This window comes from Delphinus delphis, chromosome 5 (assembly GCF_949987515.2).
Source record: "Delphinus delphis chromosome 5, mDelDel1.2, whole genome shotgun sequence".
NCBI lineage: Eukaryota > Metazoa > Chordata > Mammalia > Artiodactyla > Delphinidae > Delphinus > Delphinus delphis.
The window spans coordinates 40573792-40634739 of NC_082687.1; the positions used below are offsets into that span (position 1 = coordinate 40573792).

Consider the following 60948-nt stretch of genomic DNA (forward strand, 5'->3'; position numbering starts at 1 on the left):
CTGTCTATGTTTTCCTCTAAGAGTTTGATAGTTTCTGGCCGTACATTTAGGTCTTTAATCCATTTTGAGCTTATTTTTGTGTATGGTGTTAGGGAGTGTTCTAATCTCAAACTTTTACATGTACCTGTCCAGTTTTCCCAGCACCACTTATTGAAGAGGCTGTCATTTCTCCACTGTACATTCCTGCCTCTTTTATCAAAGATAAGGTGACCACATGTGCGTGGGTTTCTCTCTGGGCTTTCTATCCTGTTCCATTGATCTATTTCTGTTTTTGTGCCAGTACCATACTGTCTTGATTACTGTAGCTTTGTAGTATAGTCTGAAGTCAGGGAACCTGATTCCTCCAGCTCCATTTTTCGTTCTCAAGATTGCTTTGGCTATTCGGGGTCTTTTGTGTTTCCATACAAATTGTGAAATTTTTTGTTCTAGTTCTGTGAAAAATGTCAGTGGTAGTTTGATAGGGATTGCATTGAATCTGTAGATTGCTTTGGGTAGTAGAGTCATTTTCACAATGTTGATTCTTCCAATCCAAGAACATGTTATGTCTCTCCATCTATTTGTATCATCTTTAATTTCTTACATCAGTGTCTTATAATTTTCTGTATACGGGTCTTTTGTCTCCTTAGGTAGGTTTACTCCTAGATATTTTATTCTTTTTGTTGCAGTGGTAAATGGGAGTGTTTTCTTGATTTCACTTTCAGATTTTTCATCATTAGTGTATAGGAATGCCAGAGATTTCTGTGCATTAATTTGTATCCTGCTACTTACCAAATTAATTGATTAGCTCTAGTAGTTTTCTGGTAGCATCTTTAGAATTCTCTATGTATAGTATCATGTCATCTGCAAACAGTGACACTTTTACTTCTTCTTTTCTGATTTGGATTCCTTTTATTTCCTCTTCTTCTCTGATTGCTGTGGCTAAAACTTCCAAAACTATGTTGAATAAGAGTGGTGAGAGTGGGCAACCTTGTCTTGTTCCTGATCTTAGTGGAAATGCTTTCAGTTTTTCACCATTGAGGATGATGTTGGCTGTGGGTTTGTCATATATGGCCTTTATTATGTTGAGGAAAGTTCCCTCTATGCCTACTTTCTGCAGGGTTTTTATCATAAATGGGTGTTGAATGTTGTCGATAGCTTTCTCTGCATCTATTGAGATGACCATATCGTTTTTCTCCTTCAGTAGCTTTAAAAGAAGCCATGGCATTTCTACTAGGAGAAATCACAGACATTTTCATATCCAATTCAGTTGTTTGAAATATCTTGAAATATTATATCACTCATCACTACTTCAAAATTACTAAGGTTTTTGGCTTCCAATAGAACACCTGTGGCTGCAGTCTTCTTGTGCATAGCTGCTCTTAAGCAAATGTGAGTCTAGACGTTCCATAGTCTACATTGGTTGTCCAAAGATATCCATGGCTTTTCTGCTATTTCATATCGACAAAATTTTTTCTGTTTCTTTGAAAAGAGAAAGCTGAGAACATCTGGAAACATTTAGAACTCTTCCAAAACTTATTTCTATCATAATGGCATCAAAGTTGACCATGAATTTATGATCGTTTTCTTTTAAGTTATATTGAAGGTGTTGATCTAGGACAAAATACTTATTTCAAATAGAGTTGTACTTTGGGGCTTCCAGTGGTTAAGACTCCATGCTTCCAGTGCAGGGGGCACAGGTTGGATTCCTGGTCAGGGAAGATCCCACATGTCGTGTGGTGTGGCTCAAAATAACAACAACAACAAAACAGAGTTGTACTTTAAAAGTCAGGCAGTTCTGGTGTTTCTTACAAAAAGGCTCTGGTGTTTTGCTTTGTTAAATGAGATATGGGAGCTGTCATTTCATTTGCAACAATATATTTTTGTGGAACAGTCTTCTTAATGCTTGTAATTATTAAAACAAAATGTCAAAATGGACTGAATGTCTATTATGACATGCATATTGCCTTGTTGTTTTAAAATGTGTGTTTTATTATTATTCAGGTTTTGCAAGGCCAATGCATCAGGAGAAGACTGCCATTGACAAGATAGTTGGTTATTGTATTCATCTGCTCAGCTGCTATACCAAAACACCACAGACTGGGTGGTTTAAGCAACAGAAAATTTATTTCTCACAGTCCTGGAGGGCTGAAAGTCCATGATCAAGGTGACAGTAGGGTTAGTGTCTGATGAGAGTTCTCCCCTTGGGATGTAGACAGTCACCTTCTTACTGTGTGCACACAAGGAGAGAGTGAGAGAGAGAGAAAGAGTTCTCTGGTGCCTCTTCTTATAAGGATACTAATCCTATCTGATCAGGGCCCCACTCTTATGACCTCATTGTTTGTTTTTTTAATTCTTTGGCCACACCACACTGCGTGTGGGATCTTAGTTCCCCGACCAGGGTTCGAACCCACATCCCCTGCATTGGAAGTGTGGAGTCTTAACCACTGGACCACCAGGGAAGTCCCTTATGACCTCATTTAACCTTACTTCCTTAGAGGCCTCATCTTCAAATACAGACACACTGGGGGTTAGGGTTTCAACATATGAATTTGGGGAGACATAAACATTCAGTCCATAATAGTTATGCTCACAGAAGAGGAATGTCACACCATGGGGTGGGGGTTAGGGTCACAGGGAAGCACTGGAGTCGATCAGGAGGCAGAGTGATTGAGGGGAAAACATGGACAAGAGCCTTTTGTGGTTTCCACGGGAAGGAACAGGTGAGGCAGGATGAACAAGCTTAAGATTGTCTAGTATGAGTAAATTCAGTGGGCTGTGAGGCATAGGGGCCATCCCCAGTTGTCTGGTACCTGGCCCTGGGGTGATTAGAGCAGGTGGACAGTGGACCAAAGTATGGAGCCAGACAGAGGATATGGGCTCTGGACAGATTGGTTTGCATATGAAAGGCATGTCACATACCATCTCTAGGAACTGGGTAGCCCTGGGAGGGGCAGCTCTCCAGGATCAGCAAAGCCTTAAGATGTCAAAGCATCAAATACAGAAACTAGACGATGTGGTTATTACTTTAATTTGCCTAAATTTTAAACATACTTTCTCGCTGCTAAGTACCACACATATTACCCAAAATTTGTTTTATCTTAATGTGTTGGTGTGTTAGTTATTTATTGCTCATAACCCAAAACTAGTGACTGAAAACAACAAACACTTAGTATTTCACAGTGTCCCTGGCCAGGAATTCTGGTGCGGCTTAGCCAGAAGGTTCTGGGTCAGAGATCAGCCTAGGCTTCAGTGCTGTTGAGGCTGGATGGGGAAGGATCTGCTTCAGAGCTCACACATGGTTATGGGCAGCCCTCAGTTCCTTGCCACACGGGTCTCTTCACAGACTTACCACAGGATAGGGCAACTGGCTCCCTACACTGAAAGTCACCCAAGAGAGAGGGCGAGGAAGTCCCCAAGAAGCCACAGTCTTTTTATAACCTAATCTCAGAAGTGACATCCCATAATTTCTGCCATATTCTATTCATTAGAAGTGAGTCACTAGGTCCACCCCAAATCCAAGGGGAGGGGGCATGAATACCAAGGGCAGGATCATTAGGGGTCACCCTCAAGGCTACCTACCATAATTGATAACTGTATTTCAACACAATTGCTTTTCCTTGTAATTCAATGTACTTATTTTTCTGCATTTAAATCATTAATGCTAAGAAATGATTAAGGCTAAGACCCATTCTAAGAAAGGGTCCAAAGGCTTCTCCAGCTATACATAGCATATATAAGTTGAGACCCTGCTCTAGTGCCAGACAGATAAGGGTTCAAACCCTGCCTCATCTACCAGCCATTCGGACCTTCAGCAATCACTTCAACTTTGCAAGCACTGGTTGCTCCAACAATAAGATAAAGATAATAATAGTATGTATCACAGATGTGTTGTAGAGATTAAATTAGATCATGCATATAAAACATCAACATTCTGCTTGAGTATCTTAAGCACCCAATAAATGATAGCTAGTATCAGTATAGAAAAGAATGTATCTGAATCTCACACATATGCATAGTTTTCTATTTCACATAATTACAAAGCCCAAGGTCCTGTTTACTGATGGTTGTGTTCCACTCTTTCCCCCTGTTGTATACCTTAAATATCTTAAGGAACATATGTGATGAAGTCCAATGTCTGTACCTCCTCCTGCACCAAAAAGCCCCATGTAAAATATTAAGTATTTTTGTACGCAGAACTATGAATACAAACGACATCAGCATAGGAACCAGATGCTGGGCCAAAATTGTCCATTGGGAGGGGATGCATAACTCAGAAGTTTCTCACTGACAGAATCTCAAGCCTGATGATTTGCATTTTCAATCAGTAGAACATAGACTACGCAGGACACGGGTAAAGAGTGGAAGGAGAATTGAGGGAAGATCAGTCTTTCCAACTAGCTGTTCCTCCATGCCATTGCAGTTCAGAAAGGAAGAGGCAGGGAAGGGATGGCAGCTACCCCATTATGTAATCTGTTTGTGAAATTCTCTTAACAGAGGGAATTGGAAACCCGAGAGAGTCAGGAATGGCTTGCTGCCTACACTTGTTCGTTCCTGGGAATACGAAAACCAGGAAGATAGGATTTGAAAGAGGCAGGCCCAGCACTCTTACAGTTTCTGATCCAGGACCTGGATGCAGGTAAAAATTGCTGGACGGCCCTAAAGAAGCCTCTGTCCCAGCCAGTGTTCCTCACCTGGTGTGGCCATGACTCCCCAGCACACACACAGATCAAGTTACAAAGAAGGGGCATCTGTCACCACAGAGAAGTAAGCACATTAGGTGTTAGTTTTGATTTCCCAGCAATCATGAGGGGAAACTGAAACTACCTGTTCCTCTCTACTCCCCACCCCCCCCCCTGCAACCTCACTCTCATTTCCCGGGTACAGTTTTTCAAAACCATACCAGAGAATTTGATTTGAAGTATATTGATTAGCACTGGAATTAAAATTAAGTCACTCAGGCCAAGGGTACATGGGATGTCTCTGTATTATTTCTTACAACTGATGTGAATCGACATTTATCTCAAAATAAAAAGTGTAATTTAAAAAATGGAGCTACTCAGAATGCACCGTGACAGGAAGTAAAAAAGAACCTCCGCACCTCCACACACAAAAAAAAATTCCTGAAAAATCACCTATTTGTTATTTTGTTAGACGAACTTCCTCAGTCAAGCTACACCCATATAGATGCTATTCTGTGCAAAGTGGAAGGTCATGCAACAGAAAATGACACTTCTCTTCTCCTTTTCCCTTACCAAACTGATAAGTTCCTCGGTGCGACTGTAAAGAATATCTCTGGTGGTATAAACAAGAACTGCTAAGAGTATTTGTCCCAGAGAGGAAGACAGGAGAGGGGCCCAGGAGAGAAAGGAAGATAAGCCTGTCAAGATAGATCTTTTCAGACTTTTTGAATTTTATATCGTGTGTACATATTACCTAGTCCAAAGATATTATCCCCCAATCTCACACAGCCTTCGAAGGTCCAGCACAACATGAGCAGCTCTGTGAGCCTCTCCCATCCTGCAAGTTTGAACTCAATATTCCCTCCTGTGTATTTCATAGCACAATGGCTCTCAAACCTGGCTGCCAGCTGAGAAAACTGAGAGCTTTTTGACAAACGCCCACGCTCAGGCCACTCCCCAGACCAACTGAATGAGAACCTGGGTGGAGAGGAAGTCAATAGGGATGTTTAAAAAAAATTCCCCAGATAATGGTAATGTGGGCCTAGGATTAAGAACTTCTGCTCTGGAACTTTATGGAGCCAAGATTCAAGCACTCACCCTAAAAGTAAACACTGAGTAATTGGTTACAAAAATTAAAAACATTTGCACACCTTTTATTTCATTTTGTCTCCAGAACAACCCGGTGAGCTGGGCAACATTGCCCCACTGCCCAGAAGAGGAAAGAAGAGTCAAAGTGCTGCAAGTTACCAACGATCAATTTGAGCTTTTGGGTTCTATAGTTCTTTGTTCTTCCTTATGTTTGACGGTCTCCCCGAGATTAAAACTGCATTTTGTATTCACCACCCAAATCCTAGCACAGCACCTTATACACAGGTGGTGTTCAACCACAATTTATCAGCATAGGGAAAGTGAGTAGTCCAGCAGAGCAGCAGGAAGTGTCTCTTAGTCATCCAGAGCTCCACAGGTGTGCTCATGTAAGAGGTTCCCCAGATTATGAGTAAGAGTTAACCTTCTGGTGTCTCTTACTGCTTGTTTACACTTATCAAATCACCACAGTTGCATGTTCAAAATGCATATTCCTGGGCCCCAGATTTACTGAACCAGGATTTCTGGGGATGACATTCAGGGATATCTATTTTTTTCAAATATATATTTCTGTGTGCGTGTGTGTTGAAATACACATAACACAAAATCCACCATCATAACCATTTTTAAGTGTGCAGTTCAGTGACACTAAGTATATTCACATTGTTGTGCAGCCATCACCACCGTCCATCTCTAGAGATTTTTCATCTTCCTAAAGTGAAATTCTGTACCCGTTAAAAATTAACCCCCCATCCCCCTCTCCCCCAGCACCTAGCAACCTTCATTTTACTTTCTGTCTTTGTGGAGTTGACTACATTAGATACCTCATAAAAGTAGAATCTCACAGTATTTGTCTTTTTGTGGCTGACTTATTTCACTTAGCATAATATCTTCAAGGTTCATCCACATTGTACCATATAGCAGGATTTCCTTCTTTTTTAAGACTGAGTAATATTTCATTTTACGTACATGACATATTTTCTTTATGCATTCACTCATCAGAGGAGATCAAGGCTGCTTCTACTTCTTGGCTATTATAAATAGTCTACAATGAACATGGATGTGTAAATATCTCTTTGAGATCCTGTTTTCATTTTTTTTGATATATACCCAGAAGTGGAATTGCTGAGTCATATAATAATTCTATTTTTAATTTTTTGAGGAATCTGCATACTGTTTTTCATAGTGGCTGCACCATTTTAGATTCCCATCAACAATGTGCAAGGGTTTCAATTTCTCCATGTCTTTGCCAGCACTTGTTACTTTCTTTTTCTTTTCTTTTCTTCTTTTTAATTTTTAATTTATTTTTTGGTCTTCATTGCTGCACGCGGGCTCTCTCTAGTTGTGGCAAGCGGAGGCTACTCTTCGTTGCAGTGCGTGGGCTTCTCATTGTGGTGACTTCTCTTGTTGCGGAGCATGGGCTCTAGGCACGTGGGTTCAGCAGTTGCAGCATGCAGGCTCAGTAGTTGCAGTATGAGGGCCCTAGAGCACCAGGGCTTCAGTAGTTGTGGCTCACGGGCTCAGTTGTTGTGGTGCGCAGGCTCAGTAATTGTGGCTCATGGGCACTAGAGTGCAGGCTCAGTAGTTGTGGCACATGGGCTTAGTTGCTCCATGGTATGTGGGATCTTCCCAGACCAGGGATTGAACCCATGTCCCCTGCATTGGCAGGCAGATTCTTAACCACTGTGCCACCAGGGAAGTCCCTTTTCTTTGTTTTGTTTTTTTTTTTTTTAGTAGTGACCATTCACTACCAAATGTGAGGTGATATCTCATTGTGGTTTATATTTACATTTCCAGGATGATTAGTGATCTTGAGTATCTCTTCATATGCTTGTTGGCTATCTGTAAATCTTCTTTGGAGAAATGTCTGTTCAAGTCCTTTGCCCATTTTCAAATTGAGTATTTTGTTTTTTTGTTGTTGAGTTGTAGGAGTTCTTTATATATTCTGAATAGTAATCCCTTATTAGATATTTATGATTTGCAAATATTTTCTTCCAATTCTGTATGTTGCCTTTTTACTCTGTTGATTGTTTCCTTTGCTGAACTGAAATTTTAAAGTTTGATGTATTCGCATTGTCTATTTTTACATTTGTTGCCTGTGCTTTTGGCATCATATCAAGAAATCATTCCCAAATACAATATCATAATGTATGACATGTTTTCTTCTAGAATATTTATAGTTTCAGGTCTTACATTTAGGTCTTTAATCCATTTTGAGTTAATTTTTGTGTATCGTGTAAGGTAAGGGCCCAACTTCATTCTTTTCCATGTGGATAGCCAGTTTTCTCAGCACAATTTGTTGAAGAGACTCTCCTGTCCCCACTGTGGTGTTGAAGATAATTTGATCATATATATGAGGGTTTATTTCTAGGCTCTCTCTTCCTTTCCATTGGTCTATATGTCTGCCTTTATGCCAGTACTATATGATTTTGATTACTGTAGCTTTGTAATATGCTTTGAAATCAGAAAGTATAAGGCCTACAACTTTGTTTTTCTTTCTCAAGATTGTTTTGACTATTCAGGGTGCTTTGAGATTCCATATGAATTTTAGAACAGATTTTTCTATTTCTGCAAAAAATGCCATTGGAATTTTGATGAGGACTGCATTAAATCTGTGGGCTGCTTTGGGTAGTATTAAATTTTAACAATGTTAAGCCTTCCAGTCTTAGAACATGGGATATCTTTTTATTTACTTATGTCTTTTTAAGTATCTTTCAGCAGTGTTTTGTAGTTTACAGTGTATAAGTCTTTTGACTCCTTGGTTAAGTTTATTTCCAAGTATTTTATTATTTTTGATGTTATTTAAGTGGGATTCTATTTTTAATTTCATTTTCAGATTGTTCATTCTTAGTGTATAGAAATGAAACTGATATTTTTGTATTAATTTTGTATCCTGCAAATTTGCTGAATTTGTTTATTAGACTTAACAGTTTTTTGGTGAAATCTTTAGAGTTTTCTGCATATAAGATAATGTCATCTGTGAATAAAAATATTTTATTTCTTCCTTTCCAATTTGAATGTCTTTTATTTCTTTATCTTGCTTAATTGTCTGACTAGGACATTCAGTACTATGTTAAATAGAAGTGGTTAGAGTAGGCATTTTTGCCTTGTTCCTGATTTTAGTGGGAAAACTTTCAGTTTTTCACCATTGGGTATGATGTTAGCTCTGGGCTTTCCACACATGGCCTTTATTATGTTCAGGTAATTTCCTTCTAATCCTGATTTCTTGAGTGAATGAAAGGGTATTGAGTTTAGTCAAATGCTTTTTCTGTATCAATTGAGGTGATCTTAAGAGTTTTTCTTTCATTCTGTTAATATAGTGTATTTCATTGACTGATTTTTGTATGTTGAACTACCCTTGCATTCCAGAGATAAATCCCACTTGGACAAGGTGTATAATCCTTTTAATGTGTTTGCTAGTATTTTGTTGAGGATTTCTACCTCAGTATTCATCAGGGATATTGGTCTGTAATTTTTTTTCTTTTACTGTCTTTGTCTGATTTTGGTATCAGGGTAATGCTGAACTCATAAAATGAATTTGGAAGTGTTCCTTTCTCTTTCTTTTTGGGAAGAATTTGAAAAGAATTGGTGTTAATTCTTCTTTAAATGTTTGGTAGAATTCTCCAGTGAAGCCATTTAGTCCTGGGCTTTTCTTTGTTGGGAGGTTTTTGATTACTAATTCAATCTTCTTACTAATTATAGGTCTGTTTTTTATTTCTTCATGATTCAGTCTTGCCAGGTTGTATGTTTCTAGAAATTTATTTATTTCTTTTAGTTTATCCAATTTGTTAGCACATAATTGTTGAAAATAGTTTCTTATGATCCATTGTATTTCTGTGACACCAGTTGTAATGTCTCCTCTTTCATTTCTGATTTTTGTTTGTTGAGACTTCTCTTTTTTCTCTTAGACTAATAATGGTTTGACAATTTTACGGATCTTAAAAAAAAACAACTCAATTTTGTTGATTTTTTTCTACTGTATTTTTCTTTTCTCTATTTCATTTATTTTTGCTCTAATCTTTATTAATCGTTCCTTCTGACAACTTTGGGTTTTGTTTGTTCTTCTTTTTCTGGTTCCTTGAGGCGTGAATTTAGGTTGTTGATTTGAGATCTTTCTTCATTTTTAAAATATAGGCATTTCCCTCTTAGTTGTGTTTTGCTACATCCCATAAGTTTTGGTATGTTGTGCTTTTGTTTTCATTTGTCTAAAGATATTTCCTAATTTCCCTTGTGATTTACTCTTACCATTGGTTCAAGGGCTAACCTCCCAGTTTTATGAGAAGAAAGTTTCTGTCTAAATGAGGCTATAGATCAGGACAAAGCAGGGCAACCTAACTGCAAGGGAGACTGGGAAATCTAGTTTCACTGTGTGGCCTGGAAAAGGAAATGGGCCACAGCCAAACTGCCTGGGTTTGAATTATGGTTCTATCACTTACTATTTGTGTGACCACAGAAAATTTGCTCAATTTTTTACAGCCACAGTTTCCTCTGCATAAATGAGAGTAATACCTATCTCATGGGGATGATATAGGGAATAAATGAGTTAATATATGTAGAGTACTCAGAGCAGTGCTCAGCATCTAGTAAATGCCATGTAAAGGTTAACTATTAACAGCATTAATATCCTGTAATCAAAATGCTCTACACTTTCCCCTCTGACCCAGAGTAAAAGCTGAACTCTTTACAGAAGAATGACTGCAAAACCCTTAAACAATCTGTTCCCAATTACCTGCTGCTCCCCTCACTATTCAGACCACCCTGACCGCTTGCTCTTCTTCGAAAGAGCCAGGCAAGCCCACACCTCAGGGCCTTTAACTTCCAGTGTCTCTGCCCAGAAGACTCTTCTCCAGGTGTTTGCATGGCTCACTCCAAAACTCCTTCAGACGTCTGCTCAAATGTACCTGCCCTGAAAAACTGCAAGCAGCCGCACTCCAATACTTCATATTCCCCTTTCCTACTTTATTATTTTTGTATCTTCCACTGCCATCTAATATGTCATGTATTTAACTTAGTTTTCATACGTATCTTTCTTCCCTGCCGGGCCTTAAGCTCTACGAGGGCAGGATTTTTTTCCTGTTTTTTCCACTTCTGTATCCCCAACACCTACAACAGTGAGTGGCATCAAGTGGGTATTCAGTAGCTGTTTATTCAACATATCAATAAGTTAGCAAATGAATAAATGGTGATTCTCCACTGACACTCTAACATCTCTGGTCTTATTAAATGTTTCTCACAATTGTGATGACTATGATTTCTGTACCGTCAGATATAGCACTAAAGGGGTTCAGAACAAGACTTCCCAAAATGTGCCACTTTGGCATGTGGATTATTTTGAGCTGAAGACAATCAAGACCCAGCAGACTCAAGAAGAACTTTTACCTCTCCCTTAACTGCTTAAAAGAATTTAGTTAGGGAAGCTGCCCAGAAAGAGAGCTCTTACCAGAGATAACTTTAATCTGAATGACCCAACTGCATGGCAGAACAAACATCTAATGACCAAACATCTGCCTTTCTCATCATTCTATAAATCACCACCTCCCCTTTGAAGCCCCAGGTCCCATCCCATTCCTTAGCTCAGGATGACATATAAGCCACAATTACCTGTGGCTCATATGTGGTCTCATTGTTTTTGTGGGGCTCCTGCACAAACATAATTAGATTTGTTTTCCTCCTGTTAATCTATCTCATGTCAATCTAATTAACGGGCCGGCCAAAGAACCTAGAAGTGTAGAGGAAAATACCTCCTCCCTTACACAACTCATTAATTATGTGCAACATGAAAGCTCTCTGTTTGAGGTAGATATAGAGCAACATATGAGACAAGGAAGTCCGTTGTCTCCTAGGAGCTGTGGTTTGACCAGGAACTGAATTACCTGAAATTGGGACAGTTCCAGAACGTCCAGAAAGCAAGATTCTTGTAGTCTTAGACCATAATCTGTAGAAGAGTGGCAAGAATAAAGTTTTTGTTGCATCTTTATAACCCAGGGGCCAGTGCAGTGACCCACTCAGCATGTTGAGTCTAGCATATTCTGAGCCTGGCAACATCCAATGACAGTGGTTCATACAGTATGTTAAAACGAACCTTAATTAGTTACAACCAGAATGCAAGTAACTGAAGAAACATGTTCTCCACCCCCCCACCCCCACCCCGCACCGCCCCTTTTTTTTAATGGTAGTGAAATCCTTCCAGTATTACAGTCTTTTGCAATTGTGTCTGGAAATCACTTTCTTGTCAACTGTTTCTATGATTGTGTCAATTTGCTGGAAGAGAGCAGTGCAGAAGTCAGTTTTTCAAGATTTGCATCAAGTCAAACAGCACTTTTTTCCCCATTTAGGTGGGATGTTCTTCCCTTGCTTAAAGTAGCACTAACAGAATAGGTGCTAGTTCCTCACCCAGGGGCTAAATTTAATTTTTGCTCCAAAATGAGTGTATTTAAACAAACATTTCACAGAGTGTATTGCACAGGATGTAAGAACACCGAAACCGGTTTCACTGGCCTGGGTGGGGTTGCACTTTCTACCCACAGTTCAGTTGCACCCACCTGTGCAGTAATTGAATCCTCCTACAAAACAAAACAAACTTGAATGTGTCTGGCTGCAGCCAACAGCAATTAAGGGCAGGGTCCTGAAGCTTTGTTTTCCCGAAGGAAAATACTTGGCTGTGACTCCCCTCCACACCATGATGCTCCCACCCCCTACCCCGCCCCAGCCTGGGTGAGGTTACTGTGTTTTACTCTCCCAAAGCACCCCTTTGCAATGCTTAGCATTTGTGATTGTCTGTAATTATCTGTCTTCTCACGGTACAACATTAGCTGGGGAAGGGACCGGCTCACTTGGATCACATTCACTACAGTATCCTGGATGCCTGGCACAGTAAGTGCTCAATAACTATGTATTAAAGACCAACTGACTGACAACCTTCTGGCTGTGATTAACATATGGGGAAGTCAAAAAAGCACCGCATTTAATCAGAGCACCTGAGTCCCATCTTGACTCTACCTTTTCTAGCTTTGTGACTCTAGGAAAGTCACCCAGGCTTTCTGAGCTTCCATTTCTTCATCTGCAAAATGAGAATTATAATAATTATATCCTCCTCTGGGGCATTTCCAAGGAGCAAATGTGATTATGGACCTGTAAGTGCTTAGTAGACATTCAAAGCATGTCAGCCAAATTCAGCTAAGTGGTGAACATTTCAGTGTTGATGCTATAGAAGATGGTAGAAAATGGGTAACTTAAAAATTGTAGATATGGCCATCTATGTCTTTGCCATCCAAAGTCAGTATATTTGAGATTAAAAGGATATTCATCACATATGGAAACTTGTGGAAGTGACCGCAAACAAACACACATTTATTATCTGCCTTCTCTTGTTCCAACTACTTGACTGCAAGCTCCTTGAAGCCAGGGAGCTCACTGAGTGCCAAGTCCTAGGTCAGGGTCAGGCCTAACTGTATTCAGTACACGTTTACTGAATGAACCTGATCTAAATGATCTCTACACTTCCTCCAGCTGTTGAATCCGCCTGTTCCTTCAGGCACAAGGCGTGTGACTAATGCCCGGGAATTAAATTTCTTTACCCATATCCAAACTCTGTCCAGCTTTTAGTGTTTATGAATCCACCCCTGAATTTTGTTTCCTCTTCGCATAGAATTATACCTAATCACAAATCCTCTGGATTAGCCAAATGACACACTAATTTCTATGGGTACGTACAGTTTCTGACTTCCCAGGGATGTCATAAGGACACCCATCCAGGCAGAAGTTCTAGGAAACTGGCCCAATAAGAAAAGTTACCATCAGAGTGGTTGCCTTGGGCTTGGGAGGAGGAGGAAATGGGAGTTGTTGTTTAGTGGGTATAGAGTTTCAGTTTTACAAGATGAAAACTTCTGGAGATTGGTGGCACAGAAAGTGAATATATTTAATAATACTGAACTGTGCATATAAAAATAAGTGAGTCAGTAAGTTTTATGCTATGTGTATTTTTACCACAATATTTAAAACTGTAATCACTGGAAGTCTCCACCATACACTCAAGAAAGAGGGTAAGACCCTCAAGGGACAAAGATATTGCATTTTATTTATAACAGATTTTATATAAAGCTTAGGTGTTCTTATCACCTCTGGAATTCTTACAGATATTGATACATAGAAGCACTGATCTATAGGGTCAAATGGGAATAAAATATTGAATATCATCCAAATATTTCATATTCCCAGACTGAAAACTGAGTTTAGAAAAGTGTGTCCACACTATAAAATAGTGTATAAAAGTTATTAAATGCACAAAAAACATGGACCCAAATTAACTCTGACATTTTAGAGTTTTTTCCCCAGCTTTATTGAGATATAATTGACATATAACATTGTGTGAGGAACTTCCCTGGTGGTCCAGTGGGTAAGACTCCACACTCCCAATGCAGGAGGCCCAGGTTCCATCCCTGGTCAGGGAACTAGATCCCGCATGCTGCAACTAAGACCCAGTGCAGCCAAAATAAATAAATAAATATTAAAAAACAAAACAACATTTTGGGAGTTTAAGGTGTACAACCTGTTGATTTGATACACTGACATATTGGAAAAGATTACCACCTGTAGCTAACACTTCCATCGTCACACGATTACTGTTTCTTTTTTGTGGTGAAAACATTTAAGATCTAGTCTCTTAGCAACTTTCAAGTATATAATACGGTATTATTAGCAGCATTTCGGTTTTGAACAAAAGTTTTGTAACTAGAAACTTCTCTAGCAACAACTGCAGACCTGGTCTTTGGCTGTTAATGTTCTACAGCTCCATTCAAGTTACTCTGCTGAATTTGCATGCCTTTTGTCTTCTTGTTTCACAAGGCAAGGTTACTAAATGCCTAAGAGAAATAGGAAGGGTTTCAATATTTACATTTCCCTTCTTTAGAAATTTTCTTCAGAAAATTATCTTTAGAGATAAATTTCATCCAACAGCTTTGCCGCTTGTCATATTTAAAATATTTTTTCAATGACAGCAACATTCTAATCACAGCAAAGTACAGTTAATCCAGGGCTATCTTGCATTCCTCACTCAGTTTTGTTTCTTAAAGCATTCAGCACCTTTGCCCCTGCCTCTTTACAAAAATGTTCTCTACTGCTTTGTCTACAGCTGTGGTTTTCTGTTTTTTCCTCCTCCTTCTACGACTCTATCTTTCCTGCTGCCTTTGCTCACATGGTTTTCTCCTCTGTTCACTCAGTGAATATTTCTGGAGGGACTGCAATGTGCCAGGCACTGTGCTCCCAACAGGGAGCAAAATGGATGTGGAGTCTGCTTTCTTGGGGTGCCCCTGAGAGAAGAGAGACAGATGTGGATCAAATCATCACAGTAAAAAATGCAGACTTGCGAATCCTGCTGCCTGTGGAACAAAAACAACATTCACAGGAAGATAGACAAGATGAAAAGGCAGAGGGCTATGTACCAGATGAAGGAACAAGATAAAACCCTAGAAAAACAACTAAATGAAGTGGAGATAGGCAACCTTCCAGAAAAAGAATTCAGAATAATGATAGTGAAGATGATCCAGGACCTCAGAAAAAGAATGGAGGCAAAGATCGAGAAGATGAAAGAAATGTTTAACAAATACGTAGAAGAATTAAAGAACAAACAGAGATGAACAGTACAATAACTGAAATGAAAACTACACTAGAAGGAATCAATAGCAGATTAACTGAGGCAGAAGAACGGATAAGTGACCTGGAAGACAGAATGGTGGAATTCACTGCTATGGAACATATTAAAGAAAAATGAATGAAAAAAATGAAGACAGCCTAAGAGACCTCTGGGAAAACATTAAACACAACAACATTCACTTTATAGGAGTCCCAGAAGGAGAAGAGAGAGAGAAAGGACCCGAGAAAATATTTGAGAGATTATAGTCGAAAACTTCCCTTACATGGGAAAGAAAATAGCCACCCAAGTCCAAGAAGCACAGGGAGTCCCATACAGGATAAACCCAAGGAGAAACATGCCGAGACACATAGTAATCAAATTGGCAAAAATTAGAGACAAAGAAAAATTATTGAAAGCAGCAAGGGAAAAATGACAAATAAACTACAGGGGAACTCCCATAAGGTTAACAGCTGATTTCTCAGCAGAAACTCTACAAGCCAGAAGGGAGTGGCATGATATACTTAAAGTGATGAAAGGGAAGAACCTACAACCAAGATTACTCTACCTGGTAAGGATCTCATTCAGATTCAATGGAGAAATCAAAAGCTTTACAAACAAGCAAAAGCTAAGAGAATTCAGCACCACAAAACCAGCTCTACAACAAATGCTAAAGGAACTTCTCTAAGTGGGAAACACAAGAGAAGAAAAGAACCTACAAAAACAACTCCAAGACAATTAAGAAAATGGTCATAGGAACATACATATCGATAATTACCTTAAACGTGAATGGATTAAATGCTCCAACCAAAAGACACAGGCTTGCTGAATACATACAAAAACAAGACCCATATATATGTTGTCTACAAGAGACCCACTTCAGACCTAGGGACATATACAGACTGAAAGTGAGGGGATGGAAAAAGATATTCCATGCAAATGGAAATCAAAGAAAGCTGGAGTAGCAATACTCATATCAGATAAAATAGACTTTAAAAAAAAGAATGTTACAAGAGACAAGGAAGGACACTACATAATGATCAAGGGATCAATCCAAGAAGAAGATATAACAATTATAAATAATTATGCACCCATAATGGAGCACCTCAATACATAAGAGAACTGCTAACAGCTATAAAAGAGGAAATCGACAGTAACACAATAATAGTGGGGGATTTTAACGCCTCACTTACACCAATGGACAGATCATCCAAAATGAAAATAAATGAGGAAACAGAAGCTTTAAATGACACAATAGACCAGATAGATTTAACTGATATTTATAGCACATTCCATCCAAAAACAGCACATTACACTTTCTTCTCCAGCGCACACAGAACATTCTCCAGGATAGATCACATCTTGGGTCACAAATCAAGCATCAGTAAATTTAAGAAAATTGACATCATATCAAGCATTTTTTGTGACCACAACACTATGAGATTAGAAATGAATTACAGGGAAAAAAACGTAAAAAACGCAAACACATGGAGACTAAACAACACGTTACTAAATAACCAAAAGATCACTGAAGAAATCAAAGTGGAAATCAGAAAATAGCTAGAGACAAATGACAATGAAAACATGATGATCCAAAACCTATGGGATGCAGCAAAAGCAGTTCTAAGACGGAAGTTTAAGCTATACAAGCCTACCTCAAGAAACAAGAGAAGTCTCTAGTAAACAATCTAACCTTACACCTAGAGGAACTAGAGAAAGAAGAACAAAAAAACCCCAAAGTTAGCAGAAGGAAAGAAATCATAAAGATCAGAGCAGAAATAAATGAAACAGAAGCAAAGAAAAAAATAGCAAAGATCAATAAAACAAAAAGCTGGTTCTTTGAGAAGATAAACAAAATTGATAAACCATTAGCCAGACTCATCAAAAAAAAGAGACAGAGGACTCAAATCATTAAAATTAGAAATAAAAAAGGAGAAGTTACAACAGACACTGCAGAAATAAAAAGCATCCTAAGAGACTACTACAAGCAACTCTATGCCAATAAAATGGACAACCTGGAAGAAATGGACACATTCTTAGAAAGGTATAACCTTCCAAGACTGAGCCAGGAAGAAATAGAAAATATGAAAAGACCAATCACAATTCATGAAATTGAAACTGATTAAAAATCTTCCAACAAACAAAAGTCCAGGACCAGATGGCTTCACAGGTGAATTCTATCAAACATTTAGAGAAGAGTTAACACCCATCCTTCTCAAACTCTTCCAAAAATTTGCAGAGGGAGGAACACTCCCAAACTCATTCTATGAGGCCACCATCACCCGATACCAAAACCAGACAAAGATACTACAAAAAAAGAAAAGTACAGACAAATATCACTGATGAATATAGATGCAAAAATCCTCAATAAAATACTAGCAAACAAAATCCAACAACACTTTAAAAGTATCATACACCATAATCAAGTGGGATTTATCCCAGGGATGCAAGTATTCTTCAATATATGCAAATCAATCAATGTGATACACCATATTAACAAACTGAAGAATAAAAACCATATGATCATCCCCATAGATGCAGAAAAAACTTTTGACATATTTCGACACTGATTTATGATAAAAATTCTCCAGAAAGTGGGCATAGAGGGAACCTACCTCAACATAATAAAGGCCATATATGACAAACCCACAGCAAACATCATTCTCAATGCTGAAAAACTGAAAGGATTTCCTCTAAGATCAGGAACGAGACATGATGTCCACTCTCACCACTATTATTAAACATAGTTTTGGAAGTCCTAGCCATGGCAATCAGAGAAGAAACAGAAATGAATAAAAATTGGAAAAGAAGAAGTAAAACTGTCACTGTTTGTGGATGACATGATACTATACATTGAGAATCCTAAAGATGCCATCAGAAAACTACTAGAGCTAATCAATGAATTTGGTAAAGTTGCAGGATACAAAATTAATGCACAGAAATCTCTTACATTCCTATACACTAATGATGAAAAATCTGAAAGAGAAATTAAGGGAACACTCCCATTTACCATTGCAACAAAAAGAATAAAATACCTAGGAATAAACCTACCTAAGGAGACAAAAGACCTGTATGCAGAAAACTGTAAGACACTGATGACAGAAATCAAAGATGATAGCAACAGATGGAGAGATATACCATGTTCTTGGATTGGAAGAATCAATATGGTGAAAATGACTATACTACCCAAAGCAATCTACAGATTCAATGCAATCCCTATCAAATTACCAATGGCATTTTTTATGGAACTAGAACAAAAAATCTTAAAATTTCTATGGAGACACAAAAGACCCCAATTAGCCAATGCAGTCTTGAGGGGGAAGAAAACGGAGCTGGAGGAATCAGACTCCCTGACTTCAGACTATACTACAAAGCTACAGTAATGAAGACAATATGGTACTGGCACAAAAACAGAAACATAGATCAATGGAACAAAATAGAAAGCCCAGAGGTAAACCCACACACCTATTGTCAACTAATCTATGACAAAGGAAGCAATGATATACAATGGAGAAAAAACAGTCTCTTCAATAAGTGGTGCTGGGAAAACTGGACAGCTACATGTAAAAGAATGAAATTAGAACACTCCCTAACACCATACACAAAAATAAACTCAAAATGGATTAGAGACCTAAATGTAAGACCAGACACTATAAAACTCTTAGAGGAAAACATAGGAGAACACTCTTTGACATAAATCACAGCAAGATGTTTTTTGATCCACCTCCTAGAGTAATGGAAATAAAAACAAAAATAAACAAATGGGACCTAATGAAACTTAAAACCTTTTGCACAGCAAAGGAAACCATAAACAAGACAAAAAGACAACCTTCAGAATGGGAGAAAATATTTGCAAACAAATCAACAGACAAAAGATTAATCTCCAAAATATATAAACAGCTCATGCAGCTCAATAGTAAAAAAAAGAAACAACCCAATCCAAAAATGGGCAGAAGACCTAAATAGACACTTCTCCAAAGAAGACATACAGATGGCAAGGAAGCACATGAAAAGCTGCTGAACTTCACTAATTATTAGAGAAATGCAAATCAAAACTACAGTGAGGTACCACTTCACACCAGTTAGAATGGGCATCATCAGAAAATCTACAAAGAAGAAAAGCTGCAGAGGGTGTGGAGAAAAGGGAACCCACTGGCACTGTTGGTGGGGATCTAAATGGATACAGCCACTATGGAGAACAGTATGGAGGTTCCTTAAAAAACTAAAACCAGAATTACCATATGATCCAGCCATCCCACTACTGGGCATTTACCCAGAGAAAACCATAATTCAAAAAGACACATGCACCCCAATGTTCACTGCAGCACTATTTAAAATAGCCAGGTCATGGAAGCAACCTAAATGCCCATCTACAGACGAATGGGTAAAGAAGATGTGGTACATATATACAATGGAATATTACTCAGCCATAAAAAGGAATGAAATTGGGTCATTTGTAGAGAGGTGGATGGATCTAGAGACTGTCATACAGAGTGAAATAAGTCAGAAAGAGAAAAACACATATCGTATTTTAGTGCATATATGTGGAACCTAGAAAAATGGTACAAATGAACTGGTTTGCTGGGCAGAAATAGAGACACAGATGTAGAGAACAAACATATGGACACCAGGGGGGAAAGCAGCGGAGGGGTGGCGGTGGTGGGATGAATTGGGTGATTGGGATTGACATGTAAACACTGATGTGTATAAAATTGATGACTAATAAGAACCTGCTGTATAAAAAAATAAATTAAATTAAAATAAAAAATTAAAAAGAGAAAAAGAAATGCGGACTTGCAGTGACAGCCCATGACAGGGGCAGTGGGCCATGGGGAGATAAGGCAAGGTCACTGGGGCTCAGATCTGAAGGATGGGTAGGCATCTGTGGACCAGGTGAAGCAGTGAGGCCATAACCCCAATGTTCAGTCTCAGGCAGCTCCATCGTCACCAACACCCTTCATTTGCATGGTGCTTGGCAGTTTTCAGCCACTACCACACACCACACATACATCATGCTGATGCTCTGTGGAGGGGAGGGCAGGCATTAGTAGCTCTTCATGTAGTTGAGGACACAAGATTCAGAGCCATTAAACAGTGTACCCAGAATTTCGTGGTCAGTAATTAGTACCACTGGACTGACCCCAGGTCTCCAACCCTAAGTCCTGGGAATACCATTTTCTTTTCCTTGGTGACTCACTCACATGACTGCAACAAAAATTTCTCAGACCCACTTCCCTGGTTCTTCCTTCTCTTCAGATGCATGTTTCACATTAGCAGCTGGATATGCGAGCATCCAAATAGTGATTATTAGTCTTCTACAAAAACCAGTTTTGCTTTTAAAGTTTCTTACATTTGTTCTAATAATTTTTTTTATTATTTTTTTAATTTATTTATTTTTTTTGCGGTACGCGGGCCTCTCACTGTTGTGGCCTCTCCCGTTGCGGAGCACAGGCTCCGGACGCGCAGGCTCAGCGGCCATGGCTCACGGGCCCAGCCGCTCCACGGCATGTGGGATCCTCCTGGACCAGGGCACGAACCCGTGCCCCCTGCATTGGCAGGCGGACTCTCAACCACTGCGCCACCAGGGAAGCCCTGTTCTAATAATATTGTTGTGCCAGAATCTTGGATTCATTCTCTTCTTCTTTGCCTTGGCTTTTGGTAAGTCATCCAATCCACTGAGGGTCCCTTCACAAAGACTTGTACATCTATTTCTCCAATGTCATCTCCATTTCTATTCCCTTTATTTTTGTCACTGTTTCTTCAGACCTATCAGGCGGCAAATGTCTGTTGTGACTACTGTGTGTAAGACACTGTGTTGCCCTCAAGGAGTTTACAATCCAAAGAGAAGATAAGACACACCTACAAACATCCAGAGATTAGAATATCACAAACATCCAAAGTGCTATATCATTATATAAATACTTTAAAAGTACTTCACGGGACTTCCCTGGCGGTCCAGCTGTTGACTCCGTGATTCTACTGCAAGAGGTGCAGTTTCGACCCCTGGTTGGGGAGCTAAGATCCCACATGCCTCGAGGTGTGGCCAAAAAGTTAAAAAAAAAAAAAAGTACTTCACATGTGTCAAGAACTTTTCTAGCCACAGAAGAAGACATGCTTTCTGTGCTTGAGAGGACTTACAACTGAGGAGGGAGGGAAGGACCAACGTGTAAGCTCCATGAGGGCAGGGATTTTTGTCTGCTTTGGTTCACTGCCATATCCCTAGCCTTTAGAATGTTGCTGGGCACATAGCAGGGCCTTAGGAAATATTTGTTGAAGGAATGAATGGGTGAGCACATCTGTAACAGCCCTCTGGCTTCACTTTGCTGTTTTTCAAAGGTCCCCACCTAGAATACAAGCGTGAACTGAGGCCAGACTGGCTACTAGTTTACAAGAGCAATACATACACTCAAAATTTTCCCACCCCTCCCACAGTGACCAACTGTTCTTAACCCCAACATGTGATCCTTGATTCTTTTTTGGGGATGAGTTATTGCCCAGGGAGCTCTTTAAATCCTCATGATAATAGGTTCTCTGTGGGTTCATCCCATCAATCCACCTGGGTAAATGTTCACTGAACCCAACTGGCTACAGTCCCAAAATACCACTCCTCACCCACACCCCCATCACCTTCAGATTACCTGAACTCTTTACCTCAAGATAAACCTTATTAATATTTTGATGCATCTCATTATATATTCATACATCTAGTATAATTTTACATGAAAGGGATCATTTCGTACATTATTTTTATTGTGGATACTTCTTCTTTCTCGTCTCTCCTTTTGTCCCTTCATAGCAGCATCTTGCCCTCCATCTCCACCCCAAGTAAGTCATGTTAACAACCTCGTGTGTCTCTCCATACCTTTCTCTTACACAATTCTCTACAGATTTACATATGCATACATGGATATGGCTTTTTGTCACGACTTTACAAAACTGAAACCATATCTACTTTCTGCATCTGGCTTTTCCCACTCTAGAGTACAAGGCAAAAATCCCAGCAAGTCATCTGTTAAACTTCTACTTCATTCTTCTGAAAGGCCACATTATATTCCGTAGTGCAGATTTGTCACAGTTTATTTATTCATTCTCCTTTGGTGGACATTAATTTTGTTTCTAGCTCTTAGCCACTATGAGCAATGCTATAAAAACATCTTTGCATGTTTGTTATAGGATAGAGTCCTGGGAGGGGCATTGTTGAGTCAACAGATACGTGTATTTTATTTTTAGAGAAGTTTCATTCAGGTAACAAAAAAATATATCATTTATTATGTGAAAGACACAGTTTTAAGCATTTCATGAATATTAATTCATTTATTAATGCTATGTTGCCTTCCAAAAATGCTCTAACACTTTCCATTTCCACCAATAGGAAACACTTCCTATATTCCACTAGCAAGTAACAGTATGACTCCTTTTCACTTTTGCCAATCTAATGAGTGTCAGGTAATATCTTACTGTTACTTAAGTTTGCATTTCCCTGGAACTAGTGGATTTAAGCATCTTTGTGGGTCTTTGGAGTTGCTCTTCTGCATTTTGCCAATTCATTTCTGTTGCAAGTTTTCTGTTGGGTTGTTGATTATTTTTCTTATCAATTCGTAAGAGCTCTTTGTATATTAAAACAAATCAATTCCTTTTCTATTGTATGCATTATTAATATTTTCAGATCTATTGTTGGCCTTGTGGACTTTGCTTATGATAGGTTTTGCTTTAAATTTTTTACAAATTTCATGTAATCAAATACGGTTAACTTTATAGCTTCCGGGCTTCTTTGTCCATGTAGTTGCCTAGATTTTTAAGATTATATCTAAGACTTTAATTCATCTGCAGCTTATTTTCTTATATGGCATAAGGTGGAGTCCATTTTTATTTTCTTCCAGAAAGAAGTCAGTTGTTTATTAAATGGCCCATTTGATAAACCTCTTTCTCCGGAATTAAACTACCTATTTCCCCCAAATTAGACTACCACCTTTTCCCTATATGAATGCCTCATTGGAATCTGAGTCTATGTCCACACTGCACTGATTTGATTATGGTAGCTTTAGGTTCTGATTATCTGGTACTGTTTCCTTTTTCATAGTTTCCTTAACCTCTTATTGGACATTTATTTTCCCCAGTGAACTATATGATCATCTTAACCAATTCCAAGAAAAAAAAAAAGCAACCTTGTTTTTATCCTAATGGAAACTGCATGAAATCAATTTTAAAAGAATTGACTTTTTCATGATATAAGATTTCTCATCTAAAAACATGGAAGACATTTCCAGCTATTCAGCTCTATTTTGTGTTTTAACAAGACAGTAAGTTTTTTTCTCTGTATTTTCTGTTACTTTCTTATTAGAATTATTCCTAAAGTAATTTATAGTTTTTATCACTATTATATATGGAAAAATATGTTCCCATTTTAATTTTTTTCTGGCTCTTATTAGAGCAGAAAAAAAACTTTAGATTCCTGTATATTTATCTAGCATCCATCCACCTTATCACATTCTCTTAAGATAATATTTGCTATTGGTTTGGGGTAAATAGTCTTTTGCCTATTTAAATAATTTTCTCCTATACCTACCTACTTAAAATTTTTATTCAGATTGAATGGTTGCTGAATTTTCACAAGTGTTGTTGGAATATCTACTGATGTTTTCTCTTTTTTAGTTTATCAGTGTAATAGATTATGGTGATGGATTTGGATATTGAACCACTCATGTGATTGTGAAATAAAACTTGCTTATTTACTGTTTTTTTTTTTTTTAATTTTTTTTTTTTTTTTTTTTTTTTTTGCAGTACGTGGGCCTCTCACTGTTGTGGCCTCTACCATTGCAGAGTACAGGCTCCGGACATGCAGGCTCAGCGGCCATGGCTCACGGGCCTAGCCGCTCTGCGGCATGTGGGATCTTCCCGGACTAGGGCATGAACCCATATCCCCTGCATCAGCAGGCGGACTCTCAACCACTGCGCCACCAGGGAAGCCCTGTTTTTGTATTTTTTGATGTAATGAAGTCTTCTATAATCTAATATTTTATTTATAATTGTCCTCTCTAAATCATCAGTGAGATTAATCTATAATTATAATTGTAATTAATAATTATAAGTAATCTATACTTTTTTCTTTCTTAAGTTTTGGTATTAAAATTATATTGGCTTCAAAACATGAATTTAAAAGATTTTTCTATGGCTTGGAGTAGCTAAACCTCCATTTCTAACCAGCTCCCAGGTGATGCTAATACTACCAGTCCATGGACACACTTTGAGTAGCAAGGGTCTAAATTACTTAGCACTGGAATTATCAGACTTTAGAGGTAAATTAAAACTCAGCTGTGAGGCCATCTGGTCCTAGAGTCTTCTCACTGTTGACCTCCAAGCACCTTATCATTGGTCCATTCATGTTTTCCCTCTCTTCTAGGGGTCTGTTTTAATAGTTTGTATTTTGCCAGGAAATCATACATTTCCTGTAGGCTTTTGTGGTCAATGCTGTAGAGTTGCCTAGAGTGAGTCTCTCAAATTTTTAAATTTCTCAGGTTCCTGTAGTTATGACTCTTTTCTCCTTCCTAACCTCTTCTATTTTTTTCTCTTTTTTTCCTCTCTTCAACCTTGCACGTTGTTTGTCTGTTTTATATAAATATATAGTTTATCAATCTATTCAATAAACTTTCGAAGTTATTTCCAGTAGATTTTGACTAATTTATCCTTCTTACTATTTTATTCTTTCTATTATTTTTATATAATATTAATTCAACTTTTGCCTTTATTGATTTCAATTTCCTGATTTCTTTTTCTAAATTTTTAAGATGACTATTTAGTTCCTTTATTTTTTTGGTTTTACTTTTAAATTGTGAAGGCATTTTAGAGCTCTAAATGCTCCTCTTAGTACTGTTTTCAGGGTCCTATAAATCTCAATAGAAGTGGATTCTTTTTCATTGGTTTCCAGAGAGTTATGAGTTCCCTTTTATTTCCACTTTGATCCAAGACTTAGCAGGGAGTTTTTCCCTTAATTTCTAACTATTTACAGTTTTTAGGTCACCTTTTATCATGTATCTATAACTTTTCATTTTTATGAAAAAAATATTTTCTTTATTTGTAGGATGGAAGAAGTCCTTATATGTACTATATCAAGTTATTTTATTATGTTATTTGGCTCATCTGAATAATGTTTTGACTAGTAACATTGTATTATTTTGTTGGTCTGAATGATTTTTTTTTCCACGCAGCATGTGGAATTTCCCCAATCAGGGATCGAACCATACCCCCTACAGTGGAAGCACGGAGTCTTAACTACTGGACCACCAGGGAAGTCCTTTCCAGTTTTATGCAGATAAAATTGACAAACAGCACTGTATAAGTTTAAGGTATACAGCATAATGAATTTTTTTTAACTATTAATTGTGGCTAATTGTGAGAGGTATTTTGAACTCTCTCATTTTAACTGCATATTTATCAAGTTTTCCTTACCTACATGTATTTAGCTTCTAAGTCCTTTGATGTCTACTTTATGACTGCTACATCTTTATTGTTTGTCTTTTATCACTATATAATAATGTTCTTCATACTCTAAATGCTTTTAGCCTCTGCAGTTCTATCGCATCTGATATTAATGTTACCACTCCTGCTTTCATTTGTTTTTCACTTGTTTAATATTTCTCTACCTATCATTTTATTTTCACGTTTTTATTATCACCTTGATTCAAGTATGAATCAATATGTCCAGTGAGCCACATCTTCACACTGATATATTTCTAGTACTTCAAACTTTAGCATTCTAACACTGAGTTCATCATTTCCCCCCTAAAACTCTTTCCTCTTCTTTATTTTCTATCTCAGTTGTGATAGAAAGCTCTTGTTCTGCTGTTTGTTCTGAAGAGAGTATCCAGATATCCTTTTGCTGGACCATCCCTCCCTTGCTTCCAGCCCAGGAGCTCTGGATGGCGTTTCCTCATGCCTGCTTCAGGATGGGCATGTTACTACAGCCTAGACAATTAAACATCACCTTCTCCTAGCCTGAGGTACCCAAACAGAACTAATGCACTACAACCGGAATCAAAAAGATGGTGGCTGTCTTTCAGAAGAGGCACTTCGGAGCGCAGACTTGGAAACCAGACCACCTGGGCTCAGATCCTGGCTCTGTCTCTTACTTTAACTTCGAGCTAGTACTTAATCTGCCTCAGTTTTCTTACCTACCTCATTCTTATGAAAATTACAAGTGTCGATATACGTAAAAAGTTAGAGCAGTTGCCTATTATGTAAGAAAATGTGAGTGTTCTGTTAGAATGGGAATCATCAGAAAATCTATGAACAACAAATGCTGGAGAAAAGGGAACCCTCTTGCCCTTTTGGTGGGAATGTGAATTGATACAGCCACTATGGAGAACAGTATGGAGGTTCCTTAAAAAACTAAAAATAGAACTACCATACGACCCAGCAATCCCACTACTGGGCATATACCCAGAGAAAACCATAATTCCAAAAGACACATGCACCCCCATGTTCATTGCAGCACTATTTACAATAGCCAGGTCACAGAAGCAACCTAAACGCCCATCGACAGACAAATGGATAAAGAAGTTGTGGTACATATATACAATGAAATATTACTCAGCCATAAAAAGGAATGAAATAGGATCTTTTGTAGAAACGTGGATGGATCTAGAGACTGTAACACAGAGTGAAGTAAGTCAGAAAGAGAAAAACAAATATCATATATTAACGCATATATGTGGAATCTAGAAAAATGGTACAGATGACCCGTTTTGCAGGGCAGAAATAGAGACAGAGATGCAGAGAACAAACGTATGGACACCAAGGGGGGAAAGTGGCAGGGGTGGTGGGGGTGGTAGTGTGATGAATTGGGAGATTGTGATTGACATGTATACACTGATGTGTATAAAATGGATGACTAATAAGAAAAAAGTGAGAGTAAAAAGTTTTGCTAAAAATTAAAAAAAAAAGAAAATGTGGGTGTTAACTATTGTTATTCTTTACCTATTTATTATACAGGATCTGGGAGGACAAGCCTGGAGCTGTTGGCAGCCCCTGTACCACTATAGGGCACATGAAGTCTGAGAAGGAATGAAGTTGGCATGAAGCAGAGCAGAGCCAAGATCACTGGGCCCTGATCACAGGATTGGGCCTGGGTCCCGAAGCTGGTTGTACCCAGGATTTTTCAGACGTGAGGCAATAAATCCCTTTTTTTGCCTAATATTCTGTGACTGGAGTCAGAAATAGTCTTAAATGATACAACCGTCAAGCAGTATGCCAAGCTAGAAACTTGAGACCCATTTCAATTTTTCCCTCTCACTGTCCACATTCCACATAGCAAGTCTGCAGATTCTATCCAACACTTCCTCAACTTCTTTCCATTATGATTCCTTTTTCTCACATCCTTAACTCAAGGGAGGAAAAAAAAAAAAAGCAGTATTTGCTGAGTACCTATCACGTACTTATAGACTGCTAGGACATGTTCACTTTAAAAAAAAATAAATTTATTTATTATTTATGTATTATTATTTGTGGCTGCACTGGGTCTTTGTTGCTGCGAGTGGGCTTTCTCTAGTTGTGGCGAGCGGGGGCTACTCTTCACTGCGGTGCACGGGCTTCTCATTGCAGTGGCTTCTCTTGTTGCATGGGCTCTAGGCACGTGGGCTTCAGTAATTGTGGCTCACGGGCTCTAGAGCGCAGGCTTAGTAGTTGTGGTGCACGGGCTTAGTTGCTCTGCAACATGCGGGATCTTCCCGGACCAGGGCCCATACCCATGTCCCCTGCATCGGCAGGTAGATTCTTAACCACTGCGCCACCAGGGAGGCCCCATGTTCACTTTTAATTCTGACAGTAACTCTATGAGGAATTGGAAGCACAGAGATGGTGACTAACTAGTCCAAGTTCACACAGTGAGCCAGTGGTGGTGATTCCCACTCCAGAGGCCACACTTGGCACCACTATGCCATACTGTCTTGATAAACATTTACTCAACGGCTGACCCCAGGAGCAACATCTACAGAACTCCACCCCAGGCAGTGCCCACATGACACAGGCCAGTGGCTACTTAGTCCTTTTTGAAAGCAGCAATGACCCTCTCTAAAGCAGTCTAGTCAATATCAGGAGTCACACACACCCAACCTGATCACTTTTCTCAGGGAATTGGTCATCAACCACTAAATCTACCCATTCTCAGCCCCAAACCTTGTGGAGCCTGTTTGCAAAGAAAAGAGCAACACTAGCTAGGTTGTGGCCATGCCACATCTTTCAATCCTAAAAAGACAAACAAGGGACTTCCCTGGCAGTCCAGTGGTTAAGACTTTGTCTTCCAATGCAGGGGGTGCAGGTTTGATCCCTGGTCAGGGAGCTAAGATCCCACATGCCTCGTGGCCAAAGAACCAAAACATATAACAGAAGCAACATTGTAACAGATTCAATAAAGATGTTGAAAAAAAAAAAAGGCAAACAAATGGCAAACAAAAAAAGACAAACAAATGGTGATTTTCTCAGCTGGAATTCACACACACACACACACACACACACACACACACACACCAGTTCACCAGTCTCCTTAGAAATATAGTTCTTCATGGAGTCTTTCCTGAATAGTCATATAAAACTCTTTCTGCCACCATTCCTGGGTTCCTCACATAGTCAATTAGAATGCTTATTGCTTCTCCTACAGCTGTCTCCTTTCAGTTCCTCAAATCTGCTGAGCTCACACTGGGACTTTTGCCTGAGACTGGGACACTCTTCCCACCTGTCTCCACAGAGCCAGCACCTGCTCTTCCTTGGATGTCTGCTTCAGGGAGGCCTCTCCTGCCCACCCTGCCTAAGGTAGGTCCTGCGTTCCCACCACCGCCTTATTCAGAACCTCAGTCCCTTGACGACTCTCTTCCCAACGCTTAGAACAACATGCTACTATTTTATTCACTTGTATGCTGACGTGGGGTTTGTTTGTGTTTGCATGTGTTTTCCTCATCTTTCTCCTTTATTAGAATGAAACCGAACAGGAATCTTGAGAGCAGGAAACCTGTTTGTTGCTGTTGTATCCCTAGTATCTCACATAGGCCTGATGTATAGCAAGTACTCTGTCTCTGTCTCTGTCTCTCTCTCTGTCTCTGTCTCTCTGTCTCTCTCTGTGTCTCTCTCTCTGTCTCTCTGTCTCTCTCTCTCTCTCTCTGTCTCCCTCTCTCTCTCTCTCTCTCTCTCTCTCTCTCTCTCTCTCTCTATATATATATATATATATATATATATATATATATATGTGTGTGTTTGTTGAGTGAACGAATAAAACAACCAGAGATTAGACCATAGCACCTGGGGGGTCTGATTTCACTCCAATCACAGATGACCTGGTGCACCCCTTTTAAAACACTTGATTGGTATAAATGGGCAGAATGGGTAAAGTCCCCAAACCCTGGATGCTTCTCCTTTTGATAGAATTCCACTGATCCCCAAATGATTCTTTTCCTATTCTTATGTAGCTTGCTTAGACCATAATGCTATAAAGACATTTTAGTGTGATACCACCAGTCCCTGAATTTCTCTCATGCCTCTGTCTGGCTTGGCCTCAGCTTTAAAGTCATGTTAATGACAGAGGCCTCCACCTGTCTTTCAAAGGGCTCAGCGTCCAGCTGGGGAATGAGGCAGGTGAGATACCCTACTGTGGAGGAGAGGGGTACCCAGCAGGCTCTGGAAGAACCTAAAAAACAGAGTCTTGTCCTGAGGAAGAGCAGGGGTGACAGGGGAGGGGAAACACGACTCTACTGCGTATCCTCTGTGTATCTGGGTTCTCCCATATTATCTCGTTTAATCCTCACCATGGTCCTGTGATGTGGATGTTTTCACCACCATTTTATAGTTGAGAGTTGTAGTGGAAAAATATGGGCTTTTATGTCAGATTAGCCTGGATTCACATTTCCCCCTTCCCAAATTAGCTGCTGTAGGGCCCTGGGGCAAGCTACTTAACTTCTCTGGGCTCAGTTTCTTTATTTCTATTATAAGGCTAGTAACAATTACAGTTGCTATGAATATCTTATGATGAAGATACATGACACATTCGTTGAAGTGATTTTGTGCTCAGCACATACTAGATACTCAATACATCATAACCTTTTTTATTAAGAGATTTGCCCAAGAGTCACATAATAAGTGGCCTGGAACTTGATGACCTCTTGCTTTGTAGGATCCTAAGGATATTGTCTCTAAGGCCATTTGGTTTGTCTCATTTCCCAGGTCATGAGCTCTTCCAGGACAGGGATGGTATCACCTCTTTACCTCTTTTTTGGTTTAGTGGCCTATATATGCAGTGGTTATAACTCACACTCCAGTCTCCTGCAGTAAGATAGCATGGATTATGCTGATAATTAGGTTTTCTACTCAGTGGTATGTGTGAATATTAATAGACTAGGCAAATGGTCCTCTGAAATAAGTGAGCACCCAGGTCCCCCTGTCCCCCTTATCCTCCACCTCAAAGAACAACTCCCTCTGTACACACATCTAACCAAGGAGAACATAAAACAGTTTCAGTCATGTGACTCATTCGTGTTTTATGCACAAACATCGTGAAAGAAAATAAAACTTATCAGAGTCACACCAGGAAGGATGAAGGACATTTTAACCTCTGATAAACTAACAAATTTTTAGTCAGCAACCTGGAAACAGTTGAGGTTTTTATATACAGTATTGTATATCTATGTACCTACCTTCTGATTCATGAAGTGATTCACTCCCCCTCCCATCCCTATGCCCAATCACTAAGAACTGCCCATTCCTGTTATGATTTTCTGTTCAAGCCACACTTTTGCTTTCCATCCCTGCTCAGGCCCTCTGCATCCTTCTCTCTCTACAAAATTGTCCCTGCAGTGGTCTCCCTGACGACAGTCTTGTCTTCTAGAATCTAGGCTCCACACTGGCACCAGACAGGCGGCTCCAAAATGCCACTGACCATGTCCCACTCTGCCCCCTTAACCTTCAATATCTTCCCTTGTCTCCCCTCTGCCATACAGCACTTTAGCTTAGAATACAAGTCTCAACAACCTGACAAGAAGGAACATCGAGGGGCTTCCCTGGTGGCACAGTGGTTAAGAATCCACCTGCTAATGCAGGGGACACGGGTTAGAGCCCTGGTCCGGAAAGATCCCACATGCCGCGGAGCAACTAAGTCCGTGTGCCACAACTACTGAACCTGTGCTCTAGAGCTTGCGAGCCATAACTACTGAAGCCCACGTGCCTAGAGCCCATGCTCAGCAACAAGAGAAGCCACCGCAATGAAGCCCGCGCACCACTCGCTGCAACTAGAGAAAACCCGCGCAAAGCAACGAAGACCCAGTGCAACCAAAAATAAATAAATTGTTTTTTAAAAATTAAGAAATGCTTTAAAAAAAAAAGAAGGAAGATTAATTATGTCTTTAGCACTTTTTGAGTCTTAAGATCAGCTGCCCAATGCTTACTTTTAAACGTGTTTCAAGACCCTTAAGTGCCTTAGGAAGTAGATGAATTATAGAAATCCTAAATAAATAAACAAGCCTTGGACCCTCATAAAATGTGTTGTTGCCCAATCATAAATAAATCTTGCTCTCTAAGGGGGCAGTGTTGTCAGGCAAATGTCACATAAAATAAACGGAATAAGGTAAAAATGGAGTGTCCGCTTTCTGAAAGGGAGAAACAGTGACCCACACCAGGCAGTAAAGGCAGCCAGGTCATAATTTCTTTCCTCCAATCCCACCTCCTAACTTTCCACACCCGAACCCCGCCCTTGCTGATTACAGCCCCAGCTGCAGCAACAAAAGGATGTTCCCAGAGGCTTCTCCTGGCTGGTCTGAGCTGCTGTCCTCTGCAGTTACCTTGCGTGTGGTAAGTATTTTTGCAATAATTTCAGTGCTGCAAACCTCTTGTCTTTCTCTTTCATCCTCTTTCAAAAGAAAAAAAAAATTATTCTAAAAGTAACGAATTCCGGAGCCAGTAAAACGTTACCACGTAACTAACACAAGGCAGAATTGAATAATAGGTATTAATCATTTGTTTTGGTGAATTTTTGTTAAAACCCACGTCTGCAACATGTAATTGTCTTTTAAATTAAATTTGACAGTGGTGATTCATAAGAGCCTGTGTATATCATGACAGTTTCTTAAAAATGAAGGTACATTTTTTAAGAGAAAAAAATGTTCTTAGACATTGAAAGAAGAAATTATCGTATCATCATTAAGACTGGTGTCTTAATATTCTGTTTAAGCAGAATATTCTAAAATTCCTTCTAGAAACTTGTTTCATTTGTAGCTGGTTTCAAGATTTGCTGTTGGAATTACTTTTGCTAGTGTGGGGCAGGGGGACACGACGTCTGCTTCAGTCATTTTGAGGTTTATTATTATTTTATTGTCCGAAGTTAATTCTAAATGGCTCTGTTTTTATATAACAAAAACAATTTTTTGAGATCATCACAATCTGGCCACTTGTTGCCTGTCCTGATTTGTATTGTTGTTATTATGGGCACTATTACCAAGGCACATCTCAGTATTTTCACTGTTGAGGGAATGATTAGCTTTTCTCACTTGTATGATTTAAAGAAAGGAGAAAAAGAAGGTTTTTTTCTCCCTCTTACTTCCAGGTCCCTAAGGCAAACACATTTCTTAAAGATGGTGGATAAAGGGCATGTGCAGTTTGGGAGGTGTTATTTCTGACATCTAGATAGATGTACAGTCTAGAGATTGTTTTTGCGGTGCGCGGGCCTCTCACTGTTGTGGCCTGTCCCATTGCGGAGCACAGGCTCCGGACGCGCAGGCTCAGCGGCCATGGCTCACGGGCCCAGCCATTCCGCAGCATGTGGGATCTTCCCGGACCGGGGCATGAGCCCGTGTCCCCTGCATCGGCAGGCGGACTCTCAACCACTGCGCCACCAGGGAAGCCCCAGTCTAGAGATTTTGAAATTGTGTGTATGGGACATAACAGTTTCTGTATTCATACATTTGTTCATTCATTTATTTTTTTTAAACATTCATTATTGAACCTTTACTCTGCTCCAGGCACTGTGTTAGGATAAAAAGATGAGTGGCTAGGACCCGTTGTGCTCAGACTCCAATAGAGGTGTGGGACCTGAAAACAACTGACCTTAAAATATAACCAGGACCAGACAGGCATCTTGAGAGGCCTTAAATACACTGAAAATGTGTGGTGTGCTACCCATCCACACCCCTCCATATGCAAAGAAGTCTGATGTGATTGTGATTATTTCCCTCAAAGTTTTCACTATTTTATTTCATTTTATTGCCCCAACTTTATTGGTGCCTTAAGGATGTGCTTAGTTTACCTCTTGCAAAGCAATCAACCCTAAGAACAACCCCAATGCACTTGAATGCATTAGCAAAATGCAGAGGAATCCAGGAGGACTGAGCAAGCACCATTGGTTAGCCATCAGTTTTATTGAGAAATTAGCACTTAATACTACTTTCAAACTCATTTGGGTTTTATGAGGATGGGCGGTAGAGGGGGGATGAAAATGGAGAAAAATGTGTGTGCTTTTAATGGCTGCCCCTGTTAGCGCATAGATCATGCTCCAGAAAAATACATCTGGAGGCTTTTGGGAGAAAAACATATTTTATAATTGAGTGCTTGTATAGGCTGCTGCTTTTTTCCTGAATTAAATTTAAGCGTTTCATGGCCACCAGGTAATTGTATTTTTACTGAAGTTTTGAGATCCATTTATACTGACTAGAGCACTCACAAATGGTTTTGTTATCTTCTTAGAAAGTTTTGGATGGGACTAGCTCAAGTTACAGATTACAGACACCACCCAAGTTCACCATTCTGTAACTTCTGACCTTTGATTTTATGGCAAATGGCCAGCACTCTCTTAACCCTCTTTACTTCCATCACCAGTACAAGTTGTTGGCATTGGGTGGGATGGGGGGCTTTTCCTCCCCATCCCTCACAAATAGTACAAAATCTAAAATTATTTAACAAAGTTGACTGTTTACCAAAAAAGTTTTCTAAAAAAATCAACTAAGTCCCTTCAAGATGTTTGTGCTGAAGTGGATGCAGCTATTAGCTGTCTTTTACCAGGTAAGTGATCTTCAACCCACATGATTCAAAGGACAGATGATTTCAATTCAAAACTGAGTTGCAGCAAGATTTAAAATACAGTCCTGTACATCATAGGTCTTCTAGGTTTTGTTTTTGGTTTTGGTTTTTGGTTTTTTTTTTTTGCGGTACGTGGGCCTCTCACTGTTGTGGCCTTTCCCGTTGCGGAGCACAGGCTCCGGACGCGCAGGCTCAGCGGCCATGGCTCACAGGCCCAGCGGCACTGCGGCATGTGGGATCTTCCCAGACTGGGACACGAGCCCGTGTCCCCTGCATCGGCAAGCGGACTCTCAACCACTGCGCCACCAGGGAAGTCCTCTTCTAGTTTTTTTAACCAAGATATTAAATCTGAGACAGTTGCAGGATTGCTATACTGCTATGACCAGATACTAGATATGCCAGGCATGGGTAGAGCCAAGCCCTCTGCAAGTCCAGGAGCTGGTGATACCCTCTTCTCTTTTTGGGATTCCCCCCTGCTGAGCTCCTATTGAAGACAAAGTGTTCTAAGAAAGATGTGAAGAGAGAAACAGAATAAAGGCAAGATATGAGTCTGGGGAGATAAATAATTGCCTAAGTGAGGAATATGATTTTAGTTCAGAGTTTTCATAGCTGCATATGAATTGAGACTTCAGAGGTAACTCCAAGATTCATTCACTCAACCAATAATATTTCAACCTTTAATTCTGCAAACAGAAATAAACTATGGGATGAGCTGGAAGAACTCAGATTAAACTCTTTCTTGGAAAGACTCTTTCTGCTCCTTTATACCAACTCAAGAGTCATGGTAGAGGTGTTAACTAATTAGATAATAATTCTGAGCTAGAGCACAATGATTGGATCCCACTTCTAAAAGAGATAAATGCTTGCTCCTCAGTTATAACAGAAAGGGAAGCAGCCTTCTCTTCACTGTAGGATAAATGATTTTATTGCCACTTTTGGGTATGTTCATTAAAAGGTGTTCCTGCACACAAAAAAAATTTTGTTAGATTAAATGGAAGGATATAATCACAGATGTCAATAGTGGTTAACTTTGTATGCTGGATTTAATAGAAATTTTTTCTTTCGACACTTTTGTGATTTTTAGACATGTCTTCATTGATCATATTAATTGAGCTAAGTTTTTAAGATTATACACATTTGGGGTGAAAATTAAGTGGGAGGGGAAATTTGAAATTAGAGGGGAAATGTGTGTTTTATTTTTGTGTAAAAGACTTAAGCTCCATGGGCTTCCCTGGTGGCACAGTGGTTAGGAGGTCCACCTGCCAACGTAGGGGACACGGGTTCGAGCCCTGGTCTGGGAAGATCCCACATGCCGCGGTGGGACTGAGCCGCTACGCCACATCTTCCGAAGCCTGCGCGCCTAGAGCCCGAGCTCCGCAACATGAGAAACCACCACAATGAGAAGCCTGCGCACCACAACAGAGTAGACCCTGCTCGCCGCAACTAGAGAAAGTCCACGCACAGCAACAAAGACCCAATGCAGCCAAAAATAAATAATAAATAAATAAATAAATTTATTAAAAAGAAGAAAAAAGGCTTAAGCTCCACCACTTCAGTACTCAAATCATCATTTTGGATAGACTTCCTTTAATAATTATAAAAATTTAATTCTCAACCCTCCCTGCACCTTGGAATCACCTGGGAAGCATTAAAAATATCAGTGCCAAGGCCAGACCAATGGGCCAGAATCAGAATGCAGCCAAGTGGTTGGTATTTTTAACAGGTCAACTCATAATCTAAGGTTCCATATTATAATTTTTCTGTCTTCACAGCATTGACCAGGAAGTTACATTACTTAGAATTAGACTCCACGGGCATTTTACTGCTCTCTTCTATTGTCAGAATGGGTGGGTTTTGGTAACATCTGATATGAAAGTTTTCCAGCTCTAGGGCGTAGAACTTGGGACTTTGATCAGTCATACAGTCAGATGTGATTCACTGGTGTGTGCACAAGATGTACTGCTTAACAAAACACCATCAGCTTGTTTTAAATGGATATTTAAATACCGGGGTTAGCCTGTGTCAGCCAAGTCTCCTTTCTAAGCTTCCCCACTGGTCACTTGCTAAAGCAGTTTTAGAATGGGTTTCTGAGAAAAACACAGACTTTTCTGCAGCCATGCCTTTGGCTTATCTCCGTGTTGAATTAGGATGGCTGTTAGCTCACCTCCATGCTACACTAGGATGGCCTTTTATTCAGGTACATGTCCTGGTTGCATCTTTTAATTTTTATAACAGTGCATTTGCCTTATACACCTTTCCTTCTGTGTACCTGTTGCTATGTATAATAAGCAACCCTAGTTGGGAATCTGAACTCAGTTTCTTGCCAGAGGCTTCTAATTAAACCTCATTTCTGCCCAAATCTTATCAAGCCCCAGCTGGTGAAAATACTATTCATGGAAGTTTATAAAAGAATATACATCCATGTGTTTCACTGAACAATCTAAAAAATCTGATTTTTAATCTTGAATCATCCCAGATTATCAGAGGGGTAAATACTTAGATGGGATCATTTTAGCTTCTCGGTGATTGCTTTCAGTGATTCTACCCTAGCATTGTGCTGTAACCCTATATTAGGGTATAGGTTTGGGAAAGTCATTCTATTTATTTTAGAGATACTGATAAAGGCTTTAGCCACTGCATGTCACAAATAATCTCCTTTTTGAGGAGCTTGATGAGAAATTTCTCTAGGTCTCAATCTGTTTTCATTTTATGGACATGATCAATCTCCTAAATGTTTATGTTCCCTCTTTGCTTTGCCTGGTAGTGATCTCAGAGGGACAGCAGTCAGTGCTCCTGAAGAGAGATCTTAGTTCCCTGCCCAGGAATTGAACCTGGGTAGCCTGGATGGAAACCAGGAATCCTAACTGCTAGACCACCAGGGGCTAGAGGCTAGAAGCAAGGTGGCCCTAGCTCTTTCCCCTGTTTGAAAGCAAGAATGTTTCAAGGAGGCAAAAACTGTAAAAAACAGGTACGAAGTTTATTATTAGAGACACAGCATAACATGTGGCAGAGCACACAGAGAAACAGTTTACTTATTTAAGTCAGAAGCAAGGCAGAAATACATACCCAGAGAGAAAGGGTATGGGCATCCTCTCTAAAGAGGAGGAGGCAGTAAATCAGAAGCTACAGAAATACACACCTAGAGAGGAGTGCAGGCATCCTGAATGAGAAAAGCAGTGAAGAGGTGATTTAAATCCCTTCTATAGGACAGTCCTTCCTGGTCTTTGTTTACATTTGGCCAATTATCTTGCTTCTTCCTTCACACCTGACTGGTCCTAGGATGCTCCCCAACATGCGTGTGCAAATTTTTGTTAAGATGGATCCCACTGCAGAGGCCTGTGGGTGCATGTCCACACTTTTTATTGGGTGGTGCCACCTACCTTTTTGACCCCCAAGGAGCCTTCCTGCGCATGTGCAGAAAGGTAAGTTTTCCTGACCTCAGGAGTGGTCAACTTATCTCTTCGCTTCTCAGCAGAGCTCAGCTTCTGCCACTAGCTTTGTCCTTAGAGTGTCTGGGGGAGAACAAAGCTTCAATTTCACTCCGCGTGACAGACACCAGCTGTCCAGCCCAGGGACCCATCTGTCTCCTACCTCAGTAGGAATCTCAGAGTCTAATTTGCAGCCCATGTTGAATGCTGTACAGGAAACTTAGAGCAAGCACCAAATTTACTCCAAATTTACTTCCCTGATTTCTTCATTTTTGTATCTTGTTATGTATGTAAGCTTGTAAACTGCTCAAATCTTTTAAAAAAACAAGACAAGAGTATGAATCAGAATTTCTCAGCCTTGATACGATGGGGCCAAATAGTTCCTTGTTGGTGGGAATGGGGGGCATGGGGGAGGAGGAGGGAGGGGAGGCATCCTTGGCCTCTACCTACTAGATGCCAATAGCAGTTGTCCCCCCACCTCAAGCTGTGACAACCAAAATGTCACCAGACATTACCAAATGTCCCCTGTGGGCAAAATCACCCCCGATTGAAACCCACTGGTTTAAATGAATAAATAATCTGATATTGAACATGTAGGGGAGGAAAAGTTTTCCTCAACCCTCTTAGGATCCCTGGCTGGGTCTGAAAATTAAACTAAGACAGTTTGACAGGAGAAATGCCTACAAATTTTATTAAATTTTTGCATATATACATGGGGACTTTCGTAAGAGAATTAAAGACCCAAAGAAGTGACCGAAGGGGAAACTTTCATACTTTTAGACAAAGAAAACAGTAAACTTGTGAAGAATTGACAAGACAAAGGGGTTTGCTCTAGGGGTACTAAATGGTGAAAAAGTAACAAGGTTTGTTTACTCTTTTTTTTTTTTTAATTTATTCTTTATTTATTTATTTTTGGCTGCGTCGGGTCTTAGTTTCAGCAAGCGGGAACTTCATTGAGTCTCACGGGATCTTTCGTTGTAGTATGTGGGCTTCTCTCTAGTTGTGGCATGTAGGTTCCAGGGTGTGTGGGCTCAGTAGTTGTGGCGTGCAGGCTTAGTTGCCCCATGGCATGTGGGATCCTAGTTCCCTGACCAGGGATGGAACCCTGCATTGTAAGGCAGATTCTTTACCACTGGACCACCAGGAAAGTCCCAAGGTTTGTTTATTCTTGGCCCTAAATTCCATCTCTGGTGTTAAGGGTGTCTGCCTTCCTTCTGGTACAGGGAGGGTACCTTTCACATAAGAGACTTATCTCCTGCTTTCAGGGAAGACAGGTGAAGGGAGAGACCTTTCTGCTTTTGCCATTTTCTCAAACTCCTTCAGCTTAAGATATTCAATATGCCAAGATGCCACATTTTAAGGTAGCTGGTCCTGAACCCCATCAAGCACTTAGTAGTTTCTAGGCTTTGTGGAGGCCACTGTCTTTGGGAAAAACGATCATTGAAGCCCAGTGACCACCCTCAGAAAAACCAAAAAAAAGGGAAAGAAAACTTAAGTTCTCAGAATGCACATAATTACAGATATCTCATATCCGAAGTTACTATAACTTTCTGTAGCTTTCTTAATAACTGTGGGAAGGAGGAAGTGAAGATACTATCATTGTCATTTACAGAAAAGGCACGGAGATAGCCAAGTATTGGTGCTATGGTTAGAGCCCAGTATCCTGACCCAAGTCCAGTGGGCTCGTCACCACACCACCAAAGTGTTAAGCAAGTTCAAAGGAGGGAGAGAGGCAAAGCCAACTTGGAGGATTTGGAATGGCTTCATGGAAGAGGTGGCATTTGAAATGAGATGTTGACAGGTCAATGGGGAAAGTGGAGGCAAGAATTCACAGCAGGAACAGTATAGATGGACAGTTTGCAGAGCAGTGAGGAATCTGACTGGATATGGGAAGGACATGGTCAGGGAAGGACTGGGAAAACAGGGTCAGTCAAGTTGTGAAGAGCTTCTGAGGGCAGGCTTACAGGGTTCGGGTGTGCAAGGCAGTCTTTCCCTAGAACCGTGTGTGCCCGACACCCCTTAACAAATTATAAGATCAAAGTAGAGAAGAAGCTTAATGAATTAGGTCCCCAGAGAGATTAGTGATGGTAGAATGACAATGGAAGCACATGTATCATGTTCTTCTTATCCCCTACCCTCTCCCCAAATTACACACTTTGGTGAGCCAAGTCCCCTTCACCTCCTTGATGAAAGGAGGGTGACTGGACTCTCCTGGTGTCCGAAAAGTTCCCAGTCTTGCACTATCAAAAATACAAGAGGGGGCTTCCCTGGTGGCGCAGTGGTTGGGAATCCGCCTGCCGATGCAGGGGACGCGGGTTCGTGCCCCGGTGCGGGAAGATCCCACATGCCGCGGAGAGGCTGGGTCCGTGAGCCATGGTCGCTGATCCTGCGCGTCCGGAGCCTGTGCTCCGCAACAGGAGAGGCCACAACAGTGAGAGGCCCACGTACCACAAAAAAAAAAAAAAAAAAAATACAAGAGAGCTCCTAATTTAAGCATTATCAGGCATGAGCACCATTTTAACCATTAGGGAAAATGGTTTTGAGTGGCATTTTTTAAATAAAAGTAATTTAGTTTCCATTAGAAAATGCCCTACCTTCAATTATGCATAATCTTTTAAAATTTCCTTATAACTGAGAGTTTTCATTGTTTCGATGAAAATTTCAGAAATGACATAATCGGTGGTACATTAGGCAGAATGCTATTGGCATACAGACAATACCGAATTCTGTATGAGATCCAGATAATTGGCTCCAGGTGCAGACTTAGACCCAGGGACTAAAAGGCAGGCCTGCTGTAGAGTGTCTGGGTGCTGGAGAAGACCAAGAAAGGAGATTCCTTGATAGGTGCAGGATCTGAATGTTTCTGGGGGACAAGGCTGCAGGGGGTTGGAAGCCAGATACAGATGAGTGACTAATCTTCTTTCTTTACTCCCAGTCTATAGAAAAGAAGGGACCATTTCCTCAGCTGTGGCCTACATGGGGGCTTTCCTAGGTGGGGCAGGAAGCCCTCCTCCCACCCCCCAGTTAGTGACCAGAGGCTTTTTGTTTATAGAAATGATTTAGTTTAAATTAGGAAATGCCATACCTTCAACTCTACGAAATCATCTTTTAATTTCCTGATTCAGTTTGTATTGTTTTGGCTAAAATTTCAGAAATGACATTGTAGGGGAAGAAAAATAATTTTCCCTCTACCCTTCTATGTCCTCGGCCCCTGTAACAAAAGATAAAGAAGAGAAAATTCAAGATTAAAAATCAGAAGTTTATTAACACGTGTATCTCATATACATGGGAGGTACCCAGGGAAAACTGTAACTCTCACAGGTGTCTTAGAATTCAGGCTTAGGGACTTCCCTGGTGGTCCAGTGCGTAGGACTCCAAGCTCCCAATGCAGGGGGCCCAGGTTAGAGCCCTGGTTGGGGAACTAGATCCCATATGCCACAACTAAGACCAGGTGCAGCCAAAATAAATAAATAAATAAGAATTCAGGCTTAAATACCATCTTCAGATAAAGGCAAAAGAGAGAAGGTGGGGATAAGCCATTTATGGGGAGGTGGCTGGGTAAACAAGGGTAAGGTTTGTTATGCAGACAGTAACTCCACTGAAGAGTTTCTTGTGATTTAGAGTCATCCTTCTTTTCTTGGTAGGAGAGGGAGACACCCTTACAAATGGACATTTCCTTTATAAGTATAAATTTCCCTTAAAGGGTGACTTCTACTCTGTTTTCCAGTCTTCTCCTGTGTCTGCTGTTTCTCAAAATAATCAGCTCAAAATAACCGTTATCCTAAAGAGGCATATTTGTGGATGGCATTTTCTGGTTTACAACATAACTGGTCTAGTGTGACACGGAGGCTGCAGAATTCTGCTTGAGACACACAGGAGCTGGAGGAAAGGAGTGGGTCATTCCCTGCTCCAGATGCAGACTCAGACCTGGGACTAGAAGACAGGCCTGCTGTGGCATGTAGATGCTGCAGAAGCTCAAAATGATCAAAAGCACACCTTTCTCAGTTGGCTTTATTTTACTTTCTTGTTCCAGAAGTGGGTTGCATATAACCCATGGAATTATCTGGTAGGAAGCTGAAAGCCAGAAGGAGGTGGACAGAGAAAGGAGGGGATGGAAATCGAGGGAATGAAGAGCCCTGGGAAGCCCAAGTGAGTGATAGGCAGTGGTCTCGCCCGATGCCATCAGGATAGCTCAGACTGGCTGAGAGAAATAGAGCCCACGCAGGACCCGGGCTAGTCAATGAAACTCCTTCCACAAGACAGAAGCCTTGATAGAATGCAAGAGCTCTGACTTTGGCTTTAGCTCGTCTGGCTTTGAACCAGCCTGAGTTGCTTAAGTTTTCCTGGTATCAGATTTCAAAATAGAAGGCGAGATGGTTATAAGGCTAGAATCCAACAGCTTTAAGATTGCCAAACATGGAAACTGGCAATAGCAACTGCTCAAGAAATTTCAGTTTTCCTTCCTCTATTAATGAATAAACAATTGTGTTTTCCCAAAGGAAATGCTCTTAAAAGAATTTAGATAGAAATCAAATAAATCACTGCTGCCATTAGTATGCTTTGGGACCCTATGGGGGAGGGGGTGGAGAGAAGAGCAACCTTGGAAAGTCTGCTGTTTTCGCCTCCTCCCCCTCTTCCCATTCCTGGAAACGCAGGGAGCAGTAACTGCCCCACATTGGTATTACCTCATACCAAAATCATTCCCTCAATGTTCCAGATAAAATACAGGATGCCCCGTTAAATTTGAATTTCAAATAAAGAACGAATAATTTTTTAGTATATCTCAAATAATGCTTGGGACATAATTATTCAAATTTAACTGAATATCCTGTATTTTTTCCCTAAATGCAGCAACTCTATTTAATCATTTAACCATAATTTCTGTTTTTCTCAATTTTAAACCTAGGTGCCTGCTTCCCAGATTCTTTAGCAATCTTTAAGTAAAAAATAGTGGCATTAGCAGGTATTGGCTAGGATGTGGAGCAACTGGAACTCTCATACATTACTGATGGGAGTGTAAATTGGTACCACCACTTTGGAATACTGTTTGGCACTATCTATGAACCCTAGGACCCAGCAATTCCACTCCTAGATATCGACACAACAGAGATACATACATAGTTCACCTAAAGTTATGTACAAGAATGTTATAGCAGCACTGTACTATTGATAATAGTCCAGACTGGAAATAATACAATGGTAGCACAGATAAATAAATTGTGGTATATCTATACAATGGAATATTATACAGCAATGAGAATGAATGAATTCTTGCAGCACACAACACGGTTGAATCTCACAATCATAATTTTGAGCAAAAGACGCCAGGAATAGAAGAATAAATAATGTATATAATTCAATAAATATGTCTCAAACACAGGCAAAATGATCCTCTGGTGTTAGAAGAAAGGGTAGAGGTTGCCTCTGGGTGGAGTGTTAGACTGCCTTTGAGAGTAAGGAGGGCTTCTGGGGTTCTGTAAGTTTCTAGTTCTTGAATCAGGTTGTGGTTACAAGAATTGTTCACTTGGTGAAAATTCATCAATCATGTTTACAATTTCTATACTGTATATATAGTGCATTTCAATTAAAAGTTTATTTAAAGAAGAAAAGAAGAATAGAACTGGGGAGATTAAACTGTCAACATAGGAACAATAAGTAGAAGGAAGAGAGAAGAGGCAAGTTTGGGGGCAGTGGGGTACCCGGCAGGACTTGCCACACAGAAGAGGCATTTCAGGGGCTTCCCTGGTGGCGCAGTGGTTGAGAACCTGCGTGCTAATGCAGGGGACACGGGTTCGAGCCCTGGTCTGGGAGGATCCCACATGCCACGGAGCAACTAGGCCCGTGAGCCACAACTACTGAGCCTGCACGTCTGGAGCCTGCGCTCCGCAAGAGGAGAGGCCCGCGCACCGCGATGAAGAGTGGCCCCTGCTCGCCACAACTAGAGAAAGCCCTCGCACAGAAACGAAGACCCGACACAGCAAAAATTAATTAATTAATTGATTAAAAAAAAAAAAGAAGAGGCATTTCAGACAGGAAGTGAACAAATCTATGGGGGCACAGGATTCCTGTTCTGATCTCTGAGTTCCAGCACTTGCACTTTGAACATTTTTTTTAACTCAAAAGCGATGTGTAAGGTTTCATTCGTCACCAGGACAGCTCGTCGGGCCTGCTGCAGACACGACATCTGTATCTGCTAGGAAACTACACTAGACAGCCTTCAGAATCCCTCCCGATGCTCTTGTTTCATGATGTTGTTAATGTTCTCTAAACCACAGTTTCTCACCTCAGCCCAGTTCACATTTGGTGATGGAAAATTCTTCCCTAAAAAAAAAAACCCTGTGCTTTTCAGGATGTTTAGAAATATCCTTGGCCTCTACCCACTAGGTAGTCCTCACCTATAGTTGCAACAACCCAAAATGTCTCCAGACATTGCCAAATGTCCCCTGGGAGTTGCAGTAATCTCTGGTTGAGAACCAGTTCTCTACACATGTATTGTGAACCCTTGGACAAGCTTTTATTGACTGGTTTCAAGATATTAAAAATACATAACACACATACAGACATACGTACGGACATAAAAAGAAAGAGGTTAGTCACAAACTGTCTAGCTTCCGGTAGTCCCAAAAATTTGTATGAGAAGGGACGTTCTAGGAGAATGCTTACCTTTTATTCCTGAACAAGGCTTGCTCATTTCTGCTGGCCAAGATTTATAGTCTCTGATTGGTAGAGTTCAATGGAAAGAAGAATAAAGGCTTTGGAGCTCAGAACTGAATTCAAATCCCAGCACTGCCATTTTGTCACTCTGAACATGTGGCTATTTTCTGTTTCTTTCCCTTTCTTCTGTAGCCTGTGGGAGAACTACCCACATCTTACAATTCCTAGGGGTGTAAAGGAGGTATGGGGTGGGAGGAGTATTGTGTTTCCCTCCAGAGCCAAGTACTACTCTCTTATTTAACTAACATTCATGAAGTACTTACCCTCTGCCAAGAATCACTCAAAGAACTTTTCAAATATTAATTCATTTAATCCTCATGACAACTTTGTAAGTTAGATACTGTTAACATCCCATTTCACAGATGAGGAAACTGAGGCACAGAGAGGTGAAGTAACTCGCCCAAGGCCATGTAACTAGTCACTGGGAGAGCTGGAGCCTAAGGCCAGAGTCCATGACCTAACCACTCGATCGTGCTGCTCGGTCCACTTTCTCATTTTCTGGTTCCTACAACATCTCCTATGAGGTGCTTGCCATATCTTTTCCCTGGAGAGACTAAGAAGAGGATGTGGGACGAACACTAAGTCTTTGAGACAAGCCTCATTTTCTCATCTACAAAGAGGTTGGCCTGGCGATCATGATCTTTCCTTGGCCTTGGCACTTGACCACTTTGCCTCAGTTTTCTTGTCTGCATTAAAAAGGGTCTTATCACCCTTAATTCCCTGAGTGCGCTGGCCTGCTGTGAATATTAAATAGAGACCAAGGTTCAGTAGAGATCAAACATGAAAAGCATAGCACTCTATACGAGTGTAAGCCATTGTGATACTGGCAACGCATCACATGCAGATTTTTTCCATCAGCTTTCACTGGCACCTGTCTCCCATGTATACGGTGATTTGCAGATTTCAAAATGTCTTCACATACATGATCTTATTTGAGCCTCCCCAATACTAGCAGTGACTACGATTCAAGCCTTCTGATTCCTAACGCATTGTCGTTAGCCTTGGGGTGCTGGGCTCTCAGGCGCTTTTCCGTACCATTAAATCAGGCATAGACCCTGCTACTTGGCAACATTTAGTTTAAAACAGACACAGTGGTGCATATGTCAGGTCATTGACACACAGGAAACACGGTGTTTAATAGACATAATTCGATCACATTAATACGACAACTCAAAGAAGAAGGTCACATTATACTCATTTTAAAGATGTTAAAACTGAGGCTCAGAGAAGTTAATTTGTCCAAGGACACACAGAGGGTGGAAAATGTCTGCTGCAGGTGTGGGAAGGAGACCTTGAGGTACAGCCGTGCATTTCTATCCCTACACTCCGACCCTGCTTCTTGCTCCCAAAAGCTAATGTCTTTACTGTTCTTTATGCGTTCCACCCTCTTTCTTTCCCCTCTGCATTTCCTCACATTTTTTCCCCTGCCTCGAATGTCTACTATCTATGCTTAGACAAGAATCCCATGCCCTCCAATCAGCCTTCTCCAACTTCACCAGAACGAATGATAATTCTACTTCTGTTACTTTGGAAAAAAACAAAAAGCACAAAACTTGTTCCCAGATCACATGTTTGGACTTCTCCAGCTCAGGGCCCTGAGTCAGATGCTTATTTTACACCTCCCACAGGGTCAAAGAGATTCACAGAACAGACTTGTTTTGTGAAATTAAATACCACCACTTCCTCTTTGAATTGTACTTGTCCATCCGGTGCTATGTAAGTGTCTCTGCAGTTTTAGGTCTTTAATTTCACTACTAGAGATTCCCACCTCATGAGTTCTCTTCTTAGTTTCTCCTCCTTATTCAAAGTTCTGATACCCCCCTCTGGTTTTGTAACTATACCCAATACCAAAATGAAGCCAGGCTTGCTGGATAAAAAGACTTTGAATGAATCATCCTTTTCTCTTCTTGTCCCCTTTCGATTTGGTTCTCAGAGGAATAATTGTCTGGGAAAGGAGTCAAACAAATATGATTTAGAGTTAAAGCAGTCAGATTAGGCAATAATACAGCTGGTCCCCTTCACCACTCTTACTTTTTATTAACCCTTCTCCCTTAAGAAGCACTTGGGCACTTATTAAACATACAGATTCCTCAATCCCTTTCCAGACCTATTAGATTAAATCCAAATTTCTAGGGATGTATCATTCTTAAAAACGCCCTCAAGTGATTCTTACACTAAAGTTTAAAACAATAAAAGGAAAAATTGTCAGTTATAAGCAAGTTTTCTATTGTATTTAAATAAGTTATATCACAAATGTTAGCTAACAATATGACAGTGGTTTTCTAAGACGGAATATCTATAAACAAACCAGTGGACACTAACTGCTATGTAGAATAGTTTAATTCATAAAGACTCCGTTATAATGAGAAATACAAAACACATCTATACAAAACCTGAAAAGTTTGTGTCTTACCCCAGCACAAATTTACATTCACTCTATTAGACAAGGGAATACTATCCATTCTGATGACTGTTAACCACCACCTCTCTGCTAATTCATTCTTTCAACAATGTTCTACTGCATATCTGCTGTGTGCCAGGCACTGTTGTAAGACTCCCTGGTCAGTCCTTTATTACTTTAGCTTGTCAGTTAATAGTCTGCACCACCACATAGCAATATATTTTCCTGCATTATCAGCAAAGCCATCATTGCCCTCCTAGTCAGTCAGAAAGAAGAAAGACCTTCTAATTCTATTTAAATATTTATCTACACCTTGCAGTTTCAAACATGATTCTTCGTGTGATTTGACCATAATTATATAGCCTTCTCAATCTGGGTGGTTTTCTCTTTGTGTCATAAAGCGAGTTCTTGATAATAAATATTTGAGGCACCTTTCTAAGGCAGTTCAAAGTGTTTTGGTATTTGTTATTCCATGAACTTTGACTTGGTGGGGAGTTGGCTGTTGGTGGGAATCAACTGATAATAGTCAGGGATCTCAGAGTAGACAAATGAGTCAGCAAGAAATGCAGAGCAAGGTGAAGAGCTTAGAAGACTGATTAGGAAGGACTGAGGAAGAGTGATATGACATATACACTGTGGTCTCCAGAACTGGCTGTATCAGAATCACCTCTTGAAATTTTTACACACCCAGGGTCCACCCCAGGCTGCTGAATCAGAATCAAGTATCTGCATTTTTAACCAAGCACTAGGGATTGGGAAGCCTTGTGGTAGAACCTTTGACTGGGGCCTTTCCTGAGAACATAGTGGAGGAATATTGAAGGAGCAAAAGCCGAGAGATAATAGGGGTGGGGGGATGCCCTGTAACTAGTCAAGGGAAGTGTTGAAAGTGACCAGGGATCAAGACTACAGAGCACAGCATTATGGTTAGATTCGAAATAAGAAAGGAGAAATGTCTAACATTAGTCAGTAGTGAAATCATTTTAGTGAATCATTTTAGTGAAGTCACTAGTGAAATTATTTTAGTGAAGACATTTTCTCTCTTGAGAGTTCTGACGGGGTAGCAGCTCACAAGACTGAGCTTGATCGCTGGATGAAATATGAGAAGTATAGGCACCACTTTGTTTGGGGGACACTTATTTCCTACTGGTTTTGCAACCACTGGGTTTTTCTGTGGGACTTGAAGCCTCTTTTTTCAGAGATACCTTCACAAAGGGAAATTAATCTTTTTCCAAGTAAACTTTAGCTATCAGGACACCACTAATAAGCAGTTAATGCTGACATTAGCTAGAAGCATCTGTTTTAATAACAATTTTATGCAGATGTAAAGAACTTTATCTCACAGAGTTCTCTTACAGAGCAACTAAGATAATGTCTGTGGAATAGCTTTGTAAAAATTGATTATTAAATAATTATTGATTAGTAAATAAATAATTAATTAAAAATAATTAATTATTAAATAATTAAAAATTGATTATAATTAAATTATAATTAATTTCTATAAATAGAAACACTTCAAATGCAAAATAGACATTGTTCAGGATGGTTGTCTTGAAAATTGCTGATGAAAAGAGAGATTGGTGAAAGGAGAAAAAGGAAAAAAACAAAACACACAACCAGACAACCTGAGAATGGAATCCTCATCCCCTCTCCTTTATGTTGTTTTTCTTTCCCTTATGTTTTTAATTCTCAAATATTGGCAATAGTCTGGAAATGTTATGCTAAGTTAGCTGAATGTGACTAACCCTAAGCAGGAGGGGTGCAATGAAATGTCTTCTGAATTGGTATCTACGTTATATCCAATACAGTTAGGTGTTGAATACTGTTTTGGTTTTGTTTTCACAGGCAGTACCTTTTTGAACTTAGTCTTAAAAATGAATCCAGTTGTTTTGCAGCCAAGATATGGCGCAGGAGGTGCGACGGTTAGTGACTGGCAAACCGGCGTGTTTGACTGCTGTGATGACGTGGGGATTTGTAAGTGCACATGGTCGTTGCTTTCTCCTGGGCTACAGTCGTGCAGTTGCTGACATAACAAAAATTGTTTGCTTATCCTCTCAAGGGATCCATGTTTTATTCTAGAACTCAGAGGTCACAAGGTGGAACCACTGGGCAGATTTTGCCACAGGATGTGTTTTGTTTGTCCTGTATATAATGACCCCTCTTGCTGTATTAATTTTAAAATAGTAGGAACCATATAAAAATCAGAGCCCACATAAAAATCTAACTTTCCAATCTAGATTTCCAGCTTCTCTTAAAAATTTGGAAAATCTGAAAAGAGGATTCCTCATCCTCAACTGGCAGAAGTCAGTTGCTACCGAGTATTAGCTAAACCCATTCAAAGGGATCATCACTCTACAGTTTGCCATATTTATGTCCACCATCTGCTATTGGCTATTTTGTGGGTTTTTTCCAACTATTTTACTCATTCATTTTTACTTGCCTGTCCTTGAGTTTGTGATTCTTGTCCAGATCAATCACCTTTTTTCATATTTTTCACCTCTTTAGTATCCCTGTGTTCTTGATGTGTTTCTCCAGTCTTCTCTTTACCTCTTCCTTTCCCTACAGTGGTGAGTCTGTGTTTCTGGTTTTCAGTATTCATGTGACTCTTGTGACTGTTCCATTTCAGGAAGCTTTCAGTTTAATTCCTTCACACTACCCAACACACTTTTGTGTAAGACAATTTCCTTGTTTCAGAGTCTATTGCCGAAAGAGTTGCAGACATTCTCTGTGTGGCTGGTCTTTCCACTGTCTTGAAAAACAGCCTCTTTTCTTTGTATATGATGGAAGTTCCAAGTTCAGTGGAGATAGCCTTTTGCTTAAAGCCATCAATTAAAAAACAAGAGCTTTCTTATCTCATGTAGGATACAGTCATATCAAAACTCTACTCTAGAACTTTTCAAAATAGACTTGTACTCAGCATGTTTGCGAACAGTTTCCTGTTTGTTGCTATTTCCTTAGGCCCTTTTTTGTCTTATACAGACTCTTTAAAGTGAAATTTCAGTATGCTTTTTAAGCTTTTGATGCCTATACGCCTTAACTTTTACTTGCTTCAATCCTCATAACAATAATAGGCCTCTACTCTTTGCCAGAACAACCATCTAGAATCTGTTTCCTACTGCTCTACTCATTTTTCCAATTATTTCTTCACTCCATGTTTTCTGACCCTAAACACCCTCCCACAGTTTTCAGAGGGTTTCTCAGACCCCCTGACGCCACAAACTTCCTATTCAAGGATGATCCAAATGTAAACAAGGGTAGGGAAGAAACAATTTGGACGTGCTCAGATCGGCAAGGCAGGAGATTTTGCAATTAAATCTGACCTGGCATATGACAAGTCAATTTTCCCCACCTCCAGGAGTGTAGGGTCCAGAAGCAAGACATAAAGAGCCAGGGGACCCCAGTGTTTTCTCTGAATGTCCATTAAGGCCATTTCCTGAGTGAGCATCTTTTTGAAAACGGTGTGATTAAGTCAAACTCACGATGACCCTGACTAATTCCTCTGTGTGATTTCACCCTGCCCTCAGGCCTCTGTGGGACTTTCTTGCCCCTGTGCCTTTCATGTCAGATTGCCTCTGACATGGACGAATGCTGCCTGTGTGGAGCAAGTGTCGCCATGAGGACCATGTATCGGACCCGATACGGCATCCCGGTGAGTCACCCACGTCCACTGTGAAATAGTTACCCAGACAGGACAGGCCGAGGGCCTTCCTTCAGTCTGACTGGATCTCCATGATTGCCCCCCTCACCATCATGATTTGACCCTAGTCTTTTCTCCACTACCATCCTAAATTTTTTAAGTGATTTACAAAGACCATGTGGCTATCTATCCTTTGGAATATATTCATAATAAAATCTTTTATTGATCCAATAGATATGTCTCTGAAAAAGTTGCTGGCAGCGAGCAGGTGAGGGATGGAGGTCAGCACAGAGTCCTTAATCTCTCCTGGCTTTACTCAGAGTCAGACAGAGGACCCTGCAGGGTGGGTGACAGTTGCTTAGAAAGCATTGGGTAAAAAAAGGGTGTATGATAGCTCCCCTCAGAGCTGGCACATTGGTGAGACAGTTACTTCACTGGTAACTCATATGCCAGTGTTCATTCATTCAAAAGGGATTATTGAGCATCTAGAACGTTGTTAGGTCATAAGCTGAAGTTCACTCATCCAACAGGGATTTATTGAGCACATAGAACACGCAAAGTACTATTACAGATATTAAAGACACATCAGTGAATAAAGGAAATCAAAATCGCTGTCTTCATGGAGCTTACATTCTTTTTTTTTTTTTGAGATTTTTATTTAACATAATTTCAGACTTAAAGTTGCAAAGATGGTACAAAGACTTCCTGAATATGCTCCACCCAGATTCCCCAAATATTAAAAATTTGCCACATTTTCTTTATTTTTTTCTCTTTCCTCCATCTATCTATGTATCTATTCTATTTTTTTCTGAATCATTTGAGAGCAAGTTATAAACGTGATACCCTGTTATCTCTATTTCAGTGTGTATTTCTGAAAAACAAGGACATCCTCTTACATTACCACAGTGCAATTATCAAAACCAGGAATTTAACATTGATACAATACTATTAGGTAATCTATGGATATTATTTAAGCTTTACCAATTATCCCAATAATTTTCTTTAGATGAAAAGAAAGTCAATCTGGAAGCAAACATTGTATTCAGTTGTCATGCCTCTTTAGTCTTCTACAATATGGAAGAGTTTCTCAGTCTTTGTCTTTTTTTTTTTTTAATGAATACAGATCAGTTATTTTGTAGACTATCCCTCCGTTTGGCTTGTCAAATGTTTCCTTATGATTAGACTTAGGTTACACACTTTTGGCAGAAACTCCACAGAAGTGATGCTATGTTTGCTTTGCATCACATCAGGAAGCAAGTGACATCAATTTATCTCATTAGGCGTGATGTTAACTTTGATTCCTTGGTTAAGATAGCATCTGTCAAGATTCTCCATCACAACGTTGCTATTTTCCCCTTTATAATGGATAAGGACTTTGTAGAGAGATGTAAATATCCTGTTCCTCATCAAACCCTCACCCATCAAAGATTCTTGCCGCATCAATTACTACTATGATGGTTATCAATGGTAGAGCTCAGACACTAATGGAACAAGATAGCTGCAATATAACTAAGTAAGAGTATAATCTATAGGATGGCGATAAGTGCAACAGAGAAAAATAAAGCAAGGAAGAGAGGGCTTCCCTGATGGTGCAGTGGTTGAGAGCCCGCCTGCCGATACAGGGGACACGGGTTTGTGCCCCGGTCCGGGAAGATCCCACATGCCGCGGAGCGGCTGGGCCCGTGAGCCATGGCCGCTGAGCGTGCGCGTCCAGAGCCTGTGCTCCGCAACGGGAGAGGCCACAACAGTGAGAGGCCCGTGTAGCGCACAAAAAAAAAAAAAAAAAAAAAGCAAGGAAGAGGAATAGAGTGTTGAAAGGTTCTAATTTTGAATAGAGTTATCAGGAAAGACCTCAGTAAGAAAGTAAACACCTAAAAGGATGAGAGGATGACTCATCTGGGGAAAGTCCAGGCAGAGGAAATAGCTAGAGCCAAGGTCCTGAAGTAGAGCTTACCTGGAATGTTCCAGACACAGCAAGCAGCCAGAGAGGCAGAAATAGTTTGGGGGGTGGGGGGAGGGAGACGGGAGCGTGGAGAGATAATACAAGATGACATCAGAGCATTAGCAAGAGTTAGACCTTCTAGGGCCTTGGAGACCATTATAAGAACTTTAGCTTTTATTCTAAGTGAGCCGGAAAGCCATTAAAATGCTTTTAAACAAAGAAGTGACAGGACGGATTTGTGTTCCTGAAAACTTAGCCTCTGCCCCTCTCATTGTGACCGAGAACAAGTTATTCGTCTTACTAAGCTTTGGCTCCCTCACTGATAAAATGGTAAGAATAATACCTCCCCCAAGGTGGCATAGTAAGAGTCACATAAGATCATGCATGGAAAGGACTTAGCACAGGGCCTGGCAGGTAACTGTTGTTATCTTTGTTCTTAGCTCAGCTGTCTTCTCCGCGCAGGCTACATTCCTCCTGTGGGCTTGCCCAGCTGCCTGTCTCTCAGCACTCCCTGCAGCTCTCATTTATGCCACTCATTTATGCCACTCTCATTTATGCCAGCATAACTTAACACAGGGGTTCTTAACTTTGTGGCTGTCCCATAAAGTTCCCAAAACTGTACACTAAGTGTTGGGTGTATGTAGTTGTGTACATGGGTGTGAGGGTGAGATTCTCAAAGTGGCCCGACCATAATGGCGTAGAGGAAGGGGTGCTTAGCTGGATTCTGGAGATAAAGGTTCTGGGAACAGCTCAGCAAGTAGCTAACTTTTGGACTCTCTGAGAAGTCATTTGTCAGCATCAGTTTTCTCATCTGTCGTGAGAAAGTTGTGCAAGATGATTTCTAAGGCCACTTCTAGGGTCTGGGATTCTATGCTATAATAAATTTCCTTGGTATACATTAAATAAGTGTATTTATAGACAAGGTATCTCTCTTCTTCTTCCTTAGAACAGACTTCAAAAATGGCTAGTAAATCCTAGGACTGATTTATATAATTCAGGTTCTTTGCTTTGTTTCCCGTTTGCATCTATGCAAACTTTTATAGGGCTGCTCCAATACAGCCTCTCTGAACTGCCCCTCCCTTCATGGACACAGTCAAGACAGCATCCCTTTGGCTAGGGCCACAACCTCTGTAGCAGAGGAGAAAGAAAAAAAACAACCACTGATTGAACGCCTAGGTGCTGGGACACTACCTTAACATATATGTGCTCATTTACTACTTACAAACTCTTTATGGTGCAGGGATTGTTATCTCCACTTTATAGATATGAAAACCAAGAATGAGAAAGGCTTAAGGTCACAGAACATGTAAATGCTGAAATTCGGGCTCAAGCTTATTCTGACTTGGAGTCAGGTCTGGTCTTTCCCACTTGACCACCTTGTCTTCCCAAATTGAAGTGTATTCAGCCATGTACCACAATTCATTTGTTTATTTCCTCAACGATTCTGTAAACAAGACTTCTTTTTTTAACAGCTTCCAAAAAAAGTGAAGCACCAGTCCCCTTTCCCAAACAGAGTGATGAATGCAAAATCTTTGCTTCAGGCACCCACTTCCCAAGAAGCTGCTCTGGTCAAGGCGTTTATGTCCCTTATTAACTTCAGCATGGTATAAACCTGTAGTTCATTTCCTCTCATTTGAAAAAGGAATGTTTTTTTCTTTTCTATATTCTCTGTATTTGTATTATGAAACAGACTTAGAAATAGGGTGTGTTTTCTAAAGGTTTCCCTAGGTCTCTTAGCAAATAATAGTAGGACTTTTTTCCCCCTAAAAACTTCCTGAGGTAAAAGACAGACACAGACATGCTGGAACAGAAAAGTGGTTACATCCTTGTTGAATATTTTCTTCCTTGTAGCATATAATATGTATTCAGTAAGTGTTGGTTTAATGAAGGTTTAAAAGATAAAAAGAATAAAAATAAACAATGAACTAAAGAATGAAAAAAACAAGTACTTTGAGGAAGGGTTAGAGGATTTGGATGCTTTATCAGGGAAAAAGAGAAGGCCAAGAGACTGAATTTTCTTCAAGCTGAATATCCATTCCTCCATCTGATGAAGGTCACATCATTAGAAGATTTCTAACATTGTTATCTAGTTGTCCACTCTTTGTCCCACATGCTTCCTCTGTTAGATGAACATCAAAATCACTGTAGCAAAGAAAAAAAATTTTATGAAAAATAAATCACTTATAATCTCACCATCTAGGAGCTCCCAATCCTTATAAACTAAATCTACTATAGATCTCTCTCTCTCTCTCTTTCTCTCTGTCCCTGCTCACACTGTAAATTGGGAGTTGTATTAAATTCAACATTTTAAAGAATAAGTGCTATCCAAAAATGGAGTTCAAAATTATTTCAATCAGTCAAGACACACAGTCATAGAATCTGGTTGTCAGACTAGAACCCTCAGATCACTCGGTGCCGACTACACAGGGCAGGAGTCCCTTCAAGGGCATCTCTACCCAAGGGCATTAAGACCCAACTAGACCTACCGTGGAGAGGGCCCTCAAAACTTTGCAAAAGGCTTCCCTGGTGGCGCAGTGGTTAAGAATCTGCCTGCCAATGCAGGGGATACGGGTTTGAGCCCTGGTACAGGAAGATCCCACATGCCGCAGACCAACTAAGCCTGTGCGCCACAACTACTGAGCCTGCTCTCTAGAGCCCATGAGCCACAACTACTGAGTCTGTGCACATAGAGCCCATGCTCTGTAACGAGAGAAGCCACCGCAATGAGAAGCCCACACACCACAATGAAGAGTAGCCTCTGCTCATTGCAACTAGAGAAAGCCTGTGCATAGCAATGAAGACCCAATGCAGCCAGAAATAAATATAATAAATAAATAAATTTATAAAAAAAAAACTTTGCAAAGCAGCCCATTCTATGAATGAATAGTGGCTTTTCCAGACACTATTCATTCTCTTCTTTCTTCTTTTTCCCGTACTTTATATATCCCTCCCTCACTATGGACTTCCTCCCTTGCAGAATAGCATGAGGGACGTCAGTAGAAATGGCTAGAGGCATACAAGGTAAAGCTTCGTCTGGCACTATACTCATAACCAATTGGAAAAATTGGTGCATTACACAACTGGCTTTAAAGGGAACTATTCCACATTAATAAAAATAATACATAAACCAAAAGTTTTCTTAAAAAGAAAAAAAAGAGACAACAGATGATAGACAACTGGGGCTATAATTGTAACCTGCAGATCATTTGAAATGGTATGTTATTATGAAAAGGGCACTGGCTCGAGAAGAGAAAGACCAATCACTGCCACTAATTTCTGTGATCTTAGCAAGTCAGTTAACTTCACTTGGTCATCAGAAAAGTAGGGATAACGTCACAGAATTCTCATGATAAACAAGTGACATAAAATGTATGTTTTAAAGAGGTATGAAAAGTTAAACAAATGCAAGGAATTGTATGACTGTATTTATAGGCTACATGTTGATCCGTTTGTTTTTTAACAGGGGTCTATTTGTAATGATTTCCTATGTCTGGCATGGTTCCCTCTTTGCACCCTTTGTCAACTCAAGCGAGATATTGAAAAAAGAAGAGCAATGAATGCTTTGTAAAAGATGCACGGTAAGTTGGTGGGAATTCTTTGATTTGTGAGTATCAAAACAAATTCTCAAGGACATCTTTGATTCCTTTGGTACTCTGTCTCACCGATACATGAGATATCCATTACCAAATTGGGGGGTAAATGACTTTCAATGGCCAGCCTACACCAATCAGTTGGGAGTCAGCTTCCCAGAGCCTGGGTAGAGAGGGCTAACCCCGATTGGATGGGAAAGAATTCTGTGATTTGTTAGGATGTCTGCCACATGTAGAGTGGCCGTGTGATGTACCAAATAAACATACCACATCTCATCCATAACTATCTTAACTACATCATGATTTAAGGTAGTAGAGACACGTGTACGACAGAACATTCATTTCCCTAAGCCTAGATCACAGGTTCACTGCTGTCAACAGTAACCCATTGAGATGTTACACTAAGTGTGACTGTGTAATATATCTAGTTATATGTTCTTGTCAACTCCACAATATTGAAATAATAATTCATTCTCCAAAGTGGTAGAAAGCTATCTCAGTCTCTATAAATTAAGTGCGGACAGTTTACCCAGTTATCCAAAAGGCCCAAAGTTCCCGTTTAGGAAGAAGAGTACTGACTTTTTGGTGGCAGTATGGTCAAAGTTGGGCAGCTACTCATTTACCTAGTTTCCTAAGCTCTCCTGGTCACATTTTTCCACCTTTGTGTGTGTGTGTGTGCGGTACGCGGGCCTCTCACTGCTGTGGCCTCTCCCGTTGCCAAGCACAGGCTCCGGACGTGCAGGCTCAGCGGCCATGGCTCACAGGCCCAGCCTCTCCACGGCATGTGGGATCCTCCCAGACCGGGGCAAGAACCCCTGTCCCCTGCATTGGCAGGTGGACTCTCAACCACTGCGCCACCAGGGAAGCCCCTGGTCACATTTTTAATCCTCTCAGTTCTTCCTATTTTTCTCAGGCCAGAGAGCAATGGCTTACTCAGTCCTGCCTTTCCATCACTTACTGCCAATCCCATTGAATTTGTTATCAAAGTTTTATTTTCACCTGGAAATAGCTATTGTCTACAAAGTCTTATCTCCCAAAGTCTTCAAAAGTGTTTGGTCAGGATGGTGCCTTCATGAGTATGACTGGTTGGCACTGGCACAGTCTGTCTCCCTCTTACTTATTTTGCCCACATGCAGCACCAAATGATGTCCTCTTCATGAACAACTTAGCTCATTTCATGTTGCATTTTAGTACCATTTTATTTTGTTATTATTATTTTTTATAAATTTGTTTATTTTATTTACTTATTTTTGGCCGTGTTGGGTCTTCGCTGCTGCACGCGGGCTTTTCTCTAGTTGCGGTGAGCGGGGGCTACTCTTCGTTGCGGTGCGCGGGCTTCTCATTGCGGTGGCTTCTCTTGTTGTGGAGCACAGGCTCTAGGCATGCGGGCTTCAGTAGTTACGGCACGCGGGCTTCAGTAGTTGTGGCACGTGGACTCAGTAGTTGTGGCTCACGGGCTCTAGAGCACAGGCTCAGTAGTTGTGGTGCACAGGCTTAGTTGCTCCCCAGCATGTGGGATCGTCCCGGACCAGGGATCGAACCCGTGTCCCCTGAATTGGCAGGCTGATTCTCAACCACTGCTCCACCAGGGAAGCCCCTAGTACCATTTTAGTATCCTAGTATTTGTCTTCTGATTGTTTTCTTCAATGACTGATGTGCTTTACTCATTTACAAGCAGAGTCAGGATGGTGAGTTTTCTTATTCTTTTTCCTCCTTGTACCCTACATCCTGAGAATTGGCTGTTGTTTCTCTTCCCTAGCATTGATGTTTCTTTAAAGCCCTTTGTTACCAATGTGGCTCAGAATTTTGCCAAAGTAGCCCTAGTCCCCTACTTAGAATGTGGCAGTTTACTGGTCTAGTCATCCAGTTAATGAAAAAAATTGTTTTGGGGTCTCTGCCTTTAGGAGTCTCTTACCTTAGCATGTTTGGTGAGTCATTGCCATTTGGTAAGAGGGGTTAGCTCTGGCAATCTACAAAGCATTCTGTTGGTTTTCCCAACCACCTAGCAATGGTGCCTGATGCATAGTAGGCACTTAATAACTAATGTGGATGAGTAAATAAATGCAACTTTCAAGCAAGGAAGCATAATGAGGCTCTAACCTAGAAGACTCATCTGAATCTTAAGTAGTGCTTATGACTCCTCCAAGTAGGCTGTACTGAACCAGGGGCCATTATTTGGTATAGATTTTAAATATGCAGCAATTTGGCAGTAGGGTAGTAGTGGAATGAAAGTTTTGATACTTGGAACAAGATAATGTAAAGACGGAATTGATAAGTCCTAATTCATTCATCGATTTAGTCTTTCTTTCCTTTTCTTTTTCTGATTTCTACAGGTCAAATTCACTAGTAGTGAAAGAAAATGCTGGAATGAAATACTGCATCTATTCAGTGCTATCTCACCTCAAGCCTTAAGAAACTAATTCAGCTAATCATATGGTTTCAAATGGCTTCAAAACATTTTTAATTTTTGGTTTATTTTGAAAGAAATATATTTCCACTGCTGTTCTCTGAGATGAATGCCATTAAAAAATTCATTTCCTCAACGATTCTTGTGTCTTTAAATACTGCTTCATGGAAAATTACAATATGCTTCTTTTAAAAATGAGCCCAAGCTTGTCAAAATGTCAAAGTTGAATGATGGGTTCGTAGAGATTCTTCATTCTACTTTTCTACCTTTACGTAAGTTTGAAAATGTCCAGAATAAGAAGTTTTTTAAATGCTGTCAAGTAAAAGGCTTCTGTTATTTTGGATTTTCCCTGCAGTGGGAGACCAGGTGTTACCCTGCACGGCCCTTCACCCCAGGAAAGTGTGGTTTCCTCCCTCAGGGAGCCTGAATGTCTTTTGGCACGTCTTCACAGCCCCATAAAGTAAATCTACTCCAGGAGTTAATTGCCTAGCAGTGAAGAATTTACTGTAGATTTTATACACAAAGGGAGGATTTCTGTCATAAGCCATGTAGCAAACCACCTAATTAACATTCCCACCACCCATCTCTGTCCTCCCCAAAGTCATCCCCTGCAGCAAGCCAGCCACAGGGACACCACATACCTTTATTTTTCCTTTTTTTCTAGGTTAACTTGGAATTTTATTACATTTTTTTAATTGAGATATAATTGACGTATAATATTGCACTCATTTTAGGTGTACAACATAATGATTTTATATATGTATATATTGCAAAATGACCACCACAATAATTCTAGTTCACATCCATCACCACACAGTTACAAAATTTTTTCTTCTCGTGATAAGAACTTTTAAGATTTACTCTCTCGGCAACTTTCAAATATGCAAGACAGAAAACTTAAATAGCGTTACAAGGTCACCAGTGTATACAGAATGGCAGTGCTGAGTCTAGAAAGCAGGTCCTGTTTCATTGTTCATGGCAGTAAACAGAAGTTATTTATTTATTTATTGTCTTATAAAAATTAACCCTAGGGTTTAGGATTCCAAAGATTGCTATTATAAATTTATAGAATATCCTGTCTTTTGCCTTCCTAGCAGTCTTCATTTTTTTTGGTTTAACACCTGCCTCGATGGTGATTGATAAGCATCATGAAAGCAGGGACAGATCATATTTGTTCTAATTTCCTTTTTACTCCCCCAGCACATGGAAAATATTGTGGTCAAGAGGTCAGTAGATTAGTTTCAAAGGTGTAAAAGGTGGCAAGAATAGTAATCAGGTAAGACATTTGTGCAAAATGAAACTATTTGGAGGTATTTTTTCTAGTCATTTTCCTTATGAAAATATGTGATGATGTTGTGCATACTATTTTCTAAATTGCTTGTTTTGTTTTATGGCTTAGCCACAAATTATGAATGACTTCCCATATTAATAAATATCAAAAAATATGCACTACAGTGCTATTAACTATAGTCACCATGCTGTACATTATATCCCCATGAGTTATTCACTAGAAGCTTGTACCTTATGACCACCTTCATTTTTGCCCACCTCCCACTGCTGGCAACCACCAATGTGTTCTCTGTATCTATGAGTTTGGGTGTTTTTGGTTTTGTTTTGTTTTTTTAGATTCCACATATAAGTGAGATCACATGGTATTTGTCTTTCTGTCTGACTTGTTTCACTAAAGCATAATGCCTTCAAGTTCCATCCATGTTGTTGCAAATGGCAGGACTTCCTTCTTTTTATGACTGAACAATATTCCAACAATATTCCAATATATATCACATTTTCTTTACCCATTCATCTGTCAGTGGACACTTAGGTTGTTTCCATGTCTTGGCAATTGTAAATAATGCTACAATGAACAGGGGGGTGCAGCCCACATACCTTTCTTATGCAGAGCAATTTAGTTCCATCTCAGCCTTCTAGTCCTAGGAACCATAGCCCCAAAGATGCAGGATGGGCGTGGAATTCTGCTACTAAGCAAAATAATGTGTTTTCCATGTAGCTTACTTTAAAGTTACTTAAAAGTTATGATAAATAAAAAGGTTTTTAAAAAATCTTTGATAAGGATGAGAACAGTTCTCATTAGCCTCATTCTCCCACTCTTGATATTATGCTTTATCCTGTACCTTCCAAATTCCTAAGGCTCCCTCATACCAGGCCACTTCCCTTAATTAAATCAAAACCTCCTTAAATGCTACTGCATGCTAGAAGTAAATCGCTAGAGCCAAGAAGCAACCTCAGAGGAGGCTGAGGTTGGGACTGCGGGAGGAGACATGTAGGAGATTTACAAATTGACAAAGCAAAAGACAGCACAAAAGAATTCATCTCACTTTTCCAGGGTGTGTAATAATTATCCATACATTCTTCCTGCCATGGATGCTATATCAGAGTTAGCTGCTGCTGCTTAGTG

At 40.1% G+C, this 60948-nt stretch overlaps 1 protein-coding gene across 1 annotated transcript; it reads left to right on the plus strand.

Annotated features, from left to right (window-relative positions):
- The first annotated feature begins 29080 nt into the window (after positions 1-29080).
- Positions 29081-58658, plus strand: LOC132425365 (placenta-specific gene 8 protein-like). The gene is made up of 6 exons (XM_060011669.1): positions 29081-29175; positions 32112-32196; positions 48802-48930; positions 50481-50605; positions 55999-56113; positions 58459-58658. The coding sequence occupies exons 3-5, from the start codon at positions 48831-48833 to the stop codon at positions 56101-56103; spliced, it is 330 nt and encodes a 109-aa protein (XP_059867652.1). The 5' UTR covers positions 29081-29175; positions 32112-32196; positions 48802-48830; the 3' UTR covers positions 56104-56113; positions 58459-58658.
- Positions 58659-60948: the final 2290 nt, after the last annotated feature.

Bases quoted from the DNA above. Each gene is read 5' to 3' on its own strand.
- LOC132425365 (XM_060011669.1), top strand. From the start codon at position 48,831: ATGAATCCAGTTGTTTTGCAGCCAAGATATGGCGCAGGAGGTGCGACG. The intron at 48,931-50,480 runs GTAAGTGCACAT...CCCTGCCCTCAG, and splicing joins CTGTGATGACGTGGGGATTT to GCCTCTGTGGGACTTTCTTG. The intron at 50,606-55,998 runs GTGAGTCACCCA...GTTTTTTAACAG, and splicing joins GGACCCGATACGGCATCCCG to GGGTCTATTTGTAATGATTT.